The 72,089-nt window shown below is 35.6% G+C and overlaps 1 protein-coding gene across 1 annotated transcript; it reads right to left on the bottom strand.

Annotated features, from left to right (window-relative positions):
• Window positions 1-844: 844 nt before the first annotated feature.
• Window positions 845-59,151, bottom strand: LOC125075150 (cytotoxic granule associated RNA binding protein TIA1). The gene is made up of 9 exons (XM_047686767.1): window positions 58,759-59,151; window positions 18,008-18,095; window positions 14,957-15,032; window positions 11,369-11,471; window positions 7,601-7,781; window positions 7,108-7,237; window positions 4,268-4,440; window positions 3,337-3,469; window positions 845-2,240 (listed from the first exon to the last, which is right to left on the bottom strand). The coding sequence occupies exons 1-9, from the start codon at window positions 58,958-58,960 to the stop codon at window positions 2,199-2,201; spliced, it is 1,128 nt and encodes a 375-aa protein (XP_047542723.1). The 5' UTR covers window positions 58,961-59,151; the 3' UTR covers window positions 845-2,198.
• Window positions 59,152-72,089: the final 12,938 nt, after the last annotated feature.

Consider the following 72,089-nt stretch of genomic DNA (forward strand, 5'->3'; position numbering starts at 1 on the left):
AAAATATAAAATTAAAAATTAAAAAAAAAAAATAAATTGAAAAAATGAAATCATTTTATAGCCTATCTAAGGAATATATGCAATATTATTCGCATAATAATTTTGTATATATAATATAATTCAATAAATCTTGCAATTTAACTAGCTAGTTTATCCATCTTATAATGGTACAATTTCGTTTTTTTTTTTTAATTTTAATGTTAAATACCTAAGCATATACCTAAAACAGAAGAGCCGTACCTATATATTAATGTAGCACGTATCATTAAACTTTAAGGGAAGTGTATAGCAACGAGAGAAAGGCATCGACGGTTATTAGATAAAAGTTTAAACCTTTACCGATAGAATAACCGTCTTTGGTTAATATTACCTTAGATCTATTTGAATATATACGTATTATAGCTATTCGCTATGTCCGTCTACTGAAGCGATTATAGGCGTAAATTAATTCATTTTATCGTCAGAACTAGCTTTAAGACTACAGCTAAATTTTTCTATCTATTTTCGAGTTCAGCTATCGTACATTTTTGTTGATATATTCTTGACTTAATATCTTCATCTTTTTTTTTTTTTGTAACACACTCAACGCTTTGATTGACAGGATGAAAAAAATTGACACGCCAATTCGTTCATTAGCTGAAATAATATGTAAATTTAGATTAATTTTTATATCTTATAATAATTTTTTTTTTTTTTTTTCTAGCGATATGTCTCTCAGTTTCTCTACATGCAAAACAAATGATACAAAATAGAAATGAACCTACGACAGATAAACAATAACTCATTTAATATAATATATAAAATATATTTTTTTTTACAAAATATTCATATGATAGAGGGCGTTTCTGTACGCCAAATTTTTTTTTTAAAAAGTTTTCAAAAAAGTCAGTAGTTTAGTATAGTGACTACCGTTTCAATAATGTTGCCATTAAAAAATTCTAGTATTCCTCTATCGAGGTACAAACACGAAAAAGAAAAAAGAACAGCAAAATTTTTTTTTTTTAAATAAACGTCAGACGCAACGTCAAATTTCCACGCACACCATTACAGACTAACTACAGTAAACGATTAAATGCTTCTTATAATCTAGACAATAAATATTTTTTCTTTTCCCTTAAATTTAAATAAATCTAATATTTTGTCTAAGATTCGGTATGTATTTCCCCAAAGTCCTTTTTTTAAATGATCTCCAAGCCCATTGTTTACATATAGACACAACCTTTTTTATAACCATATAGTTATATATTATATAAAAGTCGTGGGTTTTTTTTTTTAATTAAACGGATCTGATTTGGCATAGTAATGACGTCCAGAAAAAAAAAATACTAAAACCTCTTTGTATAGCTTCCGTCATATTCGTATAATTTTTTTTTTGTTAATATCTATGTATGTCACCACCTGGCTTTCACAGCGGATATAAAATTTCTTAAAAAACGCTCACTCGCTTTCTGTACCCTTCCTACATTTTTCTAGGTTCCCTATTAAACATTTTTCCAAAAATCTACATTATTTTTCCACTAATCTTATCCTAGACTTGTGCTTATTGATGTTTGGTACCGTAACATTGCTTGATTCCACGAAAAAAAAAAAAAATGTCACACTTATTTTTCGCAACCAATTGGCCCGCGTCCTTCTGATATAGTCTTAATTATATATCTTATCATTACTTATAATTAACTATATATTATCTAATGTTACCGCGTATTTTTTGACGCAGTTTCAAGCAGCGATAGAAAGAAATACTTCGTTAGAATGACTCACATTATGCTCCACTTCGACAGACATATACCGCTCCGAGACTTTTATATGCAAGGCTTTAAGCCACATACGCCCAGAACCTTCCCTGCGACAGAGGATTCCCCTTTCTAAATAACGAAATCACAATCCGACCGAACGCTTGTAATGGAAGGAATTACCAAATTAAATAAAATCAAGTACTAGATTGCTCATAGAAGACAGATGTACATTTCAAGCGATCGTTCGGTTGAAAACATATATGATAACGAAGCATAAACTATAGCGGAATTAAAACAAATATATAATAACTAGAATAACAACAGAATTGTTACAACAACATAATAGCAAAACAACAAGATTTGGAGTGTTGTCTGGGTATAGTTTAAGGGGGGGGGGGGTTAGTTTAGCATCCATTCCTTGTGTGCGCAGCAGCAAGGATCTTGGGAAGCGGCTCGCTGGCCTCACACGAGCAAACTCGGAGCCAACCACTCATCCTCTCCGATCTGCAATAAATATATAACAATTTTAATAAATCTTCTCTTCACGCTTAAACAGCTGAAACGATTTGGATGACATTTGGTATGTTGATGGCTTGAGTCCAGGGAAAGGATAAAGGATAATTTTATTTTATTTTCCAAGAAATCAAAATATACTTTATTCAAGTAGGCTTTTACAAGCACTTTTGAATCGTCGTTTAACAAACTATTTAAAGTAAAGATACGATCGGTTCGGAATGTAGATTCTACCGAGAAGAATCGGCAAGAAACTTAGTGGGTACTCTTTTTCAACATCTAAAAATACAGTCATGTTAGTTAAATACAATCACATATGTATGTTACGTCTCCTGCCTGGAAGTCAACAAGCGTTAACTCGACGCTTTTTTATCATCTATATCTTGTATCGAATAATATGCCTTCTTTACCAATGTATTTTTTACGAATGACTTGAATCTATGAAAAGGCAAAGTTCAAAAATTCTGCGGAATTTTAGTTACTGCAACCGTATAGTTACTATGTTGAAAAATCATTGAGCTTCTTATCTAAACTTTAACTATTTTGAAGCTAGTGTTGCATATCGATAGTCCACTATCGATAGACAATCGATAGTTAAAGTATTAGCGATAGTATCGATAGGCTATCGATAGTTTTGTCACGTGTCAATACTATCGAAAGTATCGATAGCTCCCCATGACCAACACTATCGATACTATCGAAAGTATCGATAGTATTAGTCAAAACGATACTATCGATATCCTGAATAGTTGTCGAGGTCAATTATAGTCAAACTATCGATAGTTCTGCAACACAGTTTTGAACTAAAAACTGGTGAAAAAAACCTTCTTGATGTAACATGGCGTTTTGTTGGCTCTCTCATACCGTCACGTATCTCCGTCCGCTCTCTGCTGTCTCGTCTCCCGCATTAGAGCATCGTGGAATTAGCTCTAAACCTTCTCCTTAGAGAGAGAGGAAACCTTAGTCCAGCAGTCGGACCTTTACAGGCTGTTACCGATGAAAATAGGTTTCAAAAGCATTAGCCGGTCACTTTTATAAAAATATTTTTTGGTTTAAACGTTTTGTTAAATGTTGAATATCAACTCACCGGCTGGACTTGAAAGTGCTGGACTGGGTAGTGCAATACTTGGGGTGGTTGAGACATAGCAGCAACACCCCCCACTCCCCCAACACCACCCACACCACCGCCCAGGGCCCAGGGCAGTTGAACTCCTCCCATTCTGTAACCAATATTAAGCTATGTGAAATATTGAAAGTGCGTTTTGTTTTTATATATTCACGTCGTTGTCGTTGTCGTTCGTACGCAAGCAAAGTCGCGGACAGAATATGGTGTTATATTAAATTAAAAGCTAACAGTGTTTCCAAATGAAAGCTTAAATAAAAATAAAGTAAAAAATACATTTATTAAATTCATGTATGTATACGACTCGAAATGGTAAATCTTAAGATTTTCATGAGTTGGTAGCATTAGCAGCCCGTAAATGTCCCACTGATGGGATAAAGGCCTCCTCTCCCTTTGAGGAGAAGGTTTGGAGCATATTCCACCACGCTGCTCTAATGCGGGTTGGCGGAATACACATGTGGCAGAATTTCGTTGAAATTAGACACATGCAGGTTTCTACACGATGTTTTCCTTCACCGCCGAGCACGAAATGAATTATAAACACATGAAAATTCAGTGGTGCCTGCCCGAAATCATCGGTTAAGATGCACTGGGCCATCTCGGCTCATGAGTTGGTAAATGTAAGTATTTACTATAAAGGGACGACTTTTTCGGACTTTTACCATTCCAACCTAATCTAACCTAACATGTAAATATTTACCAATTGAATGATGGTTAAATTTCGAATCTCAAAGTTTTATGGACATTTACCATTCATAATCGGTAATTCTTAGCTTTTACTGGAAAATCTTAAGATTTACCGTAGTTCAAGCTTTTACAGTACGATTCCCTAGTCTTCTTCATTAATGTATAAAAATAAAATATAATTTCGTATTTTTATAATAAAATAATTTACCCCATATACTGTTGCTGGTAGCCGGCAAACTGTCCCGCATAAGAGTAACCTTGTACCCCCTGTACGCCTTGCAAGAACCCGCCGAGTTGTTGGGGGTACGTGTTGTACCAGTAAGACGCTGGGGGTACACCGCCCGTGTACGCCCCGAATGGACTATACGCTGTGCCACCAAGCTGTAAATATAATAGATATTAATTAATTTACACAGATTAAATTTAATAGTTAATGATCTTTATTCTTGCCAACGATGATATGTTCTGACCGATTTCAGTTACAGTGGCCAATCTCAAAGGGATACCAACTCCGCAGGACATACTATAGAGCATAAGTTTACTTGGTGGTAGGGCTTTGTGCAAGGCTATCTGGATAGGTACCACACACTCATTCAGATATTCTACCACCAAACAGCAGTACTCAGTTTTGTTGTGTTCCGGATTGAAGGGTGAGTGAGCAAGTGTAACAGGCACAAGGGACGTAACATCTTAGTTCCCAAGGTTAGTGGCGCATTGGTGATGTAAGGAATGGTTAATATTTTTTAAACACCATTGTCTATGGGCGGTGGTGCCTATTTGCTCGTTCATCTACCGATATCATAAAAAAAGGGTGTGCGCCAACACAGGTGCATTATCATAATCCAATGGGATTGTAAAACCCGATACGACCGGAAAGAGTTCATGTCAACGGCTTTAAGTGCTTTCTGCGGCACGAGAGTGTACATCTTTCAACTTCGGGACTTCGAACTGTCACCGAGGATTTCATCAGAATCAGAAAAACCCAAGACAAAAAAGACTTATTGGCCCGAACTGGGATTCGAGCCCAGAATCTCGGGATCTGCATATCCATTAGACCATCGAGGCAGTTAATTCTTACTAATATACTCAATTACGAACGGATTAAAGTCTTTTATACCTAACACCTGCCCTCCCCCATCACACGAGGGTGAAGCCGTGAACGGACTCTTATTTATAAAATATATAATAAATGCGAAAATAACTCTGTCTGACTGTCTGTCTTTCTCAAAGTTAAACAACTTAACCGAATTTTATGAAACTTGGTATGAAACCAGCTTGACCCCAAGAGAAGAAACATAGCAAAAAAAAAAAATACACGCTCTTCATAGAATGAATTTGAGAAATGTATAAGACGTATACCCCTTACGAAGATCTAGACAAAATATAATACACATTATGTATGATACCTATATGCTCGTCCCGACTTCGCTTGGCTATATTACAGATTCCGTCATTTTGTGAAACTCGCCGTTTACGCAGCGAAACAACGGAAGTTCTCAAACAGATTATCCACTGTTTTTGCAACATTTATCATTGATACTCCGCCCCTATTGGTCGTATATAGCCTATAGCCTAACAATAAATGGGCTATCTAACAATTACTTTACAAATGGGAGCAGTTCCTGAGATCAACGCGTTCAACCTATATTAGCATATATACCTATACAATTTACTAAAAGTATCATTAATAATTTAATATAAAAAGATACAAGACGCAAATCAGTGATTAATAATTAATTTATTCAAATAATACCCAGTTCTCGGCTAAATGTATCTTTTTATGTTAATAAATAATGGATCTTCGCATATATAATGAATGATCTGTCTTATCTTAAATCCCTCCTAACATCACACGAATTAAATTATGACTTATCAAAGGGAAGATCTTTATTCAATGTAGAAATTAAATTTGCTTATTAATTGTTAAAAATACGTCATAGATTCAGATGTGTACAGATTTAAGATCTGAAAGAATCAGCGGGTTTTTTGTCGACTAATAAGAGCGTTATGTATTTTATTTGAAACGCCCTTGAGTTTGAATCTACAGGCAAATAAACTTTGACATCTAAATTTGAATTTAATGATATATGACATTCATCATTTTTTTTTATGTATTCGACGGACGAGGCAAAGGACATCTGATGGTAAATACTCACCACCGCCTAAAGACGTTTCTTAACTTTTTTTATTAATTCTACATTTGAACGGTTTCCAATTATATCCTATCCTTTTGTAAAAGTACATACATACATTGTTGCTTGTTCTTTAAATTAATGGTATTTAACCACAGTGATTATTTTTATTCCTTTAAATTGATTTCTCAAGGAATTCGGACTCAGGATATTCGCAAGACAAATTTCGTATTGATATGTGGCTGCATTATCCCAAAGTACAAGTTACAAAAAATCGATTAAAAGAAAACGCGATACATTTTTTTTTAAATTAACTTGTTCAAGGTACAAAATATTTCTTCCAAAAAAACGCAATAAAATAAAAACACATTTCCATTACCGAAATATGGTCCTAAATAAATATAATTTATTTATTATGTTTTATCACATGTTTAATAAAAAACAAATATGTATAACCTTTTTTAGAGGGCCTTTGTTTGAAAAGGGTAATAGGGACCTTTGTCAACAAACAAATTAATAATTTAATTTCTGTTTTACAAATGACAATATTTGTCGATAATGAAATTGGTCGTTGGTCTAGTAGGCTAGCTTATAATGGAAAACCAGAATGCAAATTCAGACAGATTAAAAAAAAATATGTACTGGAAAAAGATAAGCAGGCAAATGGATCATTTGAATGTCATCATCGCCCATAACTAACCTAGTAGTTACCCTTACACTCACTTACCCTTCAAACACAACATTACTAAGTTAAAAATGTTAACAAGATTATTCAGTTTTTCCTACAAGGAAAGAGCCTATAAATTTTATTGTACACCGCCCGGTGTTGCACATGTCCACTTGGTAGTCATTTTCCATCAGATGAACCTCCTGCTCGTTTGCCACCTATACTATAAAAAATAGATATGTTCCATACCTGGCCCTGAGATTGGGCATTATTTGGATCTCCGGATTCTTTGCCCCAGGAACACTTGACTGGCTGCCCGTTGACATCCGTATTGTGGACAGCGACGATGGCGTGGGTGGCGCTCTCCTTTGTTGAGAATCTGTAAAGAAAATTCAATTGCATAAACGAATTCTGACTAAAGATTATTAGTACCTTTGAAATTACGAATAAATATTTCAAAAAATTGATTCTTTGAAACATAAACATTAAAATCAAACGTGTATTCAATTTTTCCTTTAGATTCTTACGAAATAAATATTAAACAGAGGGGGAGGGGGTCGGCTTATTCTTATTTTTTCTTATAATAGGGGGGGGGGGGGGGCGTAAAAACAAGCGATATAGTCTTACGTAATAAATGAATGGCCAGAAAGCTGGAACACCAAGTTTAAGACTCTCAAAATGGAAGGATCATTCGCCTTGGGTATAAGGTTATTTATAAAAGATTTTGTTTGAGGAAACTTACCTTATAAAAGCATATCCTTTATCCTTAAACACGCGTATTTCCTGGATGGTGCCGAAGGGCTGGAAAGTCTTCTGCATGAGCTCCTCTGTCAGGCCTGTGGTCAGACCTCCGCAGTACACCGTGCAGTTGGTCGGTGAACTTTGGTTGTAAACTTCATCGAATGTCAACGGCTTGGAGTTTACTGGAAAGTAACGAATAATATTATTCTATCAATTATCGTCCTTAAATATTAATAATGTAAGTTTATAATATCTTGCATTGTAATGAACGCATTGTTGCCTGTCACAGCCACTGAGAGAACAATTGGTAACCAGTGTTGGCTTTTGGAACCCAAGTTGGAAGTCGAATATAATTGGAAAAATAAATTTGGGATATGTCACGATTGTAGATCTATATTTCTCTTAAAATAATATTGTTAAGCTAATATAGCTGAGTGATTAAACGCGAACTTCACCGACGAATGCGGGTTCAAGCCCAGACAAGCATCACTGAAATTCCATGTGCTTGATTTGTATTTATAATTCATCTTATGAAAGCAAACATCGTGAGGGAACTTGCATGATGCATTCTTCCATTTGTGGATGGATCCATCAAGACGCATTGGTACAATTAGCTTCAAACCTTCTCTAAAGATATAATAAAATAGTCTGTAATATATTTTATATGTTAAAATATCTATTCGTATATCTGTTTGTAAATAATAGATAGAGTTAGCATTTAAATAATATACGTACAACATTTAGACTAGACTAATAGGTCGGAATGGTCCACCAGATGATAAGTGATCCCTACCACCTCTAGACATTGCATTAGTAGCCTGTAAATTTTCCCACTGCTGGGCTAAAGGCCTCCTCTCACTTTGAGGAGAAGGTTTGGAGCAAATTCCACCACACTGCTCCAATGCGGGTTGGTGGAATACACATGTGGCAGAATTTCGTTGAAATTAGACACATGCAGGTTTCTACACGATGTTTTCCTTAACCGCCGAGCACGAGATGAATTAAAAACACCAATTAAGCACATGAAAATTCAGTGGTGCGGGCCTGGGTTTGAACCCGAAATGATCAGTTAAGACGCACGCGTTCTAACCACTGGGCCATCTCGGCTCATTATAATCATCTAGACATTGGCGCTTTAAGAAATATATGACATACAATTAACTTCCTTTATAAAAAAAAATGTCCTGTGGGGGTAAAAACCACTCTTAAAAAAAATTCAAATTGCATGAAATGAGCATAATTGTCAATTATTCTCGTAATTGTTTTTTTAAACTAAATAATTTCTTAAAAGGAAAATAATCGGTTTACGTTTTAATTTATTTTTGCGTTACGTCACGTTAGACGAGGAGATAGACGTCATTGGGGGACGTCTGTTCTTTGGCAAGGAGGCCACTTTGTGCATACTGTACCAATTTTATAAACAGACCATTTTTGTTCGTAACTGAGTGAAAGTGAACTACTAATCCGATTTGTCGTCGAGGCAGCTTTATATCGACGGGTCCTTAATGGGTGCGTTAGAGAAGCGTCAGGCGTTATTTCGCCTAAAAATAACGGTTGAGTGCGGTCTGCGTTCGATTTGATTGCTACTGGCAGTTTGCTATTAATGTTGTGGCGGCCTTCGTGGTTGACAAGGAAATGCCAATTATAGAGAGATTGGCGGTTGCCTTGGAAAGATCGGTCTTAAGAATAAGGGATCGATTCGAAACTATTTTATGCCACTGTTATTTTTAAGCCTGTAAATTTCCCACTGCTGGGCTAAGACCTCCTGTCCCTTTGGGGAGAAGGTTTGGAGCATAATCCACCACATTGATCCTATGTGGGTTGGTGGAATACACAGTTTCCCCACGATGTTTTCCTTCACCGCCGAGCACGAGAAAATTATAAACACAAATTAATTACATGAAAATTCTGGGTTTGAACCCGAAATTATAGTTTTTTTACATCAAGAAACATTATACCCTGTTCAAATTAGCTTGATATTTTTGACAGACGGTCTAGTGATGAGAAACAGAAAACATAACATATATAACAGTCGATGGAACGATGGAATGCGTAATTCAAATTAGAATTCAATTTTTTTTTAACTTTTTTTTCTAAAAAGAGTTATACCAGCTAAAGACACTCCAAACACTAGCCAAAGAGACCCCAACCAAAAGGACCCTCGTTCGTAACAATAACTTAACAATGATCTAAAGATCATAAGGATTTTTATAATCGATACTTGTTGCAGTTACTGCCTGTTATTCGCGTCCCTACCGTCCGACCGATGTAACATTGTACAAGCGTCTATTACTTTAAGTGTTTCTATTTCAATTTTACTTTGAAGCAATAATAATAGAAAAAGTCTTAAAATTTAACGGTTGAATCTTTGGAACTTTTGTATTATATGTATTTTTTAAAATATTTTTACAATTTTTAAATTAAGAAAATAATATGTCATTGCAAACTTATGTCGATCAGAAAAATTTACATCTGTCAAAAAGATCAAGCTATCTTGTACAGGGTATAATAGCATGATTAGTTAAATAAAGCTGTCTTCTTCTTTCAAATATCAAATCAACTATAACAGAAAGAGACAACTCAGTTTTGAACTAAATGAGAAATTAAAAATTTGCCACTGTAAAGCGAAGTTCTACTTTATTAATTTAGTCTTGCCAGCTTTCAAGACGCGCAGACCGCTAGTTGAACTCACTTCAGAAACTTTCTAATAAGTTTACTAAGATTACGTTGGAAATTCAGAACTAAGATTAAAGGTTACTTGTTATGGTAAATATTTAAATAGTGTTCGCACAGTGGTTGAAATTCGTCAGTAATCTTTATTGAAAACTAGTTTTCGCCCTCTAAGGGGGTTGGTCGTATGTGTTAGTTTTAAAAAAGTAGCCCATGTCCGTTGGGTTTAAGCTTTCTTCATATCAGAATTCATCAAATTCGGTTCAGTGGCTTAGCTGTGAAAGCATTACAGAAAAGTAGACAGACAGACAGTGGTAGGTGAGAGTTTTCTTATGCACCAGGGCCCTTCTCTGGTGCATAAGAAAATAATCGGGCCCTCACCCCCATATAAGATGTTTAATAGCATTTTTAAAGAAGACATGGGGTTCCAGCCCTAATCTTCGGAGCTTAAGGCCGTATGTCTAGCTACTGGGCCAAGGAGCCAGTCGCTAGTAAAACATTATGACTAGAAGCTATTTATATCACATCACTCCATATTGCGGTTTATTATACTAAGTTTTTAAGATTCTTAGTATAATAAAACGGTTACAGTATAAATATCACTAAATATCACAGCAAATACCAATCACATTACTCTATCAAACCAATCAAATGGCAATTCTATATGACAGATATATATATATATGTTCACAGAATTATCATCCTTTTCAAGTAAGCGTTTGGCTTCACGAAATAATTTTGAAAGGTTATTTCCCAATGTTTGGTAAGCCTAGGTTTATAATTCCGTTACAATTTGATATCGATAGATGGCGCTGATTGAAAATGTCACTGTCCTGAATCGTGTTGCCTAGATATTTTCTACTGGATATATATAATGTTGAGTAACATGTACTAGTCGATCAAACAATTTTATAGTTATTAGCTGTGAGAAGTAGTTCCTTAGTTTCGTTTACTTTTGATACCTATGATAATATTTCGTCGACAGCACTAGACCCCATATCAACCGCTCTAGATATCTCCTGGACTATGGGCAGACTAGATGTATCGGATCAGTGAAGGCTTTACTCTCATTAATGGAAAAAACATGAAGAAGACTTACGTTCATTTTTAGGAGCTGGAGGTTTCCTTGTCGCCCAGTTCGTTCGAATGGATCTGGATCCGAGCCATTGGCCGTTCATGGCTGTGATAGCGGATTCTGCCTCCTGAAAAAAAAAAACATAAATTTGCTTAATACGACATATTTATTCATAGAGCTGACAACCTTGACTGAAGAGCTGACAATTTATAATTTTTATAAAATCCATTCCATGAAACGAGCTCCCAAAGGAGTAATGTAATAGTAGATGTTGAAAAAGAGTAACTACTGAGTTTCTTGCCAGTTCTTCTCGGTAGAATCTACATTCCGAACCGGTGGTAGCTTTACTTTAAATAGTTTGTTAAATGAAGATTCAAAAATGCTTGTAAAAGCCTACTTGGATAAAGTATATTTTGATTTGACTTGATTTGATTTGATTTGAGTGACTTTCGTTAGCCAAGTCATTTTTTAGGATTGTCTTACACGCCGGATTCATCTTCGCTTATCTCTAGCTGCGTGCATTGACCAATGAGGAGCGAATATTCTGTTCCTTAGGATATACTCGTGGAATGGACTATAATACTCATCAACCACCAAACCTTCTTAAGCACAAATTTATTTTGATGAGAAAATTAGACGTAAGTTTAAAGTCACACGAAAACTAATATGTGCTTTAACGAGTGGACTATGTCGGCTTATAAATAAAACTAAATACATTATTAATTATGACTACGACGTGACTTTGAGAAAAGTCACCTGTTGCGAAATAATCAATATGATATAATATTGAATGCCAATTTTAGATTCTTCGTTTTCTGGAGTTCACCTTTTTACTTCAGGAGGATGTTTTGAAAGTCTGTATATATATTGTCCGAAGCAGTTGCTCCTTTGTGTACCTACGTCCAGCGTGCTTCTTACCTTCAACATTGCCTATCAAAACAAGTTGAAGCAACGTGTACCGTTTGTACTTCTCAAGTTTTTTCAGTCTCCCTTACTTTTTGGGTAACACACACATTGTAGGACGGTTTTGTTCCTTAATTTCTTAAACGAAGCAAGTGACGGCTGCACCGTCATTTTCGATTTAGTCTTTAAATGATTTGAAAGCAAAGTCAAACTATATGCAATAATTGCATGTGTTAGGTGTATTTTGCCAGGATAAATAATAATGAACTATTTCAGACTATACTCAATCTTTGTGCCTTCCATTTGAGATCCGTTCATCTGTTTTGGCGAGATTGAGTAACAAACATATATCCAACCTTAAGCATTTATAATACTAGTAAGGTAGAAGCACAGATCCTTATTGACTTAGAAAAAATCTACCATATGTTCAGACAGAAACACCTCAGGCTTGAGAGGAATCGGCGAATGAAACGAAACGCAACGGGCTTTTTTCCAACAATTGTATTTACGAAGCAATTATTCATATTTTAATTTACATCGGCCTGGAGGGATCGTTTCATTCCTGAGGTGCTATGTAAGAAGTCAGTTTTGTAATATTTACACACACAAATGTTGATCAACGATTTTTTTTAATTAAAAATTTTTTAACTTTTTCTGGGATCCCGTTGTAAAAGTGAGGCTTATTAACCCTGTGTAGTCAGATAGAATTCGTAGTGAGATTATGCTTGTTCGTGATACTAATAGTATGTATGTATTCATTTAACTAGAAACTTCTTTTGTATTTTTATTTACCAACGAAAACCCGTCTGCGGCATATTTTAAAAATATTTTTCCATGTGGAACATCTATTGGCACGCCTTGGGGGTAAGACTCGTATGCCGTGATGGCAAACGGCATGACGCTCACTTATGACCTCATTTTCCCACCTCACCGCCACTTTCTACTCCCAAGTGAGTGCGAGGCGCGTATATTATATAAACGTCGCTATATATAAGATTTTAAATTAACATGGTTATTTTTATTACTAACAGTATTTAAAACGGGATATTTACCATGTTTTTTATTTTTATTTGTTGGAGCTCGATATTTCGACATTATCTACGAATGTCTTGTTCACGAGACTGACGTTTGCGGGTAGATGTTGACGGCATTAGAAGTGTCCATATCGGACTACCTCCTTTCTCGTACGTTTGCTGCGTAAACACTGACAGTGGTAAACAGTGGTAGTGGTAATCAGTGTTTACGTAGATAATGTCGAAATATCGAGCTCCAACAAATAAAAATAAAAAACATGGTAAATATCCCGTTTTAAATACCGTCGCTATATAGTTTTATAATAATAAAAATATATTAATCTTACTAACTAAACTCTGTTTTGTACTATTTAAATTAAAAAAAATCTAAATTCATTTACTAGTAAAAGCACAGTTCGTCTAACCATATTAATGTCAGTTTTACGTCAAACGAAATTCACATCGATGAAAATCTGGTATTTTCTTTGACCCAATAAAAATTTAGAGGCAAAGTAAAAACTACTTTCAATATTTTCATTTTCCCCCCTATTTCACGAGTTTAAAGATGATGTCAAAATAAACTTTATTTCAGTAGGCATTTCATTCAGAAGAGCTCGTTGAACTTTTTTGTTTTACAACATCAATTAAATTTGAAGGTTTCGTGTGTTTGGGATGTCAAATCTAACTCAACTGACCAGAACTTCAATTGTTACACTTTTTAACGCCCGAGGAAAAAATATGGCGTGTGTCTGTTTTTCCATCAGTGCCATGTACCAAAGTAAAGGTACCGATTTTGATTTAGTTTTTTTAACACGCTTATATCAGCTTCACTAGTCTTTCCTGTCTTCCCTGTCTTCGATTAGGATGATATTTTACACTCGCTCTGAGTTCTGATAACAATACATAACTAGCTAAGAAACGTCATTACAAATCCAATATGGCTTCCCAAGATGGCGGACTGGCTGGTTGAAATCCACCCACATGATATGGATATCAAATGAAAGGGTTTGCTGTTAGGAATACGAAAAAAAATACTCGCGTGCCTGAAATCCAACATGGCGGACATCCAAGATGGTGGATTGGCTATGGTGGAAAGGGTTTGCTTTTGTAATTTTTAGTGCGTTCTAAAAGCGTGTTTTTAGTTTTTTAAACTATTTATAATTATTGAGAAGGCAACTTGATTGAGACCACTATGAGCTGTTATTACGAAAATCTCTTCAGCTATTCTAAGATCAGCATTTTTTGTCACTGAAGGGTCGTTAGCAACTTCTATTGGTTTGATCGATTCAAATTTAGTATCCTGTGTTTTTGATATGATGTCGCAATGAAATAGTAACATTGGTTCAAATTCAGGCTGCCAGAGAATTTTCATGAGTTTCGTTTGTCTTTAAAATTCATCTCGTGTTCGGTGGTGTAATATCAGAAATCTACCACACGTATTTCCACCAGCTCGTATTGGTGCAGCGTGGTTGGATAAGATCGAAAATCGTCTCCTTAAAAGTAGAAGAGCTTATCGTCTAGGATTGGGTCATTTATTGGCTGTCTTTATTGGCTGGATATCCCACTCCTCAATTACAGCAGGAGTATCATGTTTGATCCCATTGGAATAAACATTACAATTTAGTTTCAGTAAATAAACAATTAAAATTTTATCATTCATGTACCAGGAGATCATAAAATGACATGTATTACTTACCGACTTCTTGAGGAACGATACGAAGCCGTAGCCTTTAGACTTTAATGTCTGCGGGTCCCTCACCACTCGGCAGTCCCTGCAACAATAAATAAAAAAATCATATACCTATATCTATACAAGCCTTTTTTGTAACGCCGAACTGAACACCTACTAAATCGTGTAACGTATACCAGAAGAGCCATTGCGTTTCGGAGAAAGTTTTAGTAAATAATATTATACCAGCTTTAAATTTGGACGTGACAAATATTTATTAAGGAATGTTATTTTGCTGTTGTCTTATGATTTATTTAGTTTGTCGTTGAAGAACGGCAATTTTTTGGGTGAAATGTTTGGGCATCGTTATAAAATTATTAAACGTACAGACGACTTAAATGATAGGATTGATGTGGGGGCTTTGAGTAGCGGTTTGATTGAGAATCGATATTCGAATTGGGAGAAAAGTTTGAACGACCCAGTAGAAGCCTGTAAATGCGCCATTTAAAAGTCTCCATTTGAAGAAAGTTTCTCAATAACTTCACTGCGTAGTATAAAACAAAGTCGCTTCCTGACGTATTTTAATAGGGTTTTCATCAATAATGTGATTCAAGATAAAGGTTTACATGTATAACACATGCAGGTGATAGTATAGAGTTTTTATGTTTATTCTTAAACCTAAAAATTGAAAACCATTATTGTGCTCGTGTGAAGCTGCGATGGGAAGCTAGTTTTTTTTTTATGGCATTGGTTGGCGCACGAGCATATGGGCCACCTGGTTGTATGTGGTCACCACCGCCCATAGACAAAGGTGCTGTAAGAAATATTAACCATTCCTTACATCACCTATGCGCCACCAACCTTCGGAACTAACATCTTAGTTCCGAAGGTTGGTGGGGCTAGCCTTGATACAGGCTAGCCCCTCTCTCCCCTCTCCCCCACATGCAGAAGAAAATCGGGTGAACCAGTATTCATATAAACAAAATTGCGGCTAAGATTGATGCGTTGTTAAAACATAACATAATACCATCCTTTTCTCAAATGTTTTATTAAACGCGATGGATTTTTATATTCGTTTTTATGATACAATTCTTTGGAGACGTGAGAATGGCACGCTGATAAAGATGAACGCGGTTGGTTATGGAGTTGTATTGATCTTCTGGGATTTGGTATGCTGGGGTTATTGATCTTTGAAAATATAATAGATTTTTTTCACAGAACGAAATTGACACCCCAATCGGATACTACGCTCTCGAAACTTTGAGAACGAGAGCTAGGCCGAAATACTTTTATTTCTATCAGACAGTAGACAGTTAATACTATAAGAAATATTAATCGTTCCTCATATTGTCAATGTCCCAACAACCTTTGAAACTAAGTTACATCCCTTGCGTCTGTAGTTACACTGTTAAGCATTATTGTTTGGCAATAGAATATGAGATGAATGTGTGGTACCTATTCAGACGGGCTTGTACACCCAACCACCAAGAAAATTAAATTCATTAAATATTAGTATAAAGAAAACACAATAATAACACAAAAAAAAATACATTCAATACCAACAACATATCATCAGTTTCGCAATAAAGTGTATAATTTTTTGGCAAGATAAACTTGTAACGTATAAATCTCATCGTTACGTGAAAACGTGTTGTCTCGCCAAGATTCCTTCTTTATGATACTGGCAGCGCTTGGCGACTTACAATATGCCATTGTTAAGTTTTAAAAGTACATAATGGTCCAGTTTTTATGTTGGCGCCCGAACAGGGACTTCTTTCCCCAAAGTAATCGGAGATGTAATGATGAACGAGACAATAGAACGTGTTCTAAGTTTCCAATTGTGAATTTAAAAAATTGAAAACGCTCAGTGGTTCGATGTTGTCGGTATTAAACAATAATAATTAAGACATTCTGAACAATCACGTGTAAAGTCTATGTATATAGTAATAATGTATTAACTCGTATTACTAAATTTATGCTTAAGTTCGTCCCGCATTCAAATTGATTCCTTTGTATTCATTTACAGGGATGAAATAATTATATTCCCGCTTTGGAGGATTTCTTAGTTGATGCGGCATTAACGGTGTAATAAGGGGCTTATATTCTTAAAATGCCAGTGTGACGGGTGAAAGATTTACCCTGGCATTTGTTTATCTGCCTCCATAAAATAAAACGTCTTGATGTGTTGATTGCTATCTAGACAAGCTTTTACCCAAGCATAATATATCGACGTTCTAGTTTATTCAATATTCGAAGACGAAGATTTTAAAAGAAAATGTCACGACTTTGTCGCTTAAACCCGTACCATATCTCGCTGGCATATAGCTGGCATCGGTCCAGCTGTCGAACGATGCGCTTTTGTTTATTGTTTGGCATTCCTTTTTTAGTACAATCCCTTGTATCAGATTACGAAATTACATTTATTACTAAAAGTATGTCTTCTTTACTGAATTCAATTTATGTGAAGGAATTATATCTGGACTAATAAATTAGGGCACTTTTTTTGTATATGTCTAACTGAAAAAAATACTGCCAATATACACAAAACATATTAGAATGTACAAAGCGTTACGGAGGAGGTTTTTAGTGTAAAATGTGATTGTTTGAGTACTCGGGCGAGAGTGTAGTTCCAGACTTCGAGCTTCTGAGAAATTTTTGAACTATTTTTTTTATTGGCTCATTGAGAGACCAGAGCTTGAGACCAGAGCTTCGGGATTTGCTGATTTATATGATAGCTTGATCAATGAGCAACGGTTCTAATAACTATTACTCGATAGAGGTCTTAATTTTTTTTAATTATATGGTGGTAAGGTTTTTTGAAAGACCGTTTGGGAATCATCATGTATTTTACCGCCAATGAGCAAAACTTAGTATTGGTTTAAAAGACGAGTGAGTCAGTATGACTACAGACACGAGGGACATTAACATCGTAGTTTCCAAGGTCGGTTTCGCATTGGTGATGTAAGAAATGGTGAATATTCCTTACATCACCAATATCTATGGACGGTGGTGATAATATAGGATCAGGTAAATTTGTCAGTCCGCATATCTATTGAAAAGTATATATCTTTTACTTACGATATTTCTCCGAAGGGTGCAAATGCATCACGAAGGTTCTGAGTCTCGATCTCCGGACTCAAATCTCCGACGAAGATGTGGTAGTGTTCTGTGGAAAGAAATATTACTTGTTAAACATTATTCATATGGTTTTAGATGTACATTATAATTTTAGAATCTTGAATCGTTACGTAAAAAAACGTTGAAATCAAATAGGATCTTGAAATTCAACCTTCTCCAGGCGCCAACAAGAGATTTGTAAGTCAAAATCTTTAAACGTAACATACAAAAACTTTGCATTAAATTTTTCTCTTAAGTCAGAAGGGTTTTCTACTAAAGTCGACGCGTCTGTTATCCGTCTAAACCAGATTTTCTTCAAAACCAAAGATTTTCACACGGTTTTAACCAATGGACGGAGTTATTCATGAGGAAGGTCTGAGTGTATAATTCATTAGGGTTTTGTGCTAATTAGCTCAACGAATGTTTTAAAAGGATAATTTAAATACATGCTAATTAAATTGACTGTACTCAACGAGCGTTTGGCTTGTTTTACTAACGGCGCCACTGTCGCTTCAGACTGAACGTTGCTAAAATATCGACGCAGTTCCGCTACATGTATTTGTACAACAGTGCATATCGCGTTACATCGGGATTTTTATGTTGTTTTAGCTCGATTGTTAAGTAAACTAACCTTTTTTGAAATAACATTGTTTAATTATTTAATGTCATGTTTATTGTTATTCACGATGTTATATAATAATTAAAGGTTATTATTTTTATTGTTTCGAATAATTTAATAATAGATGGCGTTAGTAGTACATTGCATCGCGCTATCGTTTGGATGTTTTCATATCATTTTGTATTCTTACATCGGGTACTTTCCATCATAGTGGAAACTCGATCATCCTCATCCCCAAGCAGGGAAGAATATAATGCATCCCGGGAGATATCGCCCCATCACCCTGCTGTCGTAGACGTCGAAAGTCTTCAAGAAACTGCTTCTGCTGCATATAACACCCCACCTTCAACAACGCGACGAACAGTTCGTTTTCCGTGCCGAGCACTCCACCACGCTGCTAGTCCCAAGGGTACTGCACCGTCTCGCAGTCGCGTATAAAAAACGAGAGCACTCCATCGTAGTACTCTTTGATACGGAGCAAGCCTTCGACCGTGTCTGGCACTCATATACAAGCTGTCTCTATCTAGTATTCCCCGTCGAGTAGTTAAGACTGTGGCTAGTTTCCTAGAAGTCAGGCGCTTTCAAGTGGTGGTTGAAGACAGCGGTAAGCGACTTTGTTTTATACTATGTAATGATAATACAAAAAAACGTGTTCACTGCCAAATAATCGGAGATTCTGCTTGTCTAGTACAGGGTTCTTCTTGACCTAAAAGCCAGTCTGGGTACGAGCTTCAAGGATTTCTTCTTTATCCTTCTCCTCTCCACTCCGTGTCAAACGTGACTCGGTGGTTTTCGTCGTATGATTAGGCACAGGCCCTCCTTGTGGTCGAGCATGCAGCTTTGAATTGCGTACACACTGTTGTCCACTCAAGTGAACATAGGGCATGATGGCGGACGAACTCCTCAACTGCCAAACTGAGGGCCAGTTCCACAAACTTAGATCGGACTGATAAGCTTCCGATTCTATTTATATCCAACTTCGACAATTCCTCGCAAAAATAAATCTCAGTTTAATTGCAAATAAGGCCTAATTCTACATATCGGCTGTGATACGACCACGTTTATTTCGATCTAACTACAACTGGATTGTTGCTTATGTAGAATAGAAACTTAGATTAAAAAGACGTTAGTACGGCAACGATTATGTATCGATCCGATTGCGATTAACTGTTTTAGCACAATTGGGACCTGTATGACACTTACGCTAATTAGAAGAGACTTCATATTGCATAGCACTCTTATAAGTTGATCCTTGGAGAGGGTATCTAAATGTAACTGGAAGCCCAATGTTTGCTAACTAACTAATTTATTATTCCATTTTATTTAACTACATCGTCTAAAAATCAAGTCAGCGCGATTCAGATTTCGATATAAAATGATAAGCGCCATCTATCGGTAGAGTGACGTGAACTTGAGTCTCTCGAACGCTGACGCCGTCGTAATTTCTAGAAGCTCAGCGATGGAGTTATATTCAGATAATATTAGTAGACGGAATTCAATTTAATTCACGCGCAACACAGCTTTTGGTTATAGGGTTGACTCTTTGAATTAATTTAAATAGGAAAATAAATTTTCACACAGAAACGTTGCAGGCAAAATATTACACTAAGAAGTATATTCACGTTAATAATAATACTGTGTACTAAATTCTTAATAAAAACTATAATCTATACTAATATTATAAAGAGTTAAAATTTGTTCATTTCTATGTCCACTACACACATAACCTCCAGAAATAATGAACCAATTCTATCAAAATAACACTGTTAGAAAGGTACATAATTCTTGAGTGCTATATCGTATCTGGTGATTGTCATCATCGTAATCGCATCACTGTAACTGCAATGGGGCTTCGAAGACGTCTCTCTCTTGTGATCAAGCAGCTGTTCAATGCTGTGGTGGTAATGGTTGTTATGTGTTTGGTTACTGAATGTGCCTTTCAAAGTACGATTATGTTTCATTGATACTGGATAAGACTATGTAATTTTAGTTGTTTTTTGAAATGATTTATGTTTTTACATTCTTTAATATGACTAAGAACTTTGTTGTAAATTTGGACGTGGAGCAGTCAGGTTACTAGTGAAATATATTACCGTTTTATATCGAGCGACATCCTTGATTTTCATAAACCGCTCAGAAAACAGATCAAGCAAAGAGCTTGAAAATTGATCTCACATACTAGCTGAACCGACTAGTTCGAATCGAATAGCGACGGTAAGCTATGTAATGCAAACATTACAAATCAAAACGGTCTAATTACACCTTGCAATGTTTACCTTATCTCCCTTTGTCAAGAGATGATTATCTTTACTAATATAATAAATGCACAAGTAACTCCGAATTAAATTATAAATATTTTCCAGTGAAACCTAGTTCATAAGATACTAAATATCAACAGCGGCTTTACTTGTATTTAGATCAAACTAACATCAAAACTAACGGATTTAAGAATTGAAATGGAATCATTGTTTACATCACATTAACAGCCTGTAAATTTCCCACTGCTGGGCTAAGGCCTCCTCTCCCTTTTGAGGAGAAGGTATGGATATTCCACCATGCTGCTCCAATGCGGGGTGGTGGAATACATATGTGGCTGAAGTTCGTTGAAATTAGACACATGCAGGTTTCCTTACGATGTTTTTCCTTCACCGCCGAGCACGAGATGAATTATAAACGCAAATTAAGCACATGAAAAATCAGTAGTGCCTGGGTTTGAACCCGAAATCATCGGTTAAGATGCACGCATTCTAACCACTGGACCATCTCGGCTCAACTATTGTATATATTGACCCAAATATAAGCTGTGTCCGTCTGAGGGTTTAGGTAAAGCCATGGATTTCGCTTTATAGTCGCAGATAGACAACTGTTTTCAATTATAACTTACTGGTTATCGCGCGCGTCTTTTTGCCGATCTAGTTGTTGGTCGTTAGGTTTTAGGCGTCAAAAGTAGCTTGTATCCTTTTTCTGGGTTCAAGCATGCTTCATCAAATTCGTTTCAGTGATTTAGTCGTAAGGGGCCATTCATTTATTACGTAAGACGATTTAGGGGGGAGGGGGTCGACCATGTCTTATGTTTTCTTACAAGGAAAGGAGTCTCGATAGTTCTTACGTAAGATCCAAAAAGTTAAAATTATTTGAAAAGTGTACGTGTGATGCGTATATGTAGGACAGGTATAAAACGATATTTACATTTCCATGGCAACGGGCGAGCCAAAAATAAAGATTATTAGTACCATTGAAATTACGAATAAATATTTTAAAAAATTGATACTTTGAAATTTTAACATTAAAGACGTGTAATCCTTTTTTGCTTTGAGATTCTTACGTAATAAATATTAAATAGGGGGGAGGGGGTCGGCCTATTAATATTTTTTCTTATAATAAGGGGGTAAAAAACAAGCGAAAATAGTCTTACGTTATAAGTGAGTAACAGACAGACAGATAGAGTAGTTTTCGCATGTAAAATATTAGTATACATTTTAGTTAAACATGGCGCGTCGTGAGGGTCAAAACTCAGAGTACATTTACACACCCTTTAGCTTTTAAATTTATGATATAAAAACATTTTGGGATACCGACTGTACCCCATGATAGCCAAGGGTTAATTATAGTATTGTGCAGGCGATTTTAGATCTTATATTTGTAGCATAAGAGTCATAGTCGAATATAAGTTTGTTGGTAAACTTTTAGCCGTCGTTTGTTGTAATGACTTCGAATTAACGACGGGGTATGATGGGATTCTCGACCGACTGTTGGATGAAATGGTATTATGTTATTGACTTGAAACAGTGTTTTTAGATGTTTCGGTTTTGGAACGAAATTCTTAAACACGGATAACAGTAGAGTGAACTGTCAGACAATATTTTCATCTCTTTTTCTCTATTTTATCACGCTTATATTATCTTCACTTGTAACTATCTATGTAAGAAAATCTTAGAATCTTAATTTGACCCACTTCCCAGTCTTCGATTAGGATGAAATTTTGCACACGCTCTGAGTTCCGATGACAATACATGACTAGCTAAGAAACGTCATTACAAATCCAATATGGCGGTCTCCCCAAGATGGCTGGCTGTTTGAAATCCACCCCCATGATATGGATATCAAATGAAAGGGTTTGTTGTCAGGAATACGAAAAAAATAGTCACGTGCCTTAAACCCAATATAGCGGACGTCCAAGATGGCGGACACGCTACTTGAAATGCACCCCCATGATATGGGTATCAAATGAAAGGCTTTGCTGTTAGGAATAGGAAAAAATCGTCAAGTGACTTAAATCCAACATGGCGGATATGCTATTTGAAACCCCCATGATATGGGTATTAAATTAAAGTGTTATTTCTTATTGTTTTTCTATCTCGTTCTGTTTCGTGTCTGTTATTTAATACCTGATATATAGAGAAAGCTACTTCGTTTTGACCGGATGACCCGCGACACTTCTCGTTTTTTAAATATTGTAGGAGTTTATCGTAACTTTACTACCCCATTGTTAAAGTTACTCATGTAACCCCTTTTAGACACTGACCCAAGTGGCTTGTATATATCCCTGGGGGTAAAGGCTTCTTTCTAACGTATTTAACCGTGTTGCTCCAATGCGTGTTGTTGGGTATATTAGACGTATGGGCCACCTTATGGTAAGTGGTTACATAGACATCAGTACTATATATATATCACCAAACGTGATCTTGGGATATGAGACGTTCCGTATGTCTGTAGTTATATAATGGCACACTCAGCCTTCAAACCTGAACACAACAATACTATAGGTAGATTTTACCGCAGAACAGAAATTATTACCTATCCGGTATCACCTACTCATCAGGCATCGAAGGGCTGGCACAGAGCTATAACATCAAGTCTTAAGCATATGTGTATCTCAACATGCTGTGACGCAATTTTCTCCTCAAGAAAAGTGCCGTGTGTGCACTTTCGTGCCTCGGAAAACACGTAAAGCCATTGGTCCTGCGTCTGAATTATTTGAAAACAATGAGCCGAGATAGCCTAGTGGTTAGAACGTGTGCATCTTAACCGATGATTTCGGGTTCAAACCCAGATAAGCACCACTGAATCCTGCTCGGCGATAAAGGAAAACATGGTGAGGAAACCTGCATGTGTCTAATTTCAACGAAATTCTGCCACACGTGTATCCATTGTAGCATTGGAGCATGGTGGTGGAATATGCTCCAAACCTTCCCCTCAAAGGGAGAGGAGGCCTTAGCCCAGAAGTGGGAAATTTATAGTAAATTGACTGTTAATGTAAAAAAAGCATTTCGAAATTCAGATTCTAACCAAACTCAGCCTAGATACTGCTGATAATAATCTTCTAACATTTAAAATATATCTGTATAAGTAACTATGTGAACCTTCACCCGCATATCTATAGCAACTGAACCGTCACTCGCACTGTACCCCGTCGAAGGTTAAATTAAAAAAGAAGCCTATTTCCTTCCCCGGGACTTATACTAGTTTAATAAAAAATAAAAAAAACTTAATCGACTCAGCGGTCTAAATGTAAAGAGGTAACAGATTTACCTCTGTGTGAATGGGGCCTTAGTTCTTGATATAAAGTGAAACTACCGTCGAATGTCCGACGTAGCGTTGGAAAAACATTTCATCAAGGTTCTTTATCATGAACGAACGCTGCGCAAAACTTACAGATTATTCTCGTTTATTAAAAAATGGAATGTGTGCCAAAGGCCGATACATAGAAAAAAAATCAATAGAATTGTATATAAAACCCCGTAGCTTCGCTTTCAATGGAGGTTCGTTCAGGAATAATTTTTCTATATGTACCGTTAGCAAAACTAGTTTTTAATTAAAATCAAATACCTACTCTGCTTGAAGCGTCAATAGCGCAATGGTAAAAAAGATTCGATCTTAAGGATTTGGGCTATTGTCGTCCCCAATCCTAGTAAAAGCTTTAAGCTTTATTGAAGGGGTAAATAGGAATATTATATTTAAAAATAGGGGCATTGCTAAAATGGTGTCCCGGTTTTCCCGGGATTCCCGGTTGGAGCAAAGTTGCTCGGCTATCATTACGTATAAAACAAAGTCGCTTACCGCTGTCTGTCCCTGTGTATGCTTAGATCTTTGAAATTACACAACGGATTTTGATGCGGTGTTTTTTAATAGATAGATTAATTCAAGAGGAAGGTTTATATTTATGTATAATACGTGTATAGTATAGTAGAGAAACACTGATAATTTTAGAGGTTTCTAATGTGATGTCGTAAATAAACACATCTTTTGCGCTTACATGGCGAACGCTGGCTGAACCCTACGAGATAGATAAAAATAATATGCTACAGTATTGTACTCCTTAAAAAGGTCTACAAACAAATCCAAGATGGTATATGTCTACCTCTTAGGGCTAACCCAAAATAACCATTTTTATCGTTTACTTTTTACGAGAAATAATGACTTATTTTCAAAGCGATTTTAAGCAATACAGCATTAATCCTCATCCAATTAAGTACCTTAAATACATTGTGAATTTAATATAGATCAATATGGCCCTTTACAGCTTGTAATTTAAATGAATATTTTCGAAGATATTCCAGATTTAAAACCCAGGGACATAGCGGTTTGTATTGTCTAATGACTGAAAAACTTTGAACGTTGTAAGACATTCTGTAGTATATTGGAATATTAAAAATCTCGTGTGAATAACCAAAAGTAAGTGTAAATAAAACCATATATAAAAGAAAGAGACAGAGATAAAAAGAAAGAGAGGAAAGGTCGCTTGAGGGAGCATAACGATGTTTCCATACGTGATTATTTCTGCCTTTTCAATTTATTCAAACAGGCTCTCATAAACACTTTTGCATATTCATCTTGGTGGTATTTTGCATTTGGTTGTAGGATTATTGCAAAATATAGTTTAATGATATTGTTAATCATAATGTGCTAAGCCATCAGAGGTCTGGGGCGGCAAAGCTAAGGTCCCCATTCATTCATGGATTCCTAGTGAAGTATCCGCTGCAAAAACGGGGATTCACCCAGCGTATTGGACGCGTTCAGCGAAGTTAAAAGAATTAGTTCAGCGTAAAGAGTCTTGATTGATGTTAGTGTAGTGTTTTAATATTGATGAAATTATTTGGGTAATAAACACATTTTTGAAGTCTTGTGTAGGATTTGATCAGGGGAACGCGGATGGATTTGGGGGGTCCCAAGACCGGAGGCCCAGGGCGAGCCGCCCCTTCCGCTCCCTTGTTAGTCTACCACTGCATCACACCACCAAATATACAAACATTCCCGCAATTAAAGTATTACTATATCATTAAAGCACCTTTGGGTAGGCCTCTATCACATATTCTACCTCAAAACAGCAATACTTAGTACTACAGTATCATTTCAGGCGCGAGGAACATAACATCTTAGTTTCAAAGGTTAGTGGCGCAATGGGGAAATAAGGAATGGTTTAAATTTCTTACGGCGTCTATTACCACCAGATGGTCTATATACAAGTCCTAAGAACTATTCATTACACAGTATAAAACAAAGTAGCTTACCGCTCTCTGTCCTTATGTATCCTTATCTAGACACGCGGTAGCGTGTCAGCCAAGTTCTAGTAACAGAACTGGCGAGCAGCACCGTGTGTAATATTGCACGAACCATTTGGAGCCACTTTTGACCTCCTCATAACTCAAAAACTATTTGACATAAATGTGTCAAATTTGGCTCATATATTGAGACTCGCGAGATACATATGTGTTGCAAATTTCATTAACGCATCTCTAATGGTTATTTAGATATTAACGTCTAAATATCGTCATTTTTATCACTGACTGACCTATAGATCAAAACTATAACCTACTTCCAGGTGACCTAGAAAGTTGAAATTTGACATGCAGGTAGATAATTAGGCCAATATAAAGGAAAAAATCTGAAACTGGTAATTTTTTATCATTTTATTATAATTTTTCATTTTATTGGGTCTATAGGAACACTTATATACTTAGTTCCTGTAATAACTGTATAATAAAAAAAATTATGTAAGAACCAGCAATCAAAACTTATGACAGCCGGTCTTAATGAGGATTTTAAGGTCTTCACGTGAATATATAACAAGTTGAATACCACCCTTAAGATTTTTAAATCCAAATATTTCCGTTTTATTACTTATGAGTATAGCCGACTTTCGTATTTATTACGTTATTAACTAACATATAGTGCACATCAATGGTGAAAAATCATTATACTTAAAAAAATAATAATAATAGGCATTTCAGTACACGGCTCGCAACACGACGCCGGAGCAGCGGGATAGGAGCGTTGTGATTAAACCTTAACGCGGACGTGTCTGAGCGAGTGGCAACCGCGCTCATAAGAATTATTTCAATGCCTTCCGATGGAAGCTGCCTAGTCTATTCGACTGCATATTTTTTGTTTGAGTATACTAGTATACAACAATAAAATAGGTTTCGTGAGACTGTAGTAGAGTATGTATATCGTAACAGGGATGATTTAAGTTTGTACTCTAGCGCTACAAACGGGGATCCTTATTGCTTGGAAGAACAGTATCGAGCAAGCATGCTGATGTCAGCAAAGGACTGGTGAATGGGTCCAATGGAAAAATAGAGAAAGTACATTGGGGACGTCGACAACAGCAATAACGCACGTAAAATAACAATTCAATTTAAACATAATTTAATTTGCAAACTAGAAGTCAAAACCAAGTTACAGATATTAAGTAATGTACATATATGTTCAAAGAAAACAATTCTCTATTTGCTTAGCATATTCTACTACTATACACAAATCACAAGGCCTTCGCCTTGACGGTGCTCTTTTCGACATAGGCTACTCTATATTAAGTAAAGAGCAGTCTTACGTTGGCCTCTCTAGAGTTAAAAACTTAGATGGAGTACATCTTATCAATTTAGGTTCAAGTCAAATCAAGACACAAGAGAGCTCTAATGTAGAGTACAACCCTCTGCGCACGTTATACCACCCCTACTTGGGCAAATTAAGTATAAACAGAAAACGCGTAAAAAAAATCCGGACACTGAATGGGCAATTCACTCGAACATTTCAGAGGTACCTACAAGAAAAATAAGAACGTATCAAAAAAAAAGACAATTATACCCCGTAAACATAAGAAAATAGAATAGTTTAACAAAAACCATTTGGTATTAATTTTGTTATTAATAAGTACCTACTAATAATTTATATACAAAAAGTAGTGATATCCCATCAAAAACATAAATGTAAAAATGAGAGCCAAGTTAAATATTATAATATATACCTTGGTTGCTGTCTTCAACAACAAAAGAAGTGAGATCTAAATTTGTGCCAAGTTAAATAGTCCTTTCTGAAATTTATTTATAACTACATAAAATATCATTTCTTCTTATAACTTGGGGTAATATATTGTTGCCTAAGGTCTGACTTGGCTAGTTCTTATATGTTTATAAACACAAATTGTAGTTTGTGTTTAGAATAACAAATTATAACTCAGAACATCTAAGGAGAATGGAGGACAGCTCAGTATTGCTTAGTTAGTATTAACGTACATTAAGAGCTGCGATGGTCCAGTCACTAGAAAACATGAATCTTAACCAGATATTGCGAGTTCATATCCAGACAAGTACCATTGAATATTTGCGTGCTTAATTTGTGTTTATAGTTCATTTGTAACAGGCTTAGAACTTACGAAGGCTATAATATAATTCGTATATGAGAACTAGCCAAGTCAGACCTTAGGCAACAATATATTACCCCAAGTTATAAGAAGAAATTATATTTTATGTAGTTATAAATAAATTTCAGAAAGGACTATTTAACTTGGCACAAATTTAGATCTCACGTCTTTTGTTGTTGAAGACAACAACCAAGGTATATATTATAATATTTAACTTGGCTCTCATTTTTACATTTATGTTTTTGATGGGATATCTTTAAAATTACACAACGGATTTTGATGCGGTTTTTTTAATAGATAGATTGATTCAAGAGGAAGGTTTATATGTATGCATGCACAATATAGTAGAGAAACACTGATAATTTTAGAGACATTCCGTAGCAGGTATATTTAGTATCAGCATTGCACCCGTGCGAAGCCAGGGCAGGTCGCTAATTTGCAATAAAAAATAAATAAATAAATCTATGTAAACGTTAGAAAACTAGATCCTTTTGTATTTGTAATCAACGTTAGCTCACTCACCATAAACGATACACTAATATATTGCTACCAGTGTAATGGTGAGTGAGTCGATACAAGCAACATCACGATGGTAGTCTCGTTGATTAAATATCGTCCGCAAATTCATAGCGAGCTGACGTCACACAAACAAAGCGTGTTTTTGGGTCAAATCTTGAAGAGGCTGTCGTGAGAATAAATTATGAATACAAATTTACATAGGGTTGACGAGGCACTAACGAGACATAAATATACAAGTAACCCTTAATCTATATATATTATATCTCTTTAGGTTTTGTATGACATTTAATAGAATTGTATTATATGTTGTAGGATGAATTTATGTTTAAATTGTCAGACAATTATCTGTGTTAAGATTTGTGTAAGTAGCTTGTAAGCTAAACTAAAGAATACTAACTATAAATTAAAGAAAACTAATAATGTAAATAAATAAAAATTAAGACTGTGTGGGCCACGTTATTCGAGATGAACGGCGAGCTCTATATATAGAACTAACGCGCGGGGAGAATACTAGTTGACTTTCATACCAGATATATTACATTTCCATATATATATATATATTTATAACGGGGCGCGGTTACTTTGGTTGTTGATTTGGATAATTAATGAATCGAGTTGTTGGCAATAATGTTTGATGGCTGATTTACTTATAAGAGCGGGTCACCCCGAATAGAGTTGTAAGTGTCATGGCAACGCGAGTCGTTATGTTTTGACAAGCGCCTCGAATTCGATGGTTGCTTGCAAACCCATTTGCTCTAATTGCTTGCAAATCCATTTGTGCTAACATCTTATTGCCACAATCTGAATTTTATAGCATAGGTGGACGAGCATATGGGCCACCCGATGGTAAGTGGTCACCACCGCCCATAGACAATGGCGCTTTAAGAAATATTAACCATCCTTACATCGCCTATGCGCCGACAACCTTGGGAACTAAGATGTTATGTCCCTTGTGTCTGTAGTTACACTGGCTCATTCACACTTCAAACCTTAACACAATATCACTAAGTACTGTTGTTTGGCGGTAGAATATCTGATAGGTGGGTGGTACCTACCCAGACGGGCTTGCACAAAGCCCAAGAACTATATTGAATGCCAGTTTATATTGAACTTTAGGACCACGACTATTCATGTAAGGGTTGGACAACAATTCTAATAATGCAAATGTCTATTGGTGGTCAGCATTCATGGTTCATTCATGGAGGTCCATTTGCCAGTTTGTCTACCTATCTATATATATAATAATATAGGAGTGTCTGTTTGTAATATTAAAATAATCGCTTTTTACTAAATGCATATACCAAAATAACATTTTTTACAATTTTTGTCTGTGTGTCTGTTTTGTCTGTTTGTTCCGGCTAATCTCTGGAACAGCTCAACCGATTTCGACGGAACTTTCACTGGCAGATAGCGGATGTAATAAGGAGCAACTTAGGTTACTTTTATTTTTACGGTTACGCTACAATATCCAAATAACTTAAATTCAAACAACGCGCACTAAGTCGCGGGCACAGCTAGTATTAAATAAAATTAAAAATTATAAATCCAGCATCAAAGGTACCATTAATTTAAAACGAGTCCATAGTAAGTTAGGACGTCTCTAAAACCGCATAAAAGGCGCCATGGTTCGAGGAACATACCTATTGAAGTACAAAGATTATTAACCGGAATTCTGAAAGTATAATTGTGCTTAGAGCATATTCAAGCAATATGTCATAAGGCTTTTGAGTATAGAACAGCCTTCCCGGGATTAGGTATTATTTTCTTAAATATAATATTGCGGATATTTTAAGGGAAAAATTTAATCAAGTTTAAGTTTAAAAATTGAAATACACTTACGTTCAAATCACGCTCTCGGTTAAGGCTTTATCGATTGTCGTTGGATACACATGTAACAGAATGTCAATGAAATTTGACACATGCAGGTTTCCTCACGATGTTTTCCTTCACCAAGCACGAGATGAAATGTAAACACAAATTAAACACATGGAATTTTGGTAAGCGGTGTTTGCTTGGGTTTGAAGTTTTGAACCCGCAATCATCCGTTAATATGCACGCGTTTCAAACAAACAAAATGGGAAATGTTTGCTATTTTTAAAGAAAATGTCATTTATGTATTTGTCGTTCTTGGTTTACGTTAAGTTATTTAAATATGATATATGTATGTAAAGGTTTTATCCGAAGCAGCGAGATGGTAGTATTTAAAACAGATCACTTATAATTCAAATTGGAACGCAACAGTACTAAGCATTTCTGCTTGGCGGTAGAATATCTGATGAGTGGGTCACTTCTACCCAGATCGGCTTGCACAAAGCCCTAACTAAATAGGCTTGAGTCTAGCCCTACTTTTATGTGTATTGTTTAATAACAGTGGCATATTTTACTGACTTAATACATGACAATTGGGTAGCCTGTGTAACGCTCTCTGCGGTACCTCCCACTCGTTACTTATTCTACCGCAAAACAGCAATATGAAGTATTGTTGTATTGCGTTTCGAAAGGTACACCATATATTTTAGTTTCCAATTTTAGTGGCGCACTGGTGATGTAAGAATATTTAGTACAGAGCCAATGTCTTTGGGCATTAGAGTCCACTAACAGTCAGTTGACCTATTTGCTAGTCTGCCTACACATTTTAAATAATAAATAAAACCCATACATATCCCTGCCGATGAAATTGGGATCATCAGTGTAAAATACACATCGATTGAATTCAATAAAATGTTCAAATTACGATACAGGTCCCAATGGATAGGCGGGTTGACTCTTTCCGACGAAATTGTCAATTGTAGCTTAAAATTTCCCTCGTGATTTATACATACATATATGTTTTAAGCGTCCGATTTCGTACGGCAAAAAAAAACAGATTTCATCTCCTCGATTTTCTGAATAATAAAATCATTCGACGGTAATGAATAATTGCGAAAAACGCGTCGAAATTCATTGTGTGAAAAACGTATTCATTGGTTGGGTTTTGTGCAAGCGAGTCGTCTGGGTAGGTATCCAGTCATCATAAGAGTATCTACTATCATGCGAAACGCCGTGACAGATAACTCGATGACTTTCTCTCTTTTTTTTATGTGATAGGTGGCAAACGAGCTGGAGGCTCACCTGATGGAAAGTGACTACCGCCGCCCATGGACATCTGCAACACCGGGGGGCTTGCAGGTGCGTTGCCGGCCTTTAAGAAAGGAATACGTTCTTTTCTTGAAGGTTCCTAAGTCGTATCGGTTCGGAAAGACCACAGGCGAAAGCTGGTTCCACAGAGTGGTTGTGCGAGACAGAAAATGTCTTAAAAATCGCGCTGTTGTGGATTTTCGGACATCTTCGGTGCTTAAAACTTAAAATGTCTTCGCCGTCGCTCTCTAATCTCTATGTTGTGTGCCTATACTGACTACATATATTGTTGCTATATTTAAATACATTTATATGTAACTGAATTCCTCATAAAAGGTTGACACTATGATCAGATAGTAAATAAAATCTTATTGCACACGAATGAAGGATGATGCAGGGCGTGCAGCTGGTATAAATTTCTGTAAATTTTTAATATCTCACACATGATATTGATGACATCCGTGGTCGAGTAGTGTGTACACCGGTTTTCATGGGTATGCCAATCCGAGGTCCCGGGTTTGATTCTCGGCCAAGTTGATGTAGAAAAAGTCCATTAGTTTTCTTTGCTGTCTTGGGTCTGGGTGTTTGTGGTATCGTCGTTACTTCTGATTTTCCATAACATAAGTGCTTTAGCTACTAACATTGGGATCAGAGTAATGTTGTCCAATATTGCAGTAATTTCTAGTTTTTAAGTTACGCCTCGTTGCCGTGTCATATCGTGAACTGAGCAATAATTATCTGCGCTACAATTTCATCAATCAAAAACACCAGACGATAGCGCGATTAAGCACACGTAGAGAGAGTTCTACTATTCGAAATATCAGTGATAATATTTTATATAAGATTGATTACTAAAAAATAGTGTTTTTTTTTTGTTTGTATTATTCTGTTGACTTTATTGACCTTTACAGCGTCACCGGGCGTGGGGGCGAGTACTAGACCCCGCCTTGAAATTCAAGACTTCTCGGGCTCCGAGTGACGTCTAAACTGAGGCCGTAGTTGATGGCCTTAAAAGGAATTTGTTTTTTTTTTTTTTATTTTAAAACTGACAGTAGCTTTTGGCCATAGTGACCTCTGCAGCATCACCGGGTGGCAGGATTTGTCAAATTGTACTACAACTTAACATATTAAAAAAAAAACGACAACAGCGTGATTTAAAAGACATATAGAGCCATCTATTGACCAAAACATCAGTGATAAAATTGTATATTAAGTAGAGTAAGGACTTAAAGAACTTAAAGTACTTTAATTCATAAAATGGCTTAAACTACACCGTGTAAATAATCTAGGCGTAGAATAAGGTAAAAACGTATAATTTTGTAAATTCTTACAACGGACGAGATAAAAAAAGCAAATTGACAGCGGAATTTAAAGGACACACAACGCCATCTATCGACCGAAAGATTAAAAATTGAAAAGAATTTAGCAGTCACAAAAACCATTCCCGGGGTCCGGTGTGTTAGAATATTAATAAGGCCGGGATTAGGGTCGAGCTTTTAAATTTGAAGTTATTCATGTAATAACTTGTATTGTTTTATTTACTTTCTGGGAAATTTTGTAAGCTTGGACAAAAGAGTTGACTTGATCCTTTGGCTTTGCGTGAAGATGTTGGATCGCTCTGCCTTTTCTACCACATTTTTCATGGAGAATGTTCCGGATAATTGTTTGAATTAATCCCAGCTGCAGAACTTCATCTTCGGACATCCTCAAAATGTCCGAAAATCCACAACAGCGCAATTTTTAAGGCATGTTCTGCTTCGCACAAACATTCTGTAGAATCAGCTTTCGCTAGCGGTTTTTCCGTACCGATACGACTTGAACTTTCAAGAAAAGAGCGTATAAATTTCTTAAAGACCGGCCATGTACCTGCAAGTCCCCCGATTTTGCAGATGTCCATGGGCGTTGATTGACATCCGGTGAGCCTCCTGCGTGTTTTCACCCTATACCATAAAAAAAATTAGTTTTGACCGAGTAATTTTGTATCGAATGTAATACTATAAATCTCTGATGACCAACCTCTAAAACGCGAGTGAAGTCTCGAGCGACAACTAGTGTTTAAGATCGAAAAAACATTCTAAAATTGTAAATAATGCAATTTGTTATTAAAAACTATAAGCCTATAGAGATCTCTAGAACAAAATAATTTAGTGTTTAATTGTTAGAGCCTTACGCAAACCCTGGTTAGGTACCAGCCACTCATCAAACATTCTACCGCGAAACAGTACTGCATTCCATCGTATAATTTGTGCCTGTGGTTGTGTCACTCATAACACAACTACAGGCACAAGGGACATAACGTATTAGTTCCCAATGTTGATCGCTGAAACGAGTAATGTTTAAGCTCTTTCAGTGACGTACACCCACGTGACCTATTTGTCAGTTAAATTGGAGTATCTTTCAAAAAGTGCCTGACCGACTGTTTTTAATGTTAGCGTTTGTAAATACAGCCTTTGATAAGCGTGGTTTTGTTATTTCGAACGTCTATTCAAATAAAAACATTACCCTCATTTTATCTGTAATTCAGTAAAAGATTGCCAGCGTTTAGAGGATTTAAAAAAGCGAAATGGAGACTGAATTCGATGTGAAAAGAGGAAATGTTGAAACGAGCTAGTAAATTCAGACTTAAAGGCTTTTTATGAATTTCGAATGAAAATTTTCTTTGAGGATGCGTTTTTTTTATCGTTTCAATTTTAGGCGAAAATTCAATTCGAATGAGCTGTCTTCGCCGAGTTCTTTGTATGATGTTCATGTGTGCGTGCTGGGTGTGTATATACACTGTCTTGGCTCGTGTTAGTGTATGTAAAGAGACCTTTTGTATGTGTGTGCGTAGTCAAATTGTCAAATTAGTCAAGCTAGTATATACCCGTACTCGGAAAACTTGTAAACCGATGGTTCCTGTGATTATTTCTTTCCTTTAAAGATCATTTGCAAAATAACTACTTGTTAAAACAAAGATACTCTGCATATGTCTGCTTTTTTGGACGCGATTAACTGAAAATCTACCGAACGGATTTTTATATGGTTTTCAGTAATATACGGAGTGATTCATGAGGAAGGTATAGGTGTATAATATATTGGGGTTTTGTGGTAATTGGTTGAAATATGATTGATGAAGAATTCGGAAAAAAATATGTCACCAAGCTTAACTGGCACGCGTTTTCCAATATTGGTGGTGCGTTGACGTTTGTGGGGTATCACTACATAGCATAAAACAAGTGGCTTCCCGCTATCTGTCCGTCCCTGTATATGCTTAGATCTTTAAGACTACACAACAGATTTTGATGCGGATTTTTTTTGATAGATAGAGTTCTTCAAGAGGAAGGTTTATATGTATAATACATGCACAGTGTAGTAGAGAAACTACAAGATAGAACAAAATAGTGTATTACAGTATTGTACACCTTAAAAAGGTATATAATAAAGTTCCCAATGGTATATTTATATATATTAGGGATAACCCGTATAAGCATAACCGTTTGTTATCCTTTACTTTTTACGAGAAATAATGGCTTAATTACGAGCAATACAGCATTAATCCTTATCCAATTGAGTACATTGTGCATTTAATATAGATCAATATGGCCCTTTTCAGCATGGTATTTAAATGTTTTTTTCCGAAGTTATTACAGATTTGAAATGCAGGACGTAGTAGTTTGTATTGTCTAATGACAAAAAAGCTGTGATAGAAGCTTTATAATATTGTATATAAAGACATTATGTAGTATATTTAATATCAGTATTGTACCCGTGCGAAGCCAGGGCGGGTCGGGTTGCAGAAAATTATCAGCGGTATCCAAGTTTAGTTAGAATTTAAATTTCGAAATGATAATGGTTTTGTGCTCAATGCCATCCGAACTGATTTCGGTCAATATCAAGGAAGACTCGCCAATTAAGCAGCACATAGGAATGGAGAGGCAAATTCGACCCGAAGAAGCTCAGGCGCGTTCAACAACGGCAGTAAGTGCTTTCCGAGGCACGTGAATGTACCCACAATTGGGTGAACGCCACTTCTTTTGAGAAGAAAGTTGCGTCACGGCATTGAGCATTGCACCCGTGCGGGTCGGCTCGCTAGTGATTAATATTTCGCAAAGCACCAATATATCTGTTTTTTTTTTATGGCATTAGTTGGCGTACGAGCATATGGGTCACCTGATGGTAAGTGTACACCACCACCCATTGACAAAAGTGCTGTAAGAAATATTAACCATTCCTTACATCACCTATGCGCCACCAACCTTGGGAACTAAGATGTTATGTCCCTTGTGCCTGTAATTACACTAGCTCACTCACCCTTCTAACAGGAACACAACAATACAGAGTACTGTTATTTGGCGGTAGAATATCTCATGAGTGGGTGTTACCTACCCAGACGGGCTTGCACAAAGGCCTACCACCAAGTGAGTAAGTCAGTAGCAATTCGCCAGTCTATCTACATATGCGAAATAAAAAAATCAACATACTATTAGTATTGAATCAATACTTGACTAATTAATATCACTGCTTAGAACGAAAACATTTAGGCCTTGAAACCTATTCGAGCATTTCAGAACAGCTTTGTGCCGCTCAGTTGAATATTTCAATTACTTATAGCGTTACCCCTCCAAGAATTCCAAGTTACCTTATTACGTTAGGGCCTAATTCATGGGCGTACAGCGAGTTTGGGTATTTTATTTAACCTCTATTTGTTGCTCTGGAGTAAGCAAGTCACCCTCTGGCAACCAAGAGACGGCAAATAAAGTAGGGGTCGTCAAGTCAGAAAGCGGAGATGGGAAGATGATTTAAAACAGACAGCGGGACCATTCTGGATGAAAGTAGCAAGGGACAGGGCCCATTGGAAGGAATTTGAGGAGGCCTATGCCAAAAGGCACACCGAGCGTAGGGTCCTCTTGTATCCCCATGTTTAGGAATAAAAGGCTATAATTATTATGTTGCTCTGTGCTTCGCTGATGTTTTATAAAAAGTACGTGTCTTTCCATGGGGTTAAAGCTTTGTAATAAATTTCATCAAATTCGTTTCAGTGGTTTGGATGTAAATCTATAACAGACAGGGTTACTTTCGCATTTATAATATTAGTTTGGATTTTTTCCAAACTCAACTTCCGAGGGAGCCGAGATGCCCAGTGGTTAGAACGCGTGCATCTTAACCGATGATTTCTGTTTCAAAGAAGCACCACTGAATTTTCATGTGCTTAATGAGTGTTTATAACTCAACTTGTGCACGGCGGTGAAGGAAAACGTCGTGAAGAAATCTGCATGTGTGAAACTGCAAAGAGTAGTTATCGTAATTACAAAACGCAAGCGCTCACAACTTACCCCAGCCTTGTCATAACAAGGAATGCCGCTCGCGATGTCTCTGTTTTTTTATTAACCGCTATCCGTTTATTTTCATTGTTTCTTTCAAAATCTTCCCCACACCCCGAGGGCTCGTGTTTGTCCTGATTCTGTATTTGTTTAGCCTTTTTAAGCATAACAATTGTTTTTTTTTATTTCGGCTTTTAATGTTTTTTTTTACTTGACAATACAGGATGATTTTTGTTTTTATTTCGTTATTATGTTTGACAAATTATATTAATTTTAATTTATCTTTGATGTGTAACATCTACTGGAATCTCGGGATCATGAACGCCATGACATTATTTTTATCGCTGTTAGAAATTTAAATCAACCCTTAGATCATCAATGCGCCACCAATCTTGGGAGCTAAAATGTTATGTCCCTTGTATCTGTATTTACGCTCACTATCTTCAAACGGAACACAACGGTACTAAGTACCTCTGTTTGGCGGTAGAATATCTGATGAGTGGATGGTAGGTACCATAGGGTAGGTACCCAGACACGCTTGTATAAAGTCCTATCACCAAGTAAGATATAATAACTCGTATGTCAAAATCAAAAATCCAAATCATACTTTATTCAAGTAGGCTTTTACAAGCACTTTTGAATCGTCATTTAACAAACTATTTAAAGTAAAGCCGATATATATGTCCATCGATACTGTTTTTTGTGGAATATCTGGAAAACAAGCAGCAGCATCTCACGGAAAGTAACAACCACCGCTCATGGACATCTTCAACACCGGAAAGCAGGTACGGTGCCGGCTTTTAAGAAATGTGTAGGCTCTTTTCTTGAAGATTCCCAAGTCGTATTGGTTTGGAAAAACTGCCGGCGAAAGCTGATTCTACAGAGTGGTCATGCGTGGCAAAAAAATCGCGCCGTTGTAGATGTTCTGGCATCTAGATCTTGTGTATGATGCGCATACATATAAGTTAGAGATAATGAATTTCCACGGGTATACGACCTCATTCATTAGAATGACAATAACGTTTTAAACTTTGTCAGTGGAGATACGTCAATTTTTTAAAATATAAGACGGGCATGTCGGAGGCGCAGGATGCCGAACAGTTGGGCTCGGGGTTTGATCCGACATTTGGAAGACTATGTGGGCGTGCAATGGAGATATTCACAAAATAAAACGTATTTAATATCGTCTAATCACTGTATTAATTGATTCAATAATCGTACACCAATAATATCAAAGGATTACAATAATTCATCTCGATTAAGAGCAAAATGGGCTTGCAAGCAACCATCGCATTCGAGTCGCCTGTCAAAACATAACAACTCGCGTTGCCATGACACTTACAACTCTATTCGGGGTGACCCGCTCTTAAAAGTAAATCAGCCATCAAACATTATTGCCAACTACTCGATTCATTAATTATCCAAATCAACAACCAAAGTTACCGCGCTCCGATAGGTGATGGAAATATATAGATTGAATGGTGTATCTGTCAGTGTGTGTTCCTTTGTTGAGTGAGGCATTTGGTCTCTTGGTCTTGGGTCAGCGCCAGCGCCAGACGTGCGTACTGACTGAATTAATAATATCAACACGTCGGACGATAAAAGTGATTCTTTAGATGGCTATCGATGTGAATCTCCGAGATATATATTGAAATAATGATAAGAAAATAGTTCATGAATTAAACTTTATATTAATTATAAAATTTATTTAGGTGGACCATTGCCCATAGACAATGGCGCCGTAAACCATTCCTTATTTCGCCAATGGGTCACCGACTGAGAGCCAGTGTAACTACAGGGACAAGAGACATGACATCTTAGTTCCCAAGGTCACTCTTTACCTATTCTAAATTACTTTTTTACAATTGAAAACAATTAATCAGGGTCATTATTTTATACACATATTATTTAATGCAATTCCGCGGCAGTATCAAGTTAAAAGGAAGGGGTGGAAAGAGGTTTCATGAAAATAGGTTAAGTGTGAGCGTCGAGTGGAGGGATTGGGTTTCTTCATATGGTGTTTTTGTCTTAAGAAAACAAAGCATGTTTTTAAATAATGTCACCAGTTGCAGCTTAATTCTTTGTAGGTCGTAAATTAAATTAAAAAAAAATGCGTATAAATGTACGTAAATCGAGGAAATCTCAGTATTTCTTAGTTAGAATTAACGTACATTAAGAGCTGCAATTGTCCAGTCATTAGAACGCATGAATCTTAACCAGATATTACGGGTTCATATCCAGATAAGTACCATTGATTTTCGCGTGCTTAATTTGTGTTTATAATTCATTTGTAACCAGTTTAGGACTTGCGAAGGCTATAATATAATTCGCATATGAGTTCTTTTACTTGAACTTGGCTTGATACGCTACCGCGTGTCTAGATTACAGTTTTTTGTAAATTAGTTGAAATATTATGATAAATATCTTATGGAAAAGAGTAACTACTGAGTTTCTTACTGGTTCTTCTCGGTAGAATCTATATTTCGAACCGTATACGGTTTTGATTTTGACGATAATTGTATAATATTATACTTTTTACATGATTAAATTAAATTTGTAGCAACCACTAGTTCGGAATGTAAATTCTAACGAGAAGAACCGGCAAGAAACTCAGTATTCTTTTCCGACGATGTGTATGTCAATGAAACTTATATAGATTTAAGTAACGTATCTCTGAATAGAGACAAGTATTGTACCCACAACTATACCCTATCCCAGTCGAAGGACTAAAGATAAACAAACTTCAGATATATATATACTATGTGACTTGCTAATAGCTCCGATATATTATGCATTACAAACCGTTCTTGATTAATATATCTTCACATATAATTATTTATGATAACTTTAATATAGCTTCTAAAGTTCTTTATTGATTTACTTTAAATATCATATAATGGTTAATATTTCTTACAGTGCCTTTGTCTATGGGCGGTGGTGACCACTTACCATCAGGTGGCCCATATGCTCGTCCGCAAACCAATGCCATAAAAAAAATCATATAATCGAGTTGGCCCAGTGGTTAGAACGCGTTCATCTTAACCGATGATTACGGTTTCAAACTCAGGCAACCACTGAATTTCCATGTGCTGAATTTGTGTTAATAATTCATCTCGTGCTCGGCGGTGAAAGAAAACATCGTCAGGAAACCTGCATGTGTCTAATTTCAACGAAATTCTGCCACATGTGTATCCACCAAACCGCATTGGGAGAGGCCTTAGCTCAGCAGTGGGAAATTCACAGGCTGGTAATGTAATGTAAATATCATAGACTAGCTGATCGTCCCGATTTTGCTCGGCTAAATCATAAAATCTGTCAGACAAGATTTTTATGAAACCTTACAAATACAACGCACGCAACGGAAGTTCTCAAAAGAAATAATTTACCGTTTTTGCGTTAATACTTAGCTATTATTAGTCGTAGTGTGACGGATACATAGCCTATAGCCTTACTTGAAAAGTTATTTATTTATTTATTTTCAAAAAACTTATATCTAACATTACAGTAAACCAACGCGTTAGCTAAGTTGACTACCAAAACATTATAGTAATAATTCTTCAGTTAACATTTAAATTTAACTATATAAATCAATTTACAAAACTCCATAACAAATTAAGAATAATATCAATAATTCAAAGTCGAAATAACAAAATATAAAAATTAAAATGGGCTATTCAACACTGAATTTTTCAAATCGGACTAGTCGTTCCTGAGTTTAGCCTGTTCATAATATGAGTATAGATTCAAAAATTCGACCAATGATATCGCGTAATATCGAAGTTGTTTATTAGTGGTTGGTTGGACTAAGGATGACTATGCTGCCGCCTTGACCGATTTCGGGTATATCAAGGGAGATCAGCCAACTACGCAAGACATATAACAGTGAACAAGTGTGTGCAAACACAGGTCTATTCCCTCTCCCTCACTCTCGTGAGACAGCAAATCCGACACGACCGGAGAGAGTTCAGGCGCAGGACCAACGGCTTTACCTGCTTTCTGAGCCACGGGAGTCAACGTGCTTACTTTCAGACGCTCAGCTGTCACTGAAGAAAAACCAAATACTTTTTATCAGGTAGAATCTGCGTCATTAAATCTATCCGCTACTAAACGACGAGGCAGTCTCTATACTAATATTATAAATGCGAAAGTAACTCTGTCTGTCTGTTACGCTTTCGAGTCGAAACCACTGAATAGAATCTGATGAAATTTCGCATGAAGACAGTGTGAACCCTAAGGACACAGGCTTTTTATACCTTACACCTGACGATCTAACCCTAAATCAGCTACAAAAAGCCGCACGCGAGCAGTAGGTTATAATTGAAAACAGTTGTCTATCTGCGACTATAAAGCGAAATCCATGGCTTTACCTAAACCCTCAGACGGACGCAGCTTATATTTGGGTCAATATATACAATAGTACCATCCCATAAACGGGCGATGTTTACGAATAATTCAATTCCTTAAATCCGTTAGTTTTTATGGGACGCTTGTGACGAACACAACATGTTTCAATTAAGATGGTCTCTTTTGTACTGGTTATGGTATGTGGTAACTGTGTGGTACTCGAGATATGGTAATCGTTTAATCCTTACTTAATAGTATAAAGGCGATAAGTTTGTATGTATGGACTTTTGTTACGCTTTGACGACCTACGTGGTCGAGTAGTGTGTACACCGGTTTTCATGAGTCGATGTAGAAAAAGTTCATTAATTTTCTATGTTGTCTTGGGTCTGCGTGTTTGTGGTACCGTCGTTACTTCTGATTTTCCATAACACAAGTGCTTTAGCTACTTACATTAGGATCAGAGTAATGTATGTGATGTTGTCGAATATTTATTTATTTATCTTTCACGAAAAAACTTTTGAATGGATTTTAATAAAGGTTACAGTAACATAGATTATATATCACAATAACACAGTAATTTATAAAGATTATGTGGACAATACCGCACAACCAACCCCTAAAACGCGAGTGCAGCCGCGGGCCTTTGTCAGATAAAATAAAAATATGTTATCAGAGAAATAGAAAAGTGAGCGTTGAATTCCCGAGGTGTGCTTTCAATTAACTAATTGCATAACTTTATTACTAAGCCGAGATGTCCCAGACCTCCTTTGCTCACCATTTGACAAATAATTTGGTTTCTCTTATGTATTCATTTGTTGTGCAAAAAAGTATTTAAATAAATAAATAGATAAAAAAGCGTTTTTTTCCGGTTAGGAAAATTGAAATTCTCGGCTTTTCTCTACTATAATTAATATGCATATATTATACGTATAACCTTCCTCTTGAGCCGAGATGGCCCAGTGGCTAGAACGCGTGCATCTTAACCGATGATTTCGGGTTCAAACCCAGGCAGGCACCACTGAAATTTCATGTGCTTAATTTGTGTTTATAATTCATCTCGTGCTCGGCGGTGAAGGAAAACATCGTGAGGAAACCTGAATGAGTCTAATTTCAACGAAATTCTGCCACATGTGTATTCCGCCAATCCGCATTGGAGCAGCGTGGTGGAATATGCTCCAAACCTTCTCCTCAAAGGGAGAGGAGGCCTTTATCCCAGCAGTGGGACATTTACGGGCTGATAATGCTAAAAATAAAAAAAAACCACCCTGAATGCCCTGAATAGGGCCGTCGTGTTTAATTAGTTTTTTAAATAAAATATTATTTTCTTTCTCGGCTTCTCAAGCGATTTTCTGATCTTTTGGCTGTTATTGGCGAGCTATGATGTTATTAAAAAATCAACACGAAACTGCTGTTTTATTTGTAAATATTTGAGGTTTTTGTTTCATTTGATTTTATATTTTAATCCATTCAAATTTGTTTTACAAATTGATCGATTAGTTTTGTTTAAAAGATGCGTGTCTTTTTGTACGCGCGTGAAGTTTGACTTCTTTGTGTAAGTGAGTGTAGTAATAGTAGGTGTAAGTAAAAATTGTTTTAATTGCATGCAAATAAAATAATAATTGTTATGACAAATGTAATTTCTTATTTTTCACCACACTCAATTACAAATTTTAATATTCATAATATACATTTTTAATAAAATAAACATCGTAAAATAAGGTTTAAAGTTGTCTGTTCCGAGCGACTTGATCGTGTTGTTCTCATAGATACTCTATGTGACAATAAGAAATATAATTAATAATAAATAACACAACCCTCTTTCTCAAATGTTTGGATAAGTTCGTTGTCCTAATACGATTGATCCTATGTATCCATTTACTCACGAATAGTGTACGACGGAATGGACACGAAAATACAAAGCAAAAGTTACCTTATTACGAGAAATTTACGGTTCAAATTTCAACGCTTTCATCTCGTTGTATGCTCTAAAGGAAAATCGACTTTATTTTTCAAGTGGAAGAGCTCAATGTACAAAGTACGAATCGCTTTTATCGCGTCAAAGGAAATTGGACTCTGTAATTAGACGAAATACGGTCGCTATTCGTGTTTTCGTGTTTAAAATTTTCACCCCCAGCTATTTCGTCTAAGCCCGAATACAGGGTGTTTTGAATTTTTCATTTTATTGTTTAAGTTTTTTTTTTTTCGGATAGCATTTACTTTGGCTACGTTTTTGATGTTTTTTTTTAAATATTTCTTATTGCTTAAATTTTATTGTGTACTGACTACTACTGACAGCTGACAGTAGTAATTCAAAAAAACAATTTATTAGGGGGTACATTTTTAAATTTTTCTTTTAACCTTTTAAAACAAAAATTAGTTTAATCACTAATTATTATAAAACACAAACTTCCAACCCCCGTTTAACCCTTTTAGGGGTTGGAGTTGCGTAAAATCCGTTCTAAGCGGATGTCTAGTCTATATTAGGAACCTACCTGCCAAATTTCAAGGTTTTTTTAGGTGTTTTAGTTTCCGAGATTTTTGTCTTCACAATTAATAGCAAAACTTAAATGTGCGATTAGAGATAAGAGTCTAACCAGACATTCGACAAAAGTAAGAAAATAATTTGCGTCCTTTTAACCTTAGGAACTGTATATACTTATTTGCTTGGTTATAATCTATATTAACTCCCCGAGATGTATACAAAATATTTTTATTGTCAGCCTAAGTTAAGCAATTTCCCGACAAACGGTCCTCGCGTCTACGTCTTATTCGACTGTTTGTTTGAATGTGATTAACTCTAAAACTACCGAACGGATTTTTATATAGTTTTCACTTATTGACGGAGACATTCATGAAGAAGGTTTAGGTGTATAATTAATTTAAAAATTGTAAATTGGCTAAAATATGACGATGTTTTACTGGCGTCGTGTAAACCAATAGTTATATCATGTTAAAATATATCAAACAACTTTAGTTCTTCTACGATAAACTAAAATAAATAAATAAATGTACCATAATAATTTATTAATTAAAAAAAAAAATGAATGTTTATCGGAACACGCTGTATGTATGTAAATTATAGATTAAAGTATCAGCATCTCTGCGTTCGTTAACTGATGGTTTTAAACGAGTACGGAACAGAATAGAGTGAACTGTGCGTAGAAATTATGAGATATTTCTAGAAAATTCGAAAAGTTTGTTATAAAGATCTGTGTAATACCATAAGGGCACAAGACACAAGTACGTTGATCCAATTTATATGGAAATTCGATATTGCGATATATTTCACGATGTACATAGGCCGTTTAGTATGTTAGTATGTTGTATGTATATTCTTTGTGATATTACGAAGCGAACGCTGTCAAAAGTGCAAAAATTAGACAACAATTACACGTTAAAGATGTGTTTGTGTTGAATTGATCTTGATTTTAATTTCTGCAGGGGTTGCAAAGCAGTACCATTACGTAGTATAAAACAAAGTCGCTTACCGCTGTCTGTCCCTATGTATGATCAGATCTTTACAATTACATAACGGATTTTGGTGAGGTTTTTTTTAATAGATAGATTGAATCTAGAGGAAGGTTATATGTGTAAAATATGCACAATATAGTAGAGAAACACTGATAATTTTAGAGGTTTCTGAAGCGATGTCGTAAATGAACACATTTTTTACGCTTACATTATATATATTATTAATCAGGATCTGAATCTTGGGTAGTTTAGTCTTTACGTTTTGTGCTGAAACGTACGTTTGGTAAAGCACAGCGCAGAGCAGGCTCAGGTTTGATACGTCAAGCAAATTATGCGATGTTATCAGACCCTCGAAACTCCGCACTACTGCTCGAGAAAGCGCGCAAAGTCGCGCAAAAACTTACGATTGCGCAAACCCATGCCTTCTTTACACGGACCAATCAAAAATCATACTTTAATATTTAATAGAGTAAATACTGAAATACCTTTTGAAAAATCAATAATACTTACAAACGTCTATTGTAATAAATATATGTATATTAAATAATAGAAAAATAAAGGTGCAGACTTGATAAGGAAATTGTTTGGAAAATGTTTTTATACTTTTATAAATAATCTTAGCGTTTCACACGCAACAGTCTGGAACGTGCTTTAGATCGAAGTCGAAATTTGACCTTGGACTCGGTCGTGGAATATTCAATAGTGTTGCAGGTCAACAATACACATAATAATGATATATATATAATTAAGTGTGTATTAGTAGTACGTGTACTATGAAGTATGGTACATAAGCCACCTGGTGGTATGGATCACCACCTAGAAATATTGTTTTGCACATAGTGCATTTAATATAGATCAATATGGCCCTTTACAGCATGTAATTTAAATGAATATTTTCGAAGACATTACAGATTTAAAACGCAGGGACATAGCGGTTTGTATTTTCTAACGACTGAAAAACTGTGAACGTTGTAAGACATTCTGTAGTGTATTTAGTATCAGTATTGCCCCCATGCGAAGCCGGGGCGGGTCGCTAGTTATTTAAAATTAAGCGTAACATAAGCTTTGAAATAAAATTATACAAATCAAAAACATCAAAACAAGTCAATAAATCATTCATGATGTTCTATGATTACGATGTTTGTTTCTGTCGACGTCATGTCATTTTAATCAATGAAGTTATACAGATTCAAATAACTCTTAAAGTGAGTTTACAAAATTTTAAAAAAAAACGAGACTTTTACTCTGTGGTAGGGCTTTGTGCAAGCCCGTCTGGGTAGGTACCACCCACTCATCAGATATTCTAACGCCAAATAACAGTACACTGTATTGTTGTGTTCCGGTTAGAAGGGTGAGTGAGCCGGTGTAATCTCAGGCACAAGGGACATAACATCTTATTTCCCAAGGTTGGTGGCACGTTGGTGATGTAAGGAATGGTTAATATTTCTTTACAATGCCTTTGTCTATGGGCGGTGGCCACTTACTATCAGGTGGCCCATTTGCTCATCCGCCAACCAATGCCATAAAAAAAAACGGGAGCTGTCAAGGACACGTACGATAGTTTAAGGTTTGACCATTATTGGCCAAGCCCAAAGTGTGGCAGTACCCCACACAATTTTTCCACGCAGTTAAAATCTTCAGCAAGGTTCTCATTTATGTAGGATTTCTATACAGTGAAACTACTGCGACGTCATACGGAGAGGCTTCGAGATAGAGTCGATATAACGCATCCGCGATATATCCTGCCCAGTGCTCCTCAGGGGCGAAGGTGATCTCAACCCCGCACTCCGCGCTAGTGCGTACGGCACAAGGCTCCAACTGCCCTCCCCCTTAGGGCCGTCTGAAATAGGACACGTGAGGCAACGCCCCCCTTTCACCCTGGATTAAGTCGGACCTGACCCCTTAAATAATAAATAAAATGATACGCCTCAAAAAATCTTGTGTTAGTGTGAGTTAAGTGTTACGTATGTGCACACAACTATAGATATCTGCATTAACACTGCATTTTGTTTTAAGGACGATTTTAGTACGTAGGTAGGTGTGTCTACGTTAAATAAATCGTTGTGTGTGTTCCAATAATTTTTTACCTCTTGATATGTTAGTCCGGTTTTATTGATAGGCATTATGCAGATGGAAAATCGATAATAATTACTCTATTTTTGATTTCTGATGTTTTGTAAAATGTACCGTCAGCAAAAACATTTTTTCACAAAAGCTTTTTTTATCGTTCCTTTTTTTATTGGCAAAATAATTAGACCAATATTAGTATTATTACCATATTAACTATTCTAGAACTAACTGCACATAACTAATAGCCTATTAATTTCCCAGTCTGGGCTACGACCTCTTCTCCCTTTGAGGAGAATCTTCGGAGCCGCTATGCTGCTCCGATGGATACACAAGTAGCAGAATTTCATTCATTCGAAATTAGACTCATGCAGGTTTCCTAACGGTGTTTACCTTCACCGTCGAGCATGAGATGTACATACACACAAATACAGCACAGAAAATTTATTGGTGCTTGTCTGGATTTTAATTGACAACTTAAATTGTCAGAAATACGACTAGTGCTGTGGGTTAGAGTGAGAGAGAAGGAGCCTGCCTAACGCTACCGTATGCGTAAGAGAAAAGGATACGAGTCAGGCTGGCGCCGTAACGCGTTACGTAACGAAGCGGTTTATTCACCCATAAGAAGTTATCACTTCACTCAAAGAGTGTCGTTACAGTCTGTAAATATTCTATAGAGTTAGTATAATTGGGGTTATGTGAAAGCCCGTCTGGGTAGGAGCTACACACTCATCAGATATTCTACAATAATACTTTGTATTGTTGTGTTCCGGCTCTAAGAGTCAATGTAACTACAGGCACAAGGAACATAACTCTAAATCACAAGGTTGATGACGCATTGGCTATGTAAGGAATGGTTAGTAATTCTTACAGCGCCAATATCTATGGCCAACAGATTTACCAACAGGTGGCCCATTTGCCAATACGCCTACCTAAAGAATAAATAAAAGGAGTCGTTAAGACGTGAAACTTAAGATACAAACAAACTTACTTCCAAATTTATAATATTAGTGAGGACAATATAAAAAATTATTAAAATACAAAGAGATTTTAAAAAAAAATAAGGTTATATAATGTAACACGTGAAAAATATTTCATCGTATAAGCACGAAGCCGCGCCCAGTCGCCATTTTTAATTTCAAGCCAAAGGAAAATTTAATTACGTTTGAACACACGAACATATAAAAGCATTTCAATTTATGGATTTAAACGCTTTTATTAAAACAACAAGTGTGGTGCCTGTGTGCGTTACTATCATTGTGTGTGAAATATTACCTGCGACCAATCAGAGTTTAACAATCTTAGGTCTGAAGTGTTTTATCTTTCGGTCGCTAGATGGCGCTACGTGTACTTTAAATCGCGCTATCGTTTATTAACTTTAAATATTTAAGTACAAGAATATCACTTTTTGTTTAGCTTATTAGTATTTAATACTAAACGCACTTATTTCCTGATATATACAAATAGTCATTATTCAATAAGTTTCATAAAATAATTTCGAATCGTTGTGTTACAGTGTAGAATTAACTGTTAAGCTGACCGGTACGGAAAGTAGATTCTACCGATAAGAATCGGCGTGAAACTCAGTAATTACTCCTTTCCACCTTCATTAAAATTGATTATTGTAAGTATATATACGTAGTCTTATATATATTGGTATAGTGGATTATTTCAGCTCAGCATTATATTAAAATAATCTCTTCTAGTTTATTACTATAGGGTAGGCTATTGTATAGGGTTGGTCTCTCAAATTTTTTTATGATATAGATTGCAAACGAGCAGGAGACTCATCTGATGGAAACTGACTACCTCCGCTCAAGGACATCTGCAGCACCGAGGTTTCATGAGGCGCTGCCAGCCTTTAAGAAATGTGCAGGCTCTTTTCTTAAAGGTTCCCAAGTCCTATTAGTTCGGAAAAACCGCCAGCAAAAGCAGTTTCTACAGAGTGGATGTGCAATGCAGATAATTCTTTTATTTTGATATTCATTTATTACTAACAATGATAATAAAACACATTGATTCGAAAGAGAGGAAAATGGCCGTTCAGCTGTCCTGACACCTTGTTATTATTACAATAAATTAAAAAACCGGACAAGTGCGAGTCGGACTCGCGCACGAAGGGCTCCGTACGATTATTATTATTATTATTGATTAATTTTTATTTATTTTATATTTTAATTTTATTGTTTATTATGTAAAGTATAAATTCAAATGAGTATTTTGTGAATATTTCAAGACCCTGTTGCTATTATTGATAACCTACAAAAAGGGCAAAAAAAATGCGTTTGTTGTATGGGAGCCCCCTTTAAAGATTGATTTAATTTAGTATTTGTTGTGATAGGCGGTTGCCGCTATCGCTATTGCAGTTCATGAAACACAGCCTGGTGACAGACAGACGGACGGAAAAAGACGGAAAGACGAAAAGATACAGTTAAATAAATTAACAGCGTTTGAGAATAATTAAATTACAATGACTTAATTGATATAAGAAGAATTGAAAAAAAATTGAAATTATATTGTTTATAATCGTATACAATAAAAATAAACAGAGAGAAATAGAGCAAAAGGTCGTCGTGAATCGTGGAGGCGGTATAACACATTTTTCTAACTTGGCGACACTGCCAGTTCAATCCACTGTAAGCCGCGTTAAAAAACTTCGTTTCAAAAAACCGATTAATATTTTGATAGCTTCAATCATTTCACGACTAAATAAATCATCGGAGAATAAAAAAAATGGCATAGAAAATTTTTTCATCGACCAATAAACGAGCAATTAAAAAAAAAAACGTCACATAGTTTTTTTACAGTCAAAACTTCGTACAAAGTCCCCGCAGACCGGTATGTGGGTCAGCGTTTTAATTAGGTGGATTTATGAGTGACCCCCTCCCAAGGGGGGAGGGAGCTTGTGTTGTTTAAGAGGCAATTTATTACCTGTTATAATGTTAAAACTTGGAGTAAGAATTACACTAAAATCGTTAAAGCAAAACTTTAGACGAATGTTATTATTAATTGAATTACATTAAAAATCATAATTAAATCGCATTTAAATGCTTGCTTGGATATGAACCTACGTACTTTAGTTAAGATCAATGTTTTGTATCCACTGGGCCACCTTTTGATGAACTATATATGGTATATTTTTTAAATATTTTACGTAATCAATACACTCACATTGCGATGCAAAATGACTTGACAAGAAGTTGTGCTGAACGGACCTGTGACACTGCTCAACCGTTACAGGGCACAGAGGATGAGAGTTTTCTGCGCCTTATATTTACCGGTAACGCCCTATCAAACAAGGTCAACAACGTATATCAACAGAGAAGACATGTTAGGGATACTCGTGAAAAGTTCGCAAATAGAATCGATGTTTAAATTGGCTCGACTAACTTTTAATTTCTGATACCCTGTTCAATGTCACATTAACTCACTTCAATCTGATTGTTCATTGGTCGTCTATCACGTCATCAGCTGTCACGGACCAATCACAGTTCAGATAATTGATTAATTTCCTTATAACCAATTCCGAGTTAGTCCAATACTGAAAAGTACAATTATTATGGTGCCAACTCGTGTGTCGTGCCGGTAAACGTCACGACGCTCTCTCATACCGTCACGTCACCGTCCGCTCTCTACTGTCTTGTGCGACGCTTGAACTATATCCTTGGTTGCTATATATGATAATAATAATAACAATTTTTTTTTTACCAAATACTGTTATTTGATTGTTTTTTCCAAGTTAAATACTTTATTCAATATAGAAGCGTTAAACTTGCTTATTGATCGTCAAATATCTACCACCGATTCGGAAATAAACACTCCGGAGGAAAACCGGCGAAAGAAACTCAGCGGGATTCCTTTTTACTTCATATTTAACGATCGCTTTCATTAAAATAACAAACCTTTTTCGCCATCTGAAACAGCGTGGAAGCAATCGTTTCTTTCCCAAGATATGAAATATTCTATGAACGTATTAGTTTTGTAATAATAATAATAAATTTTTAAACATTTTCTTGGATCCCGTTGTAAAATATACATTGTCCCATAAAATATTTAACCCTGTTACTTATGCCTGTTTTTAGTATTAACAGTTTGAACGTCAATATTTTAGTAACGGCTACGTATTTTCGTATAGCGTAGCAGTTCGTAGACCAGTGTAGCTTTCTACGCCATATTACAACAGGTCAAATCTCAGCGTGTAAACTCCCTCTCACAATGCTGTTTATTTAACATTATATGGGGCAGCCTTACCCATGACCCTTAAAGGGTGCTCATTATTAATATTAATAACACATTTATACGTTCAGTGTTGTTAATCAGAATATTCATATTTAAAGTTGTAAGTAATGGCTACGTAATTTATGACTGGCTTAAAAATACGTGTGCGTCTCAGGACGCCCGGCAGAAGTGAGAACTTAAACTGTCCCGAAATACGACTAGCGCTGTGTGTTAGAGTGAGAGAGGAGGAGCCTGCCTATCGCTGCCGTATGCGTGAGAGAAAGGGAAGCCAGATATACTGACGCCGTAACGCGTTACGTAACGAAGCGGTTTACCCGCCCATAAGAAGTTATCGCTTCAAAATGTTTCTTTTGGCGCGTTATGAAATAATGTTTTTTTTTTATGATGCGCGCGCATTTTCAGTGTTGCATTAAAAATATAGAGTGAAGTTGCTCGCTAACCGGTTGAATATCAAGTGGCTCGGAATAGAGACAATTCGCACCTTAACTTATTTTACAATATATATTTTAGTATACATTTAAATAGTGTAATTAGATGATGAGTTGTAATTAATTAGATATCATTTTTGATACTCACTCTACGGTTATGTTTAATGATAAATATATAAGGAGGATGTTTTCCTTCACGATCGAGCACGAGATGAATTATTAACATAAATATTAATGGTGGATCTGTGAAAGCGTGCAAAATTTCGTTTATATTTTTATTAATTTAGCAACGGAGGCAGTTTGGGCGCTTTCAAGGATCCCCTATAACATACATTGCATCACAAAAGAGTTACTGACCTGCAGTCGGAAAAAGGTTCGGCTTCAACGATTATATTGCAAAAACAAATCCAAAATCAAAATACACTTTATTAAAGTAGGCTTTTGAATCGTCATTTTACAGAACCGTTTTAAACGTAAAGCTAGCACCGGTTCAGACTGTAGATTCTACCGAGAAGAACCGGCAACAAATTCAGTAGTTACGCTTTTCCAACATTTGAAATACGTCATGTCAGTCAAATATATATATATTTATATAATATATCCTGTTTGTAAGTCAACAGGTATTAGCTCCAAGCTTTTCATCGTCTATATAATCTTGGGATGAATAATTTACCTTATTTATTAATGAGGAAATTATTTGAATTTAAAAGAGGCAAAGTTAAAACTATCTGCGCAATATTATTATAGAAACGTACGAGTATACCTTGTCCCAGGAAGGATTTATCGTCTTTGCGGAATCGGAAACTTGGAGTTATGAGTTTATCCTTATAAGCTCATCCTTGCTTCTCGTGTTCATACAATGACTATCACTGATTCTATCAGAGTGTTTAAAAATCAATGTTACTGTGAATTTACATAATATTGTTGTAAACATATAATTTGTATCCTTGTAACTACAGGCACATACATAACATCTTAGTTCTTAATGTTAGTAGTGAATTGATTATATCAGGAATGACTAACATTTCTTAGAGTAGCAGTATATGGGCGGTGGTGACCATAAGGCAAGTCATCCTCCCTATGACATAACGAACTACAACAAATAACTATAAAATACATCCATTTTAATACACAATTTCCTCTGATACAAGTTTATAAATCCAACATCAAGTTTTATAATTTCACCTCTATTCCAATAAACATAGAGTCTATAATACAATTCCGTATAACTAGGAGTTGTTAGCGCAATGAACAGGATATTTAAGCTCTATTTGCTCCGGCGACACTGAGCCTATTTATAACTTATACTCGTCTGAAGTTACCCTAATGATTTATTTAATGACAAAGACATTATAAAGGGGATATTAGACTGATTTTATGTCTATACGTCTCTACATATTATAACTAAGTCGTTTACCGTCTGTACGCTTAGATCTTTTAAACTATGCAAAGGATTTTAATGTGACTTTCCTCCGTAAATACAACACAGTGATTCAAGAGGAAGCATTAGCATTAGCAGCCTGTAAATTTTCCCACTGTTGGGATAAAGGCCTCCTCTCCCTTTGAGGAGAAGGTTTGGAGCATATTCCACCACGCTGCTCCAATGCGGGTTGGCAGAATACAGATGTGGCAGAATTTCATTGAAATTAGACACATGCAGGTTTCCTCACGATGTTTTCCTTCACCGCAGAGCACGAGATGAATTATAAACACAAATTAAGTACATGAAAATTCAGTGGTGCCTGCCTGGGATTGAACCCGAAATCATCGGTTAAGATACACGCGTTCTTACCACTGGGCCATCTCGGCTTATAAGCAATGGTTAATATTTGTCAAAGTGACAATGATTAAAATAATATATGTATAGCAATGAAGTATGTACATGCGAACCCAAGACGGTAAAGAGCGGACGGCACGACGCACGAGTCGGTCACACCGCGACACGACAACAGATGTCACACATCAAAAATAAAGCCGAATCAATAACATCCCTTTTTAAGGTCTATGAGTAAATAAAAAGTTAATCCTACTAAAATCAAAGAAGGACTTTAGATAAACGAACGTCCATCTCTACATACTCCATGCGTTTTGACAACTTTACTGTATTACGCAATACAAACAGCTCCCGATGAATATATCTTTAATTATTCCATTTAACTACTTACGTATACTCTGACTTTGCTTCCGAACTGATATAGAGTTCGCCGACGTTCAAAACGTCATCTTTTCGCGAATCCATAATAAACATCGACCAATTATATCGCCCCAATGTGGACAGAGTTTATTTACCATAGCATGTGATTTTAAAAGCTTATGTGTAAAATAAGTTCAAATTAGACACGCAATACATAAATGACCGGGAAATAAACTCGTAATTCCTTAATTTTTATAATAGTACATTTACCACTGGATACTACCCCATACTGACAAAACTAGACGACCCTAAATCAACATGTCACGAGGGCGTGTCGCATAAAAGTATTTAATTCTTTATAACCTTATTTAACGTGTGCTACGCGTGTATAAGGGGCATTATGATTATAACCCGAAGAGTATGTTTATGATTCATTTCTATATACTATTTTATGTATATGTATCGCTGTGCCCGCGACTTCGTGCACGTTTGAATTTAATAAAAGCGTGACTTTATTAATATATTACATATAATTCTAAAATAAAAGTAGCCTAAGTTACTCCGTATTACATCAGCTATATGCCAGTGAAAGTCCCGTCAAAATCGGTTTAGCTGCTTCATAGATTAGCCGGAACAAACAGACAGACAGACAAAAATTTAAAAACATGTTATTTAGGTGTATGTACCGTGTATACATATGCATTTAGTAAAACGCGGTTATTTTAATATTACAAACAGACACTCCAATTTTTATTTATTATACGTATATATATATATATATATATATATATATATATAGATTTAAATTACAGTGATCATAATAATAATAATTTTATCCATACTAATATTATAATGTGGTGAAATATGTTTGTTTGCTAGTTGTAAACTGCGGAACTAATGATCCAATTCTAAAATATTTTTTACTGGTAGACAGTTTTTTTTTTTTTTAAATAAATAAAATATATATATTTATTTTTTTAAATATTGGACAACATCACATACATTACTCTGATCCCAATGTAAGTAGCTAAAGCACTTGTGTTATGGAAATCAGAAGTAACGACGGTACCACAAACAACCAGACCCAAGACAACATAGAAAACTAATGAACTTTTTGTACATCGACTCGGCCGGGAATCGAACCCGGGACCTCGGAGTGGCGTACCCATGAAAACCGGTGTACACACTACTCGACCACGGAGGTCGTCAAGTTACATTATTATTGAGTGCTACAGGGTACCTATATATTGTAAATTACACTGATATCATATATAAAATAAATAAATAATAATATAAAAAATTTCACGCGTGCGAAGCCGGATTGGCTAACTAGTTATTAAAAAGTGGAACATTATTATATTATTGTAATTAACACATTAAATCCAATTAAAAAAATATTTAATTACATGTCAAAGAAGTAAAACTTCTCGTACACGTACCCTTTTCCTTTTTCAAATACATCGTGTGGTCATTAATTCCGACATCGTAAGGCTTCCTCTATAGCTTACCACCGGAAGCGAAACACCAGTTGCTTAGTGAACGCTGGCCGTCACACAAGCTGCCTATTAACGGCTTAGCGTTTGAATGCTCACAGATTAGTTATTTGCTGTTAATAGTGATTATTAGTGTCTTTTGTTATAACAGTTTGTTATAACAAATTGTTTTCTTATGTTAAAGTGATCCATAGACATGTACTTTGTTAGTTCATCATCCACCAACAACCTTGGCAACTAAGTTATATGACCCTTGTGCCTGTAGTTACAATGAACCCCTTCAAACTGACACATCAATACTGTTACTGTTGAATATGATCAACGGGTGGTATCTACTCAGATGGACTCGCACCCTACCACCCTACCCAACCACCAAGTGAAATTTAGTTTACAGTTTTTTTATAATTTACCTTGATTGATGTTTTAATATTTTAAAGCATACTTGATATCCGGATGGCGATTTAATACATAAGTAAATTGATTGACAATATTTTTAAAGGGTATTGATTTCACTTGATGGTATTAAGCTTTTGGGCGGGAATGTAGTTTCTCATTGACTTCCGGTACGCTTTGTAATAGATGAGTAGACTAGGAAGCATGTCTTATGGTCACCATCTTATATAGACTCTAGCATTATGAGAAACTATTACACCACACTCCAACATGACATTACAAAACTTGTGTTGTTTGTCGGTAGGATATCCATAAGTTAAAATTTATAAAAAATCATATAGTTTTACATATATTACATTAGCAGCCTGTAAATTTCCCACTGCTGGGCCAAAGCCTCCTCTCCCTTTGAGGAGAAGATATGGAGCAAAGTCCACCACGCTGCTCCAAAGCGGGTTCGTGGAATACACATGTGGCAGAATTTCGTTGAAATTAGACACATGCAGGTTTCCTCACGATGTTTTCCTTAACCGCCGAGCACGAGATGAATTATAAATCCAAATTAAGCACATGAAAATTCAGTGGTGCCTGCCTTTGAACCCGAAATCATCGGTTAAGATGCACGCGTTCTAACCATTGGGCCATCTCGGCTCTTGATATATATATCGTATAGTTATTTGTCTATTATTATTAGTTAAGAATATATATATGTTGAGCGATACGTAATATTATATGGTACTTTACTTAATTCTAATTACAAAGTAATGTTACTTGAATTAAAAAGGGTGTGGGTGGAAAATCTATGTATATAAAAACCAATTCATATTTCTCTTGGTCACGCCATAACCTGAGAACGATTTTACCGATTTTGTTTTAATTTTTTTGTGTCCTTTTTTCTAATACTGTGTATACCACCAATATATGCGTGGTGTTGGAAGACGGCAACATAGATTATCTTGTTACCCACCTATGTGGCATTCTCCCCAAGCTAGCAACAGCCCCACTGTTGGGGCTGTTAAGCTTTTAAATAGCATCCTACTTTGTTGTCGAGATGTAGACATATTTTGTGATCCCTTTCATACTATATTCAAACAATTCTATATATTCCAGAATTTTAAAGATGTTTTGTAGTTCCTACATAGAGCTTACGTTTTAGGCAAATTAGTAAGAATATTTAAAAAAATAATAAAAAAATGTTAAGTAATTAGTTTAGATATAAGCGACTTTTTTTTTTTCGCTGGAAAAACGCGTTACGCGTTTCCCCCACGTGGAAGTGGGGGGGTATGTGGGACTCGCCGGTGCCCAAGATGTTAGCGGCACACCGGAATACCCACTAAAAAACGGGAGAGGGTACCGCTGACCCTCTCCGTCTCATCGGTGGGCGCCACGGGATCGCTAGATATAAGCGACTTGGTGTAATAACTGTAATGCTTATATTTTTTCAAATAAATATTATTATTATACATGATTATTACGGAAAGCAATTCAAGAATAATATGAGAGGTGTCTTAAGACGTATTGGTTTGGAAGAACCGCCGGTGTAAAGTTCCACAGAGTGGTTGTGCAAAAAATCCCCCAAAAAATAATGCTGGTGCGAATTTCCTAACGTTCGCGACGTATTAGTTTACACGAGTTTTCTAATAGAAACTATGAGCCAAATATAATTGAATATTTATAACTGAGTTTTACCTGATTACACGAGGTTAATAAATTTATTGTTTAGGGTTCTATAAAACATTCAAAATTATTTAAATGCAAAAATCGTTTACCAAAACTTTTGTGTTAAAGGATGCTATAAAACTAATGTCTTCTTAGATAAACTTGGCAACGAAATCATTGACTCCAGGCCAGTAAATGTAATTGTAAAAAAAACCTAAAAAAGGCCCCGCCGAGTTTCTTTCGCCGGTTCTTCTCAGGTCTGAGGTGCTACTTCCAGAAACAATGATAGACTGTTTTCTTGACTACCAATAAGTAAGTGTAATGCTTCTGTATTGAATAAAGATTTTTGACGTTTTGACGTTGACTTTAAAGCAGGAAAACGTCTGTTAGATCAGCTGGTCTCATATGATGATCAGTTTTCATTTGTAATATTCATATCACATTCTTAAGAACACGTCTAGGATATAAATATTTGAAATACTAATGACGTCACGAGACAGAGAGAGAAGATTTAAAAAATCGAAATAAATGGTCTTTGAAAGAATTTATTAACCAATAAACAAAATATTTCTTTGCTTATTATTATAATAATATAATAATAATACATGTGGGTGACAGAGAGGAGACAAATGTTATTAAAAGAGTGGTGAGTATGAGCGAAGAGATATGAAGGGGAAGTGGAGTGTGGAGGGATATGAGATAGACGGATGTTAACGATCAGATGATGAATCTAAGACGAGAATGGGAGGAAAAAACACGCTGCCCCAAACCCAAGTAGCTTGGGACAAGGCAGGGAAAAAAATACAATAATTATAAATTTTATTTACTCCCTCAAATATTTCAAAATCAGAATCAAAATGTGATTTATTCAAGTACGCTTGTAAAAGCACGTTTTTTTTATAATTTTGGCTTTTATCTATGCCATGATTATTTATGATAAAAACAATGTTGAATCGTTATGTCACAGTGTTGAATTAATGTAAAGACACCGCCGGTTTGAAAAATAGATTCTATCGAGCAGAACCGACGAGAAACTCAGTAATTACTCTTTTCCTAACGTAAAAGTACTTATGATAGGAAGGAAAAAAGATTATGTGTGCTGGGGAATATGGCTGAGTATCTGTGTTTAAATATGTACGTGTATATGGTAGCACACACCCGCGTTTTGGTGTGTGTGTGTGAGGTTGCGTTGTTATAAACTATGACGGTAAAAGAGAGGTCCATGATGCCGGCACCATGAGATGTTTCACAAACATCTAATGTACAAAAATATATAAAAATACACTTACCAAGTTTATTGTTGTTGCCGTGCGAATGTTGGTGGTGATGTTGCTGAGGTTGTTGCTGCTGTATTTGGGGCATCAGCGCTGGGTGCGGTAATTGCAGCAACTTCGGCTCCAACTTGGTCGCCGCTGCAACCGGTATGGGACCAGCATTCGTCATAGTGGTCATAGTTGCAGCGGGCATCATTAATGTCGACATTGCAAGCATCGTGGCCGTAAACAGTTCGTCCCGATCCTTATACCGGCATTATAAAGGGTCGGTTTGGTATAGATTACGTTCGTTCAAAAGAACGGGTCGCTAGATTTCTTCGTGTTTTGTTTGTAAATAAGTTTTATTACATAATATTTTTTTTTTTTTTTACATAATATTTCTTTTGTTATACACTAAATCACTTTTTCGGTTTTATTTAAAATAGTATAATTTAATATATAATTATTATGAATCTATTTGAAATTTCTATTCTAGGGCCTAGGAAAAATTTTTTTTTTTATTATTCAATAATAATAGTTTTTTTTTTTTTTACTTTTTAAATGGTTTATGTTTGTGGCCTTTATAACTAGTAACGCTGAGTTCGTGTATGTATCTTTGAATATAATATATGACATATATTTTATCTACATATGGAATACATATACGGAAAGTTCAAACTGAAATAACTTTTGTTAGTTATCAATGGTTGAATTTAAATTAAATAATAATATTTTTTTTAATTGTCTACACGAATCACAAAGAAGTAAAAGTTAATTTTTATCCGTTTTGCGCATTTAAATAAAAGAATGTTTATAAAAAGGTTTTTTACTTTAAATTTATTTTTGACTTTTTAGTAATGGACACGTTTCTAAGTCTGTTCATTTCATTTGATAACCATATTATAGAAATGAATCTAGACACGCGGTAGCGTGTCAGCCAAGTTCAAGTGACATAACTGGCGAGCAGCACCGTGTGTAATATTACAGGAACCATTTGGAGCCACTTTTGACCTCCTCGTAACTCAAAAACTATTTGACATAAACGTGTCAAATTTGGCTCATATTGAGACTCGCGAGATACATATGTGTTCTGTTGTGACTAAAAATCATCATTTATATCACTGACTAAGAGAGACCTTAGACTACAATATATTATCCTAAGTTATAAGAAGAAATGATATTTTATGTAGTTATAAATAAATTTCAGGAAAGACCATTGAACTTAGCACCCATTTTGATCTCACTTCTTTTATCGTTGAAGTCAACAACCAAGGTATATATCATAATATTGGACTTGGCTCTCATTTTTACATTTATGTTTTTGATGGGATAAAAAAATATGATCCGCCATCTTGGGTCCGCCATGCAGGTTTTATAATGACGTCACACGTTAACCATGCATTGCAAACTGAACATGTATCCAAAATTTCAGCTCAATCGGTTAGAGAAATTTATTTACATTACAAGTTAAATAAAAGCTTGTAATAAAAATGTATAGCTATTATTAAAATATTAGAAGCCGTACGCCATCTTTAGAATTAGTAATTTTCATATACATAATAAATAAATCGTGAAATTGTATTATATGCAAAATTCATATAAAATGTCTTTATGCTTAAGAACAAATATAAAAAATAAGATTATTTCGGACATGGAAAGTTCAAATTCTCGGCTTCCTCTCGAATCACTCTATTTATTGATGACAACCGCATTAAAATCAGTTGCGCAGTTTTAAAGAGTCAGGCGTACAGAGCGAGAATCGACTTTCATTTACACTATGCCGAGATAATGGATAGGTGTCTAGTATTGACCACCTACCTCGTCTTAGCATAGGTAGAATGATCTACATAAGACGCTATACCCTGTACAAGTTAGCTTGATCTTTTTGACAGACGGGCTAGTGATGAGAAACAGAAAATATCTAGTAGTTAAAAAAAAATAACGTTTTCAAAATTATTGTAACTGTGACGGGATGGTGTGGGTGTATTATGTGTGAAATTATTTATTGCACTAGACATAAATTAGTGCGTAATTTAAATTAGAATTTTATTATTTTTTTAACCTTATTTTTTTAAAAGAGTTATACCAGCTAAAGAGACCCCAACCAAAAGGACCCCCCGTTCGTAACAATAACTTAACAATGATCTTTAATAATGATTTTTTGTAATCGATATTTGTAACAGTTACTGCTTGTCATTCGCGTCCCTACCGTCCGACCGATGTAACATTGTACAAGCGTCTATTATTTTCAGTGTTTCTATTTAAATTTTACTTTGAAGCAATGATGTCTTAAAATTTTCAGATAACGCTTGAATCTTTAGGGACTTTTGTATTATATGTATTTTTTTAATATTATAACAATTTTTAAAATCATTAAGTTAAGAAAATAATATGTCCATCATTGCAAAGTTATGTCGATCAGAAAAATTTACATCTGTCAAAAAGATCAAGCTATCTTGTACAGGGTATAGTATCGTAATTCAAATAACTATTGGTTTACGTGGCGTTCCCAGTGACACGCTTCAAATTTATACTATCGACGTGACAAGGATCTTCGTTTCGAACAAAATTCTTTTACGCGACTTACTGAACTGGCAGAAATACGTCACGTGAGGAAAAAGCGTTCTGTATCCTCGAGGGGACCTTTTCCTCTCCTTCTCTCTGTTTCTTTCTATTACATATCATTTTATACATACCAGCTGTGCCCGCGACTTCGTGCGCATTTGAATTTAAAGAAAAATATTGTTGTAGCCTAAGTTACTCCTTATTACATCAGCTATCTGCCAGTGAAAGTCCCTTCAAAATCGGCACCGTTCCAGAAATTAGCCGGAACAAACAGACAGACAGACACTCCAGTTTTATTATACGTATATAAATATATAAATGCGATTTTTAATGACAATTTTAATACTTTTCGTTTAATTATTTACAAACATTGTTAATTTATTTCTTTGTCTGTTGCTTAATACATAATAACATAACATACATATATAATTGTATTTAACTAACATGACTGTATTTTTTGACGTTGAAAAAGAGTAACTAGCGAGTTTCTTGCCAGTTCTTCTCGGTAGAATCTACGTTCCTAATCGGTGGTAGCTTTACTTAATATAGTTTGTTAAATGACGATTCAAAAGTGCTCGTAAAAGTCTAGATGAATAAAGTATACTTTGATTTTTGGAACGAAGTTCCTTATCGCGCGTTGTTCCTTTTCAACGTTATATTTATTATGTCATTAAAAATGTATTAAATAAAAATGCATGATTTGAAATTACCAATTTTTTTTTTGTCAAAACATATTAGTAAGTTATTGTAAGCTGTGCGGCGTGGGCATGTTTCTCTGTCTGTCTCTCTCTCTCTCTCTCTTATAGAAAGCAAGCCAGATATTTTCGTTTCTATTTCGCATTGAACATTGGTGTCGCGACGATTATTTTTGTTGATTGTATACAGGTTTTTTGTATAATAAGAACTTCGTTCCATCCGGGTGTCCCTTGAAACCTCTCAACTTTTTGATTCAATATATAGCTTATATATAGTCTCATGACTTCTCGTTGTTTTACTAACGATTTCAAATTTATTGATAAGCCGAGATAAATCTCGATAAACACGACATGAATCGTCAAAATAAAAATAAAAAATCGAAATAAAATTATCCAAATTGAAAATAAATAATTTATTATAAAATAAAAATAAGCTTTTGTGTGTAATTGTTTAAATATGTTAGGAAACGAACTAGAAAATCTTAAACCGACCCCTATGTCACCTTCGGGGTTAAAAATATTGTGTTAACTAGATCGGACGGGCCTTTGTCACACTACATTAACCGTTTAAACTTTTCCTGATTAGCGACTAAACCGCGCCGAGTGAAAGCGACTTGTCAAAAGTTTTAAATAACATTGTATAGTTCAGTGGTTACAGCGGATCAGTCAAAGTGGGTTCAAAGCTAGGTATAATTGTAACTAGTAAAGTTGGTGAAGTATTGGCAGCGGCCCATGTATCCTATTTCAGATGGTCAGTAAAAATTTAGTTTCTTATCGATACTTTCTGGTTCTCTTCGGTTGAATCTACATTCCGAACGGAACTTTACGTTTGATACGATTCTGTAAATTGATAAAAGTGTTTATAAAATCTGCTTGAATAAAGCATATTTTTAATTTGATTGATTCCGTTAGAAATTCTAGTATCACCACAGAACGCGATCGAAAAATGTCAGAAAATGTTAAGCAAAATTAGCCATCGTAATTATGAAATTTAAAAGATTCACGACGAATAGCGTATCATCGTAAGTCATTAAAGAAACACAAACACACACAGAGACACACACACACGCGCACGTTACTACCATTTACTATTTTCATTATTATTTTTGTAATTCTAAACATTTGAATTAAAGTTTGAGTGTGTTAAGGAAGAGCGACTTCTTTTGGCACGAGAGCTCATGGCATTCAAAAGACGAAGTCAACCTTTGTGATATTATTGTACTGTGTCAGTTATTGATGAAATAAACATTTATTATTATTATTATTATTAAACATTTCACGAGTGATGAATTTTATATATCAGTAAATGGACTGAATTATGGTCCAAAGATGACAAGTGATAACAATTTTACATATACGTTGGTACTTAAAGATTTTTTTATAAAAAAAATAAAAAAAATTATGTCCCTTGTACGTAGTATTGCTATTTGCCAGTAGAATACCTGGGTGATACCCAGATGGCCTTGCACTACCATAAGAAAGAGTTTTTAATCCCAATAATTTAACCCAAAACCAAAATACATTTACTGCTAAGTTCGATTCGAATCCAGACCCCAAGTACAAGCTGAACACTACACTAACGAGGTATCTAATAATTAGTCGTTAAATAAATAATCTGTACAATACGTGTTAATATATTTACGTACGTTTAATGTATTTGTTCTGTCTAATTATTCATTAATCGTTTGTTTAACGTTAACGTATTTATTTAAACAGCTACACGTCGCGCCCCCTCGCCTAAAGGGGGAGATTGGTGTTAGGAATCCTATGTATTAAAGCCGCGTAACGTAACGCGTTACGGCGTCTTTCTGACTTGACTTTTACGCATGCGTTTAAGTTATCACTTTTGTCGGGCGTCCCGAGACGCACACGTAATTTTTCTTTGCGTCTGACACACGTCGTGTTCAATATAGGCTATTCGACAATAAGAAAAATAAAGTGTCAATTATTTTTATCATAATTTATGAGATTAGTTTTTTAAACGTTTGTCACGTGACACGAAACGCTCCTGATTGGTCGGGCTTATGATGACGTCACTTGCTGGTTAACCTCGTTTGCTTACTGTATGTGGATTATATGTGCCACAGATTACAATACAGGAAAGTGACGTCACCGACCCCATTGCAGCGCCATGTTGTCAAAGTAGCGTTTTCGCGCGCTATTTAAATATGGATTTTTTAATTTGATATTTTTCAGCAAATATGCACTAGAATTAAAAAAAAAACAACTTTTACTGGGTTCCTTAACCTCCACCACTAAATAATATAAAATGGATTTTAAAAACCAGTCAAATAGCCTATTAGTGATGGTCAAATTCCACACTTTTTTATCCTTGATATAATCTTGAATTGAGGAATATGCGTTATTTATCAATGTTGTCTTTTCAACAGCTGAGGAATCGTATTATATAAATGAATACCGTACCCCAGGTAACGTTACAAATAAACTCAATCTTGCATTTCTAATATCTTTAATTTCATTTACCACCTGCTGAGTGGTCACTACCATTAGTGATGTAAAAAAAAAATAACATTCCTTACATGAGCAATGTGCCACTAACTCACTTAATTAAAATGCTACGTCCCTTGTGCCTGTAGTTACACTGGGTCACCCTTCAAACCGGAACACAAGCTAAGTATTTCTGTGCGCGGTAGGACGTTTGATGCCTCGCTGATTCCACCCGGATGAGTTGAAATGTGAAAACTTAACAAACTAAGTAAAACATTTATATTATTAGTAAGAATACGTCAGTAAAACTAATATATTTAACACACTGCTCTGTGTTACTCGGGTTAGTGTTTACTAGTCCGCTCCTCTGGGTAATCTTTATACATACGTATAATAAAATTGAAGTGTCTGTTTGTGATATTAAAATAACCGCTTTTTAGTAAATGCATACGTATGAACAAACGTTACATATACCAAAATAATATTTTTTACAATTTTTATATGTTGTCTGTTTGTCCCGGCTAAAACATCGGTTTTGGTCTCATTTTGGAGAGCTCCAGTAGATGTGCAGTAAAAAAAGAGGATTCTTGATCGTTACGATTCAACAAAGATTTAATTTTAGTGGGCGGAAAAAAGTTACAGATCTGTTAGAGAGCGGTGTTACGGTTGATACAGCTCTAAGAAAAAGAAAAAAAAGTGAAACACATAAACAAAATTAAAGTAAATTGTCATGGACAAACTCAATTTTAATTGACATTAAGCATTTCATTTAAAAAAGTGTTCATAATTTTTACGTCAAATGTCTTGCAATGAAATTAAATCAAAATAATACCTGTCATAGGTTTCGAACTTCCTAAAAAATCTTTTTATTAAACCCGAAGTTATTTAATTATTTTAATAAATAAGCGTAAATTTCGATGTCATACATACCGGGCGTCTCGTGATATTAAACTTGAATATAATTATGAATACTACTAAATATAAAACAAAGCAACTTTCCGTCTGCACGCTAAGATCTTTTAGACTACGCAACGGGTTTTAATGCGGTTAACAATGAACAGATTGAATCAAGAGGAAGGTTTATATGCAAGAATTTTCTTATAATGTTTGGTTTATTCATTCTAAAAGTTGTTTAGAGGTAGCTAGTTATAAGTAGATAAGGAACACGAGAGCCGAGACGGCCCAGTGGTTAGAACTCGTGCATCTTAACCGACGATTGCGGGTTCAAACCCAGGCCACTAACTGAATTTTCATGTGCCTAATTTGTGTTTATAATTCATCTCGTGCTCGGCGGTGAAGGAAAACATCGCGACGAAACCTGCATCTGTCTAATTTCAACGAAATTCTGCCACATGTGTACCCACTAACCCGCATTGGAGCAACGTGGTGGAATATGCTCCAAAGGGAGAGGAGGCCTTAGCCCAGCAGTGGGAAATTTACAGGCTGTTAATGTGAAGGAACACGTATGAGCACAATATTTTTATTCTCTCTATGTATATACAAATGTATGTTAAAATGTCGGTCTTACTCTTACAGACTGCTCCTTGCAAAAAACGCTAACAGATTCTTCAGATCAATATTAAAAACTAATATTCGTCCGCGGCGTCGCTCGCGTTTTATTGGTTGTCAGGTATTATTCATATCATCTATATAAATCATAGTCTCTGTGTTATCCTCATATGTAAGCTATATTATTGTAAAGTTTCATTAAAACCCATTCAGTAATTTTTGCGTGAAACATTAACAAACCAAATCCTTTCTCTTTCGATAATTGTATTATTTTATGATTACTTGATTTAATTTATTATCTTAGTCTCATAATTCAAATGGATGTATTGTTATTAGTTTAATAGTAATGTATATTCAATGTTATTTAGATAATTAATTGCTGTAATTTATTAATTTTTGATTATTACATAAAATAGTAACAGACTGCATTGATATATAATTGATACGAGCATGCCGTGTACATATGCTTAGGGATGTAATCTAGCTCAAAATTGTGTAATTCCCTAATTTTAATGTATGTTCTGATTGTATTCTGTTTGTGTACCTATGAGTAAATAAATAAACAAACATACAAAAAAACTTTACGCCTTTATACTATTAGTGAGGAAGAAAAAACTATATCGAAATTAATTATGAATTCTTGTAACAATGTTTCACAATCGTTACTATGAAAAGTATACTAATTTTTTTTCTTTTAAGTTTCATACAGTATATAACATATTTGATACGGAATGATTATAGCTCGTCCCCGTATAAATGTTTCGAGCTAAGGGTTGAACGCCCTCATTTGCCAAATTTCGTGCAAGGGTGTCTGGTCGATATGTTTACGCACGTTTGTGTATCTTATACCAGCGTTTAAATAATATTATTAAACTACACTGTCCGAACACTTCTTATTGCTTTAGAGTTTTAATTATATTATTTTTAATTTAAAATAGTGAATTCGTATTCAAAAACATTCAAATTATTTAATGATCACATATTTTTTATTTCCATCCTTTGCTGTGAACGTATCTATTTTTTTTTATAGTATAGGTAGACGAATGGGCCAATGGGCCACCTGATGGTAAGTGACCACCGTCCATAAATATAAGCGCTGTAATAAATATTCAACATTCCTTACACCGCCAATGAAAACATCGCCATCTACTAACTTTAGGAACTAAGATGTTAACCGCCTTAACCGGAACACTAACTGTTTTTCGGTATATCTCATGAGTGGGTCTAAACCAGACGAGCACAAAACCTTACCACCAAGGTGACGATACGGAAACAAGCGGGGTACTGTGCCCACTAGAACCAATCGACAGAACATCACACATATGTTTTCCGTTCCTTTATTTGTAGTAATTAATCTGTGTTTTCGCGCGAGGACGATGATAATTGTCATGAAGACTCTACCTTAAAGTACTCTCTTTGGGGATAATGTTTTGGGCTAATTCGGTCACAGTTCCAATGCGCGTTGGTCCATAAACATATGCAGGTTTCCTAACCATGTTTTCCTTCACAGCCGATCACGAGATGTATACATAAGCACAAATTGAGTAGATGAAAATTTAGAGGTGCCTGGGTTTAAGCCCGCAATCATCGGTCAAGATGATTGTAAACACTCGGCCATCTCGGCTTTCGTGACCGTACTCGGAACAATATTTTGTAGGTCGATGAGGGATTAGTAACTTGAAGTAGCTGAGCTGGTCACATATGTCGTAGTGTACCGTATTGTTGTGTTCAGATTTGAAGGGCGAATGAGCCAATGTTACAGGCACAAGGGACATAATATCTTAGCTCATAATGTTGATAACGCATCAGTGTAATGTAGGGGATAGTTATTATTTCTTAATGCGGCGAAGTCTATGGGGTGGCGACGAAGTACCATAAGATAGCCCATTGGGCGTCTGTCTACCTATTACATAAAAACATCATACTAACTACCCATGTCAGTTTATGCGGAGCCAGTAATGCGCCCAGTCGGAGTGTAACATCTTCTGAATCGCTCTACTGCTATCTGTCAAGTGATTTCGTATAAAGGGACGGAAGTGTGTAACGGTACGCGCGCCCTATTTAATTTGACCAATCCGTGCGCGTTCCTGGTGTTGTCCGTCAGATGATACCGAAACATTTTCCGAGTGATAATGTTAACATTGCTTGTATATGCGACTACTGTTAGTCGTTTGTTTTTCGTTAGTTTTAACTCTTTTTTACTGTACGTGTTATATTGGTGGGAATTCCCCTAGTTTTGATGACATCTACAATGCACTATTATTTATATGTTTTTACTATAGATATTATAGATTGATATAGTTTTTTTTTTTATTATATATTATATGTATAGGTAGACGGACGCAACGCACATGGCCACCTGATGGTAACCGGTTACCACCGCCCATACACAATGGCGCTGTAAGAAATATTAATCCTTACATCGCTAATATACCGCCAACCTTAAGAAATAAGATGTTATTATACCTGTAGTTACACTGGCTTACTCATCCTTCAAACCGGAGCACAACGATACTGAGTACTACTGTTTGGCGGTAGTATCTTTACATAGTATAAAACAAAGTCGCTTTCTCTGTCCCTATGTCCCTTTGTACGCTTAAATCTTTAAAACTACGCAACGGATTTTGATGCGTTTTTTTTTAATAGATAGAGTGATTCGAGAGGAAGGTTTTTGTATATAATACATAGACAATATAGTTAAGTAACACTGATAATTTTAAAAGTTTCTAATGTGATGTCGTAAATTTATACATTTTTTGCGCTTACATTGTAAACGCTGGCTGAATCCTACTAGATAGATCAAAATAATGTACTACGGAATTATACACCTTAAAACGGTCTTTAAAAAAGTCCGCGATGGTATATGTCTATCTCTTAGGGATTACCCACATTGCACCCGTGTGAAGCCGGGGCGGGTCGCTAGTATATAATAAATGGGTGGGTACTACCAAGTAATAATTCGTAAAGTATTGATTTTGTAGATATTACATGTGTATGCAAGGTATATATTACATAATACGTAATTATGTATTATTTGGTGTTTTGTTAATTACAGCCTTCATGGATGTCTGTTTGACTTAAAAGTCAGTCCTTGAGGCATCAAGTCCGCATTCTGCTTCATTAACTTCGCGATGGTCAATAAAGTCTTTAAATAAATAAATTAATAAACATAATTCATCAAACACAGTTTCTATGCTGATTCCTTCTCCCTCATGATCAGATGTAACGGCACGAGTAACGGATATAACTCAGACAGGACCGACTTTACGTGAAGAAAAACTCAATAACTTTTAATTGGCTCGACGAGCGTCATAGCGAATATTTTTTATTGCAATTTTAATATTGATAGGTAGACTGAAATGAGTCAACCGATCTTATGATCTTGTGATCACCGTAAACATTAGTGCTGTAAGGGACATTAACCATTCCGTATATCACACCAATCATTACATAGTATAAAACAAAGTCGCTTACCGCTGTCCGTACCTATGTATGCTTGGATATTTGACACAACGGATTTTTTTAATAGATAGAGTAGTTCAAGAGGAAGGTTCATATGTATAATAAATGCAGAATATAGTAGAGAAATAGTGATAATTTTTTAACTTAAAGTGATATCGTAAATAAACAATTCTTTGAGCTTGCATTTCAAACGCTGTCTGAACTCTACGAGATACATCAAGATAATGTACTACAGTATTGTACACCATAAAAAGGTCTTCAAAAAACCTTTACTTTTTAGGAGAAATAATGGCTTATTTTCGAAGCGATTTTAAGCAATACAGAATGAATCCTTATTCAATTAAGTACCTTAAATACATTGTGCATTTAATAAAGATCAGTATGTCCCTGTGAAGCATACAATTTAAATGAATATTATATAAGTATCAGCATTGCACCCGTGCGAAGTCGGGGCGGGTCGCTAGTGTATGTATAAATGTAAGAGGGACATGAATCCCTTGTACCTGTAGCTACACTGGCTCACTCACCGTTCAAACCCTAATATAACAATACTAAGTTTAAATAGGTGGTACCTTCTCAGGGTTTTCAGAAAGTTCTACCACCAAGTAAAGAGTAGTTACCGTGTACATTTTACTGGACGGTCGACTTAGAAGTCAATAGATTTAGTAATTTAATTAGAAACACTTGTACACAAATGTTAATATGGATAGAAATGTGTTTAGTCTGTCCCTTCGGGTATTTGGATTTGAGAATTTCATTAGTAAAGTGGTAGACGAGTTACTAATTCAAATTGGAATAGTGATGTGACATTTATCGATAATTTTTAATTACGTATCGAAGTTATTTTACGTTTTATGACGCTTTTTATGACGATCTCTTATGCCGTCACCCCTCTATGTTCAGATTACTGCACACGCAGCAAAATATATATTAAAGTAGTTGTCGCCCTCGTAAAAAGTAGTCTATGTTGTATGTCGGGGTTCAAGCGTGCTTCATACCGAATTTCATAAAATTGGATTCAGTGATGTAGCCGTGAAAAAGCAACAAACAGACAGAGTTACTTTCGTATTTAAGACGTAAACAAGAAAATATGTTTGTTCTACAAAACAGATGATTTCGATCAAAGCCCCCCCCCCCCTTTCCGAACTGTTACATGTAACAACATTAGAAAAAAAATTATAATCAACAGATAAAATGATAGAACTTTTGTTTCCTACAATATTGTCAAAAAAAAAAAGTCAAAGTCAAAAATCTTTATTCAATATAGAAGTGTTTACGCTTGCTTATTGATTGTCAAAAATCTACCACCGGTTCGGAATTTAGCACCTCGGACCTGAGAAGAACCGGCGAAAGAAACTCAGCGGGATATTTTTTTTTCCATATTTATTTACTCATTTTTTTTTTACTTAAAACTCCTTTACTAACCATCATATTGATGTTTTAAGCCTGCTTTGCGTCGACGGCAAAAGTAATACTTCTTTTATCGCGATATGAATAAATTATGTGTGTTTTTACGATGCGCGCGCACACACGAAATCTACACGGTGAAGTTGCTCGCTAACCCGACAATCAAGTGTGAAGTCGAAATAGACAACTTCACACCTTATATTATACAATGTTTACTTATTAAAAAAAAATATTTGAGAGTGAGTGTGATATATATAATAATAATAATTTTAGTATAATTAATTATTTCTTTGCGTGCAATTAAATTTTTTTTTTTATTACGCCGAATAAGCAGAACTCACTCACATATATAAGTATGTTTTTTTATATGTGCATCTATATCTCTGAGTATGTGTAAGTAAAGCAGATGTTCACCTGATCAATTTTGGTCACGGCTGGCGTTCTTAAGGGGGAACCAACCATTGTCTTGACTAACGAGGTACACTACCACTAACTGACCAAAGCTTTTGTATCTGGGCAGTTAGTTAATCTCCGCTGAAATACGGATGTTAACTTATTTTTTTTGATTTTGATTTAAGATATAGTTAGGCAGGCAAATGGACCACCAGCCACCTACACTGTTACTGTAAGAACTATTAACCATTACATCGCCAATATGCCACCAAACTTGGGAACTAATTTATTATATTCGTGTCTGTTGTTACAACAGCTCACTCACCCTTCAAACCGGAACACAACAATACAAAGTATTGCTGCTTGGTGGTAAAATATATGATGAATGGGTGGTATCTGAATGGTATTGGTATCTGAGCAGTTTGCTTAGAATAATCAATTATTGGAAGTCAATTTTTAATTAAAAACCCTTAAGGCTTAAGTTCTTCAAGTTTTCAAGAAAGACGCAGCGTGGGTCCTCCCTAGTTGGTCCGACGACCTGGTGAAGGTCGCGAGAAGCCGCTGGCTGCACAAGACCGGTCGTTGTGGCGATCTTTGGGGGAGGCCTATGTCCAGCAGTGGACGTCCTTCGGCTGACATGAATGAATGAATGAAGGCTCAAGTTACATTGGACAAAGCGCAGTGCAGTTTAATTACTGCCAAACAATTAACAACATTGTGTTCGTTGTAATAAGATATAAAATAAATAAAAAGGAGACCTGTTCAAGTGGAAACAGGACTGAAGTTCAAACGGTACGGTTCAAGAACGGACGTCAAGAGTGTGCGTTCAATCGAATAATCTGGAAAAGATAACCTTTTTGAATCGTTAAACGTTATGTCAAGTTTCAT

The sequence above is a fragment of the Vanessa atalanta genome, chromosome 30 (assembly GCF_905147765.1).
Source record: "Vanessa atalanta chromosome 30, ilVanAtal1.2, whole genome shotgun sequence".
In the NCBI taxonomy this organism is placed as follows: domain Eukaryota; kingdom Metazoa; phylum Arthropoda; class Insecta; order Lepidoptera; family Nymphalidae; genus Vanessa; species Vanessa atalanta.

Coding starts and splice junctions, on each gene's coding strand:
- LOC125075150 (XM_047686767.1), bottom strand. CDS start 58,960: ATGCTTGCAATGTCGACATTAATGATGCCCGCTGCAACTATGACCACT. Junction 15,033..18,007: donor GCACCCTTCGGAGAAATATC/GTAAGTAAAAGA, acceptor TTATTGTTGCAG/GGACTGCCGAGTGGTGAGGG. Junction 3,470..4,267: donor TACCAGCAACAGTATATGGG/GTAAATTATTTT, acceptor TATTGGTTACAG/AATGGGAGGAGTTCAACTGC.